Source organism: Periplaneta americana, chromosome 6 (genome assembly GCF_040183065.1).
Source record: "Periplaneta americana isolate PAMFEO1 chromosome 6, P.americana_PAMFEO1_priV1, whole genome shotgun sequence".
NCBI classification, from domain to species: Eukaryota; Metazoa; Arthropoda; class Insecta; order Blattodea; family Blattidae; genus Periplaneta; species Periplaneta americana.
In genome coordinates, this window is record NC_091122.1 from 58666731 (window position 1) to 58738819 (window position 72089).

Here is a 72089-nt window from a genome sequence, read left to right on the forward strand (position 1 = left end):
GCTACGACATGATAATGTTTAACGGTGTGGCAAATAGATTCCTCGTATGGTAGCTCGGCAACGAAAGAACAAAAATGGCGAACGATACTATCTACCTAGACTTTATAGAGCCTTCAGAGAAGTTATCTTAAGGAACTTAAGAAAATTAAGAATGACGAAAATAAGGGTTGAAAAAGACGTAAACTATGAAACAAGAAGCAGACGCAAATCACTGATACCGTTCATGAAAGCAGCTAGAAATAAGGGACATTTTGCTAAGATATATGAAGACATTTTGCTAAGATATATGAAGACAAACTGAAAGTCAACGGGAGATACTATGACCTGGAGTTCTGTGAGAAGAACGTAAATCATCCGGAATTTGGATTAAATAACGTGGCAGAGAAACATCAGAGGCAGACTGACAAACACGCGCAGCGGGAATCGAAAGCAGGAGAGGAGAATTAAATCAAGCGAACAGAGCAACCGACTTCAAAGGATAACATTAGAATTAATGTAGAATATGTAGTGGATCAGGAGATGTGCAAGGTACAAACTAAAGAGAATAAAAATTTCGCAAAGCACAATGTGGAAAGCCAAGAAATGTTGGTAAAGCAATGGTTTGGTTTAATACCGAGTAATGGGACGAAACAGCTGTTACAATCCGAACGTGACGTGAAGCATGGAGCGAAAAATGATGAATCAGGAGTCGGAGCAAGAAGGCGACACACGCACAAAAAAGACATTGAACCAGGGAGCAAAAAACGGAACACCAAGCATAATTCTACCAAGCTAGCAAACAGGGAGAAGCACACTTCAAAGAAGAGTGGCATAAAGGCTACAGCGGCAAAGAAATATGCAAATAATAAGAGAAAGAAAGGTTTAAGTTGTGTAATGATGAATGAGTCTAGTGAAGAAGGGGGAGCTACTGATGGCTATGAATCAAGTGAGCGGATAATAGAGGTAAGAAGAAGGAAAGAAAAGGAGAGGAGTCCAGGGTTGGGAATAATAGGAGAATCATCTAAGGGGAATATGGAGAGTATAAGGAAAGGAGTCTTTGCGAGTGAAAGTCCGAGTGTAAGTACGAAAGGGACTGCGACAAAGAGAAAAAAGAAGTCGAGAATACAACAGACAACGAGAGCGCAAATGGTCAAAGTCCAGCAACCGTGGGTGATATTGAGAGGGAACTAAAAAAGATGTGCAGTAAAACTAGATGAAACTTTTATGAAAATTCAGCGAGTTATGTGATAGTTAAAGAAAGGAAGTGCAAACTAAGACATGTGAAGTGTAACAAGTGAACTAGAGGAGAGATCTGACTTAGTCTGAGGCATTAGATGCGGTCAAAAATGTATTAGATCAATTAGTGTAACTGAAGTGGAACTGTGAATAATATAGAGGAACAAGAAATGAAGTGTTAATAGAAGATGAATAGAGTAAATTAGAGAGAAGAGAAGCAATATGGTAGTGAGAGTAATAAGAGTAGGAGATAGTATGTAACCATAAAGTTATCCATTAAAGCGAAAAAGTGATAAGTGAATCGAACAAGAAATAGCAAGGAGGTATCACTAACATTTGAACATTGCAATAATAATTGAGACAAATAATATAATAAGATAAAGTACAAGAGATAGTAGAAATATTAGTGAATACTAGTCAGAGATAAAAAGGTTTTTAACGATAAACATAAAAGTAGGGATAACAGTAATGAAAGATGACAATGATAGTAGTAGAGATGGAGGAGTAGATACAGACCTGAATGTTTCTATATAAGAGTAAGGTGGACAGTATTGCATAGCATTCGGGAATTATATTGAGGGAAGATAAAGAAGGTTAAGAGTTGTAAATACTGTACATCAGAAAGGATGGAGGAAGAAATAGACAGAAGCAGGGTTAAACTTTAGATAATTGGAAGATATGGGGAGACATAAATGATAAGAGAAATATAAAGGATATATGATGGAATGTAAGCAAGGTAGTGGTGGACCGAATGCAGAAATGTGAGGGAAACCACTACCTGAAAGACGTATAATGACAATAAATATGAATATGAATATGAATATAGAGCCTTCACTTCCTAAGACATAAGCAAAGAGGAGGTGTCACGCTGGGAATAACAGCGTTGCGACTATTGTAGTGGCTAGATTCATCATCTGAACAGCATACAAATATCAATTACTGTCAGAGTTAGAAATACAGTAACCGAGTGGAAAAATATTCCTCCAAGTGCATGGTGAAGAAATCAAGGAGCATAGCGAAGTGTGAAAATGGCACACACGTTTTTTACAAACAGGAATAGTCTGGAGGATGGAAAAGAAGAATATCGAAGTTCAAAGGGTGAAAAGTGAAAACTGTTTCCAATATTGATTGATATGCAATGCAACTGGGGACACAAATTCCATAATTTGGTACATCTGGCCAAAATCTATGGCTGACCACTAGGATCCAGAATACAAAGCAGAGGTTAAATTGAAAATACAATATGATTGCGGAGAGAATACGGAACAATGATAAATTTAAAAATAAAGTACAATTTGATTTTGGAGAAACATGTGATGAAATTACATTGAAGAGTAATGAAATGAAGTAAAAAAAAAAATTACATAGTATTACACTGATAAACAAGTGATAGATATCTGACATGATGTTTACTATTCCTAATGTAGTTTTTCATGCTGATTTAAAATCTGAAAACCGTTTTGCGCTATCACGTCAGGTTTTGAAAATATCGACGAAATTTTATTTTTACATGGAACACGGTTCGTCGATTCCCCCCCCCCCCAGATGATGTAGAATTTCACCAGATGTGTTTTGATACGTGTGTGGCTATGTAACAGACAAATTCCATCGGAAAACTTTTACACTGTTTCTTAAGAAAACATAATATGAACTATACTTTGATTCGAAAGTGGATAGTGGTAAGTCGTGGGCACCACAGTTCATCTGTTTGATCTAAATTATGCATGCAACTTGTGCGGTTGGATAAGGAAGGTGAAGAACAACAACCATATGACATTTGGAGTTCCTGTGATATGGCGTGAGTCAAGCAACCACACCACAGACTGTTATTTCTTTTTGTGAAATGTCACTGGATTCTCCTACAAAACTAGTGCATCTGTAAAGTATCCAGACGTTCCTTCAGTTTCTAAACCAATTTCACATGACCCCGTCACTTGTCCAATACCAACAGCACCTGCAGAATACACAGTTAATGAAGAAACGCAAGAAGAAAGTCCTCTTTCATCTCTTACCAATGACCCAGACTCTGACTACTACCAGCCTGGAGAAGATATTCATTTAATGAATAATGCTCAACTTTGTGATTCGTATGGGTCCTGGCACTAACAAAAGGCCAAGCTGAACTGCTCGGTTCACGTCTTAAACAATTTAATTTCCTTGCACCAGTTACTTCACAGTTTCGGCACAGACATAAAGAACTTGTGAAGGTCTTTGCAATGAGTGATACTATTTGATAATGCATGGGCATTCAAGATCTTATGTCAAGCTTCGGAGTAGAATACAACATTGAAGCATGGCGATTGTTCATAGACTCACCTAAGACAAGTTTGAAGGTAGTAAATAATATTATTACTCAATGGAAACAGATATGCGTAAGTACCGGTTGCGTAATCTACGCACCTGAAAGATACGTACGAAACCATGTTGCTATTTCTTGAAAAAATACGCTATCGCGAGTGCAATTGGCGTATCTGTGGTGATTTAAACGTTATCACTATTCTCATCGGAATGCAGACAGAGTACACCAAGTACTGCTGCTTCATCTGCAAGTGGGACATCAGAGATAGGAAGAACCATCATATAAAGAACAATTGGCTGTTCAGAAATAGAATGCAGCCTTCGTGTGCCGTGGGTTGAGCATGACAAAGTTATCATGTCACCGCTTCATATAAAGCTGGGGCACTAGACACCGACTCAGATGCTTTTTGGTATCTATGTAACAAGTTTCCAGAGTTGAATTACGCGAAAGTGAAAGGTGTGTTCATATGTCCACAAATGAGGAAGACCATTGCAGACAGCCACTTTCAAGATTTACAGGATAGTACTGAAATATTACTACTATAATTATGTGTCATGTGGCGCAATTGTACTATTCTCTTAGCTAAAGCCATGTTCATTAGTACTCCATGTAGCAATAAATGCTCTACTGAAACTCCTGTCTCTGAGTTGTTATACATAATGGTTGATGTCGTATAGCTCAAGAACGGTGGGTAATAGAGACAAATGGTTTGCATATTTGGAATCGGAATGTTTCAGTTGTCTTAAAACACCTGTTGGGTACCAAGATATCCACCGAAAATGTTTTTTTGTTATTCAGTGTTATACAAGTGATTGTGTAAAATGGATAATGAATCTCTCAATACCATTAGGCAAATTTTGTTAATGTCCTCATTAGAAAATTTAAGAGAAAGGAGAATGGTTTTGGTTAACTTAAATGAAGTTCCCCTAGCGCCAAAAAGAAGTCCTTTCACTTCCCATGTATTAATATTCATTTTGTATCTCTCACTGAATTGAGGAATACATGGGTTGTAAATAGACTTCTTTTCATCGGTAACGTTATTGGCTTGTTGATCATCCTTCTCAAAACAGACAGTGGGGTCAAGAATGAGGCTTCTTTGATTCCGGCGATCGATGGCTATAATGTCTGCTCTTCTCATTGACCCATTCTCAGCCAAGCAGTGCACTTCTTCGTAAACCTCCCACTTTGCCTTCCGAAGAGTGGATCTTTTAACATACCACATCTACAGGTTCTACCATAAGTTGGACACCCCTTCGAAAGAGATGTTGCACTCCTGTCTTTATACTTATGTGAAATCCCCTGATGTTTATAAAGAGGCCAAATCCCTGTGAAAAATTACAATTTTTTATTGCAAACCCAATCTCTCTATCTTTCAAACTGCAGATTATATGACAATTTTTCTGTCACGAAAACTTACTGAAAAATTACATTTTTTGTAGGAAAAAAATTATTTACTCCAGAATGGATGTATTTAGATCAATGAATTTTGGGATAGAGTTAGAAATATTTGAAAGGCTTCTTGTGCAAATATTACTCTTTGTTTAAACAAATTGTGACACCTCGTTCACACGTTAAAATCCAGATTTTTTTATTTTCTTTAGGAAAAACTGCCACTTTCTAAAGTTCTCTTGAGTTTGAAATTCACAGCAAATTGACCTGGGACTGCTACTGCTACCAGGGCTGGGCAAAATACTGACATGCAAGTATTTCAAATACAAATACAAAATACTTCAAAGAATAGTATTTGAATTACAAATACAAAATACTTTTAAAAAATTAACCAAAATACATTTGTATTTCAAATACTTGATACAATATATAAAGAAATAAGAATATTACTGAAAATCTAAAATATTATATTAACATTAAAAATATTTTTATCTCGAAGTTTTATATAAACACCGTAACTGAACATTCTTCCTTTTCCCAGTCAGCAATGAAATTATGCTACATATGAACAATTATTGCTCCCGTTAAAAAAAAAATAGTTTCTCAGAAGTTTATCAGATAAGAATCCCCTTGCTTGTGAATGAATAAATCCTGCAAAACAGAACAGTCTTTCTACAGGCGCAGAGGAACACAAACTTGTATTATACTTTATAAAAGCTTGCTTCACTGTTGGGTAATTCTCTAGAGTGCACAGGGTTGTCCATTTGCCATGGAAGAATTGTATGAGCTCATACTCCACAGCAGACAAGTTCTTTTCTTTTTGCTTTTCAAAGTCTGTTGTACTTGAGTAGAAAACATAAACATTTTGTTCATCGTCTTCATCATCTAAACTGACCAAAAGTGTAGTAGAAAACTGCTCAGCTGATTTCAGACACATATTCTGTATCCTCTTCTCATCATTTGGTGAGGCAGTGTCAGATAGCCTTCTCATCTTAAATGATGGGTAGAAGCATACTGCCAAAATAGCTCAATTTGCTTTAAATTTTGATGAAAGCGAACTTATTAGGATTAGAGTTACTTGGAATAGATGGCGTAGATTACTAGATAACAGAATATGTAATCTGTTTTTGAGGGAAATTAATGTGGACAAAAGTTGGCCGTAATAACACGTCTTCTCATTTTGCATTAAATCAAGGGCTACGGCAATGAGTTTCAGAACTGCACAATATTCTTCACGGACTGAAACTCAACATTTTTGAAGGTTGGCAATCCCAGTTTTTCATATATACTGTTTATATCATGTTTGAATTGCAATATTTGAGAGACTGAGTCATAAAGGGAATTCCATCGACTTGGGCAAGGAAACTTTAATGAATACTTCAAGACGTCTGATATAATTTCTGAGGATTTGAGTCTCCTAAACGCATTCCATAATGCTGAAAATTTATCAAGTGTTGGGTGATTGATCCTTGATGCTGTTGGAGGTTTCTTTACGGCATTAAGGAAATCAGTTGTGGCAAGAAAAGTAAGTGTATGGCTAGCACATCTAAAATGAGTAGGCAAATAAGACAATGTTCATTTTTCAAATCCAAATTCAAAACTTGAAGGACAAGAAGAAGAAGAAAGTATTTTGAGTATTTGAAATACAAAATACATCAATTTTATGTTTTTAAATACAAAATACTTTCGAAAATCCTTACAAATTACAAAATACAAATGTATTTCAAATACTGCCCAGCCCTGAACATCATAACAGTGGAGTTATTAATACTGATCAATCAGCTTATTCCTTCCATTTTAGTAAACAGTTGTGCAGCCTGCTACAAGTGTGGAAAACTTAGATTACTTCCTTGAAAAAAACGTGAAAATGAGTCGAAATTCAGGAGTGTGAACGTGAATTGGGAGACTGAGATGTGGAAGAATGACTTGAGATAATGTCTCAATGAATTTTATTCCTTATAAGACTACGACAGTTAGTATTAATTCTCAGTTGAGTTGGAACTTAGAATCATGAAACAAGTTTCATAATCCATGTTTTCTCGTAATACTGTTTAAATCACACACAATTTTTGTAACGTTTGCAGTTAATTAACTTTGAAATTTACTACACTAGTTAAAAGAGCTTACGAGTGTTCTTTTGATTGCAAAATAGACGAGGACAGGAACTGGGCCCCTGAAATCTGTTGTGCTCCATGTAATTCTATTAGCCTAACTGGTTGGCTAAAAGGATCCCGTCATATACCTTTTCCAGTTCCAATGATATGCTGGTAATCTAAGGATCATTCAACAGACTGTTACTCTCTATGAATCACAGATCAGAAGATTACAGAGAACTTGTCAGCGAGCTGATTCAGAATTATAAAGTGATGGGGTGTCACATATCTCTCAAAATAACTTCTTGGATTCTCATCTATTTTTTCTTTCCTCAAAACCTTCAGGCAATGAACAATGAACATGGGTAGCGTTTTCATCAGAATTTTTCCGAGATGGAAAGGTGCTACCAGGAAAAATGGAGCCCAAATATTGTCAGATTGCTGCTGGACACTCAAAAGAGATGTTTCTCAAGCGAACTGAAGCCTAAAATCTATTTCACATACATTTTGCGTAAATGAATATGATTTTAGGTAAAATGTTACATGATATCAATACTAGAAAAGTCTGAAATAAGTTTCATATAATTACTTAGAAACCTTGGGTGATAGAAAAATTTTGAAAACACATCTGAAATCAGCACGAAAAATGTTACAAGAATCACACATTCATTTTCTTTTAATAAAAATATGTTTAATTTTGTTGATCAGTGATTAGTCATGGTAACTGTGGTAATTTAAAGTAATACCTTCCCAAAAGGGTAAACCCCTTCCTGCTTTCAAAGGATTTCTATACCAGCATCATGACCAAGGGTGCACCTACGGGGGGGGGGGAACCATCGGGTCCGGACCCCCCTCCCCCTCAAAGTTGAATTTTTAAGTGTTGAGAGCATATAATTCCGTTTACTCTAATTTCACTGACATGATTCACGTCCATGTACAGATGAAAGTGTAGATGTCAGTGGGACTGAACAGTTTTCTCTGTCAGTACGTTTCCTTGAAAATGATAGAATCAGAGAAGAATTCCTACAATTTATTCCAGTTTCTGAGACAACTGGAATAAATTTGGCTAGAACAATTCTTGATAGCCTCACTCGATTTAATGTTGATTTGAAATATATGAGAGGGCAAGGATATGATGGTGCAAGTGCCCTGCCACTTTATATGTCCATTGTGCTTCTCACAGTTTGAACCTCGCCATATCAGATGCATGTTGTGTTCCAGAAATCAGGAATTGCATTGGCGTTGTAGGTAAAGTGTGTGAATTTTTCAACACTCCCAAAAGGCAAGATGTACTAATCAACAGTATAAAAGAGCTTTGTCCTGAAAATAAAAGAAGCAAACTCGTCCAAATGTGTGCTACTAGATGGACAGAAAGACATGACTCTGTGATGGTATTAATGGAACTGATGGATGCTGTCCTCCCTGCATTGAAAACCATTTCTTTGTGGACTGACAAGGATATATCTTCCAAAGCCGATATGCTGCATTCTTCAGTGACCAAGCCTGCATTCCTAATTTCCCTTCATGTAATCAACAAGCTCTTCTGTGTAACAAAAACCTTAAGTGAATACCTTCAGAAGACACATGAATTTGGAAAAAGCACTTAAACATGTAGAAAATGTTGTAGAAGTGTTAACAACAGGTTAGTGATGCAGCAGAAGACCAGTTTAAATCTGTATTCTCGACGGTTTCTGCTCAGCTGACGTCACTTGGAGAGGAAATTAGAATCCCTCGATGTGCATCTGGACAAAGTTCACAATTCCGCAGCAATGTTCCTGCTGATAATGCTGAGGAATATTACAGGAGGACTGTATTTTTGTCATTTCTATCTAATAGGCAGTCTCAGATAAAAACAAGATTTGCTAAACATAACATTTTGACAAAATTTTTGTCTGATCAAGGAAGATGGGGTTGCTAGTGATTTTATAGTTCAGGCCAAGTTTTATTCTCAAGTAGATACTAATTTTTTGTCCCAGATGAGGAATTGGTATGTGAATTTGAACTCTGGAACACATTTTGTAAAGGAAAACAGTACAAGTCAGTGTGGGAAATGTATATTGCATGTGAATATGATTTCTATCCTCATGTGAAAGAGCTGTTGAAGATTTTATTAACATTGCCAGTGTCCACAAGTACAAGTGAAAGGTCGTTTTCGACTCTTAAGAGATTAAAGTCATACCTGAGAAACACCATGGGAAATGATCGTCTAAATGGTCTTGCTTTGCTAAACATCCATCGTGATATCACAGTTTCTCCACAAGATGTTGTTACTGCACTAAAGATAAAGCCAAGAAGACTGGATTTTGTTTTGTAAAAAGAAATTGAAAGAGGTATGTTTGTGTGCGCGCATTTATGTAACTTGACATTCTTTTATTGGAACCCCCCCCCCCCAAGAGAAATTCCTGGGTGCACCCCTGATCATGACTACAATAAGAACAGAACTAAAATGTATTAGCAGTGTAAAGAATGGCAAATTTGTAAGGGATGTTTATTTCATTACAATGACCTTGCTCTAAGAAGACAGTACGAGATTGGCAGCTGTCAGGCAAGATGTAACTGCTTTTATGGCTCTCCCTTTCATCCCTCTTGACTTCAAAATTTCGTATTAACTGTCCATGGTAACTGTGATACTTTTTAACTTCCCTCTAGAATATGCCATTAGGAAAGTTCAGGATAATAGACAGAGTTTGGAGTTGAATGGGTTACATCAGCTGCTTGTCTATGCGGATGACGTGAATATGCTAGGAGAAAATCCACAAACGATTAGGGAAAACGCGGAAATTCTAATTGAAGCAAGTAAAGCGATAGGGTTGGAAGTAAATCCCAAAAAGACTAAGTATATGATTATGTCTCATGACCAGAATATTGTACGAAATGGAACTATAAATATTGGAGATTTATCTTTTGAAGAGGTGGAAAAATTCAAATATCTTGGAGCAAAAGTAACAAATATAAATGACACTCGGGAGGAAATTAAACGCAGAATAAATATGGGAAATGCGTGTTATTATTCAGTTGAGAAGCTTTTGTCATCTAGTTTTCTGTCAAAAAATCTGAAAGTTAGAATTTATAAAACAGTTATATTACCGGTTGTTCTGTATGGTTGTGAAACTTGGACTCTCACTTTGAGAGAGGAACAGAGATTAAGGGTGTTTGAGAATAAGGTTCTTAGGAAAATATTTGGGGCTAAGAGGGATGAAGTTACAGGAGAATGAAGAAAGTTACACAACGCAGAGCTGCACGCATTGTATTCTTCACCTGACATAATTAGGAACATAAAATCCAGACGTTTGAGATGGGCAGGGCATGTAACACGTATGGGCGAATCCAGAAATGCATATAGAGTGTTAGTTGGGAGGCCAGAGGGAAAAAGACCTTTGGGGAGGCCGAGACGTAGGTGGGAAGATAATATTAAAATGGATTTGAGGGAGGTGGGATATGATGATAGAGAATGGATTAATCTTGCTCAGGATAGGGACCAATGGCGGGCTTATGTGAGGGCGGCAATGAACCTCCGGGTTCCTTAAAAGCCAGTAAGTAAGTATAAGTGAAATGGAAAGGGGTCCTAAAGTGATAACTTCCCAGGCAAGACCCAGTACTCGATGACAATGAAAATGAGTATATCCTGGGGCCAGTTTGGAAATTTCAAATGTTACGTTTTATTTAAAGACGCTCGCAACTGCCGAGGTTATATCACTGTCATCGGTGTGTCAGAATTTTGTCCCACAGGAGTTCTTTTATATGCCAGTAAATCTACTGATGTCAGCCTGTCGCATTTAAGCACACTTAAATGCCATCGACTTGGCCTGGGATCGAACCTGCAACTTCGGGCATAGAAGGCCAGCGCTATACCAACTGCGCCAACCAGGCTGACAAAAGTTTCAATGATGAGTAAAATCCTGTCACCACCCAGGACCTTCTAGTCTGTAGTAAGTTCCTCTAATGCTGTAAGTGTCCCTGAAATTTATATAGAGTACACAGAATATGAGCCGTTCAGAGCAGAAGTGGTGTAAGTCAAAATTGGGTAATGAGCTTTAAAGTAAAAATTCTGTAAAATACAGCGCAAACTAGCAATTAATATTCAATTTATTTAAACTAGGGTAAAGTATATAGTGATGGGCACTTTAAGCACATTGCAACACATATTTGGTTGGGAACATCTAATTTACAGAGGTAGAGTTCTCATTTTTTTCCAATAAAGAACTGAATATATTTGTGACCCTTTTACACAAGAAAGAACTTACAATAATGTGTCTGATTATTTTGAAATTACATCAATATCGAAATAGGAGAAAAACATAGTGATGGGCACTCGAGCTTCTGACTTGGGCCCCTAAGTATACAGTGATGGGCACTTTAATATTTGATACAAAAGTGAGACATTTACCTTCAAATTAAAACTAATTGATTCGTTTTCAACTTCTAAGATGCCCTTGCCTCTATTAATTATGAGTCTAAATGTTTTTCTTCCTTACATCAATCTATTAGGCTTAATCACTTTCACTGTCGTCTAATTCTCTCACACATTTGTTGCAAAAGTATACATTCTCGTCTTCTGAATTTTTATCACTGAATTCGTTTTGAAGACACTTCTTGTGAAATACTTTAAGACATTTTTTGCAGGAAATACCAAGACACTTATTATTTAAACACCCGCCGCTCTTGTAACAGAGTCCTGATGAAAGCAGCTTATTCGGCTCTTCTGAAGTGTCCTTTCTCTTCTCTAATATGTTTGTACCATTATCGGGACTCGGGGCTCGTGAGAGCTCAACGTTGACAGTTCAGTAACTTTTCTTCCGTGTTTTACGTGTTTTGTTGATTCAACACTTCTTTTACGCTTAGCTATTTTCCCTCCATTATTCATCTCCCTTTTCCTTTTTCTTTCTTCCTTTTTCCTTTCTTCTTCTGCTTTCTTTTCTTCTTTATTCCTAAAAAGAGCTCTCCATTTCTTCGATGTTAAAACGTATGGCATTCTTTCAGTTTTACAAACGTTTTTTCTTTTTGGAGTTTCAGGCCATATCAAGCAATCCTCCAATGTACGGACTTCTGATCGTCTCAATGTTTTCTTTTCTTCATTGCTGAGATTTTTTTCTGGTGTCTTCAGTAGATTATCTTCTTGAATATCCATATTAGCACCCACTTCTTCTGTCTGGAAATGTTCGTTACTTGCTATTTCTACTGCATCCACTTGACTTTGACTGCTTAACTGTCTTTCTATTATTTCTTCGTTATCTTCTGGCTGATCTCTTTCTTTATCTGTCACTACTTTCATGCTATCAACCGTTATTTCTTCTGGTTCTACAGGTGTCCCCTTTCTTTCAAAATATTTTTCTTTCTTTTTAGCAAATACTTCGTACAGTCTAAAGAGAACATAGAACTCTTCACTGTTTTCTTCCTCCTCGTCACCTGAGAGAACAGACTTGGGACCAAATGTAGATTTATCCTGCCCCTTAATGTACCGTTGGAGTGTTGATCTTGGTACACCAAACTTCTTAGCAGATGTTTTAATTCTCTCACCATTTCGAACTGCTGCAACTGCTGACATCAACTGATCTTTAGTGTACTTAATTTTTCCAAAATTAGGCATTCTGAGACTGAAAGAAAAATAGGCATAAAATAGAGTTTGACTAAAGCTGTAGATCTACACGTCGGACTTTTATTACTTATATACATATATGGAAATCATTAAATTTATGGTATTGCATTTTTAAAGTTTACTGCAACAGGAACAATTTGGAGGATATATTTTTTAATTTAAATCTATCGTTTGGTGATGTTAGTATTTCTGAACTCAATAACATAAAATAAAAGTTCTCTATATGTTGATTATTTGTTGTCATAGAATGATTGCTGTACTATGCTTTGGTGGAGAACAAGATAATGTCTCTGAAGCATTGTTATCATATTACATTTTCTTCCCATGTGACATGTCCTGACTAAGCAAACTATAATTAGAACGACTTCGTAGAAGTTATACCATGCAATTTATGAGTGTTTTGTTTTGTCGTGAACCCTTGGCCTGCAGCGAATGTTTCACTCCGATAACACAGTGAACTTAATCATTCCATGCCTGGTAACCATAAGCAACTCTGAAGATGAAACAAGGCTCCTTAGTAAACATATCGCTACGTAATGCAGTCAGTATGAAGTATAGTCAACGTAGGAATTTTCAACTACTGACATCGAAAATAGAGAAAATAAATGTGATTTACATTAAGATAATAGCCTATATTTAAATTTTTTGTATATAGTTACGTGAAACGAAATTGATTAGATCAGCACAATCTACTGTGTATTTAGCCTATGCATTGTATTCCAAAAGTGGAATGAAATTGTATGAAGAAAGAGCATATTTATAAGAATGTGCGCTTCTATTGAAACACAATGCATATGACATTAATGCGTTAATTTTTACCATTGGATATTTAAATTTTTAGCTACTCAAAGCGGTTCGTCCTGACTACGGAAATTACTCCAGAATCTTCCGGCATAAAAGGATTCTAAACATGAAGTAGTCTATGTCTGTGAGTTTTATGTCATTGCTCTAGTAATGGGCACTTAGAAATATTTAGTGATGGGCACTGTGCCCATTACTGTTTAGGATAGTTCTAAAACATCCGTTTTATAATATTATATTCGTAGTACCAAGATCTACAAATACGCATGATGAACAACTTAAATTATGTAAAATTACAAAAAACAGTGATGGGCATACTGTGACCATCACTGTGTATCAATTGATTTTGGTACATAGTGATGGGCATGGGCCATTAAAGCACTACAAGTATAATTTTTGTCGTTATAATCACTTACCTTTACTGAGATACACTGAACGGAGCTAATAATCGAGCTTCGAATACAGCACAAGTAACAACAGAACCTCCAAACACTATTTATGACAACAATGAACCTTAACGAATTATTAATTTTAAGCGACAATAATCATGGGTATGCACATGACCACAATCAATTCGAAAATGAAGCTTCCCACATCCTCTCAGGACACAGGTCATGCGCTAGAATGGTTGCTAACAGTACTGCCAATCATATAGAACAAAAAGTAACTACATACTAACCCGCAAATCCTTATTATTACAATAAATAATTCACTGTGCCCATCACTGTAGGGGTGCCCATCATAGGCGCCAGTACCCTATTAGTAGTCAGTGGATAACACGAAGGACATATTAATTGCCATTTTTCACTGTATTTTACAGAATTTTTACTTTAAAGCTAATTACCTAATTTTGACTTACACCACTTCTGCTCTGAATGGCTCATATAATACTGAAACATTCTCAGAGGCGCAAATGGCTACATGTTTACAGTGAAACCTCTCTTTACGGACACCCCCAAGATACAGACATTCCTCATATACAGACAGATTTTAATGTCCCAACTAAAATAATATAGAAATAATGTTAAATGTAACTCTCATTTACGGACACGGACAACTGTTTCACAGTCTTAAAGCTTGCTTTACCTGCTGACTGCGGACATAACTTGGATTTCAAGACCTAATATGTTACAAAAATGGAAAATTTAGTACAGAAATTCCTTAACATGAAAGAAGACAATAAGGGTCTTGTAGGCTACTACTAGCCCAGGCGGCTACCCCTTGTTAGCTAGAAGCGGATGGATAAACAAAGCCATAAAATTTAACCCATCTGATGGGTCCAAGATTGCGATCGTGAAATTTTATTCAACATATGATAGGGTTAGTAGGATTATTCTCTTCACTTCAATCAGTTGTTCTGTTTCGAGAGACATGGCACCTGAACGTAAAGGTTAAGTTGAAAACTGTAAATTACAGTACTGCATAACTGTTGACCTAGAATAAAATTGCATGGCACAGTACTGTATTTTCATTTTTCGGTCTTACCTACTGTAGTTCAGTTGCAAAGATTTACTGTAGTATACTGTATTTATAATTAAATTACAGTAATACATTTCATTTAAAGCGTGAAGGATACATACTGCATATTATAAATTTACTGTTAGATTGGGGAGCCTCCCTCTTAATAAAGGATATCTCCCAGATGCAGACAGATTGTTACGTCCCATCGATGTCTGTAAATAAGAGGTTTCACTGTATATGCATGTCGTTTAATTTAAGGGAAGAGGATGGTATTTTTTGGTGAAAAATGAGTAAATTTAAAAAAAAAAAAAAAAAAACTTTAAGATACTCTGTGATGTGTGGAATGCATAGCATAACATTTTGTGGGTATTTGTGCCCTTATCGGATGTTGAGTCTACTTTTTTAAACTTCCTGCGTTATTGATTTTTAAATCACTCGCCCACTTTTATTGTTGTTTCCGGTATATTAAATTTAAAAAAAAAAAATTTCTTTAAAATACTCTTTGATAATTGTGTGGAATGCATTACATAACATTTGGTGGCTATTTGTGCCCTTATCGAATGTTGAGGCGTCATTTTTAAACTCCCTGCGCTATGGATTTTAAAATCACACACTCGCTTTTATCGGTTTCCAGTAATTTCATTTTTTTTTTTTTGCTACATTGCCAGACAGAAATGGATATAATTTCTGAACTATTAACGATACATGCATGAAATTTAGAACACACATTCTTTAGGCTATTAGGAAACTTTTCTCTGTAACAGAATTTTGTTAATTGATTTCATTTTAAAAATACGTCCGTTTCTTTGCAAGAAAGGAAATCAGAAAATTGTTATAAAATTTTAATTGTTTATTTTATAAACGTAGGGACTAATATCAAAATTCTGTTACAGACAGTTTGTAGAACGTGCTTTTGCACATAAATTGCAAAAAACTGTTTGAATCTATCTTTAAAAACGGTTTAGATATATCAGTTTTAGTACAATCCTGCATTCGGTTTTTTTTTTTTCAAAATATTTTTATTTGGTTGAGTTGCCACAGCTATGAGCTCTCTACATACAAAAAATTAATATTTTACACCAAATAGGAAAAAAGTTTAAAAAAATACCATCCTCTCCCCTTAAAAAAAAAAAAACTTCCAAAATAATAACACTTCTTTCAAAACTTCATAATTCTCAAGGGATAAATGAAGCAGTTGGAATATGCAATCAATAAACATTTAAGAGCTTAATGTTTTAATGTTTGATTTGGAAAATATTGGATTACACACTGTACATAAACAACTGAAATACGTATGTCAGCACAGAACCTTGGCTGCAAATAACTTCTCTAGGTACAGGTCGTAAATCTAACAAGTAACTGAATTAAACTAAAAGAAATTATTATAATAAACTTACAAAACATTACAAATAGAAAAGTTTTTCATATGAATACAGGGAAGGATAAAATATACTCACAATTTCGAAAGAGATTAAATAAGTAAAAAAGTGTGTATCCATTCCGTACACTTTTGCTCCAGTAACAATTAGCAATATTCTGCTATTTCTCATCATACACCTATCATACATCTTATCTGTGCCCCTTCTATAATATTTACAATATTGTCCAATTACTGAACAAAGTTATTTATAAATTAAATATGTGTTTTTTTCACGAAAATTTTTAAGTTACATGTAGAAAGATTACATGACAAGAAAGAGTTATGACAAAAATGAACACACTCCTTATTAATGGTTAGTACGCTTGGAAGATATCAATATTTAAAGAAACTTCTGATGAATAAAATTAATAATATATACTTAAATATTACGATTTAACAGTATGTGAAGACAGCAACCAGAGACGAAACCACATGAAAGATAAATCTCTTCTTAACCAAAAATATGTCTTCTCTACTTCAGTATTTTCATATCTTGATAAATAGTTTATTTTGCCAAGTTCACATTTTTAGAAACATCAAAAATAAAAAAATAATTGAGCGTTCGAAGTTGTGTATCAATTTTAAAACATTTTCATATAACTTTTTTGATGTTTTATCCACAGTCTTCAAGTAATCCATGTTTAACTCTGTCCTAACTTAAGAGGCCGTTATACTGTGTAAGTGTTTTTAGTAACAGATCCAGCTTTTACCATTGTGTCTTTATGAATCTGATAGCCAATAGTTACACTGCGGGCAATATTCAGACGTTGTTTCAGTTTTCGCCTGAAAAGAAAACAAAAAATGCTGTTAAATATAATATACATATACAAATTCTTGACACTAAACAATTGATTATCACTTAAAATTCCTTTTCAATAAAACTTCATTTCTTTTTAAAAAATGTCTGTCCTTTACCTTTAGGCATATGATGAACAGCATAATCTGCACAAACAATCTACAATCCAACTGAATAAAATAATTTGTGCGAGATCGTGCGTATTTGCTTGATTTCTGCACAAAACCAATCCGCGGAAAGTCTGAAATTCCACATTCAGTATTCCCAACCTAACACACACAACAATTTCCCTCTTCTTACCGCCTAAGTGACATATTGATTTTACTGCTTTAGGCTTTTAACATATTATTTATAGAGACGTTCAATATAGTAATAATTATAAATTGGAAACTTACCACTGCAATTTCACCTAAATTGCACTGTTAACTATTGTTTTTAAATATTTGCAAAAATTAAGTAAACTCTACAACTCCACTAAAGTTACTGCATTCGTGATGCAAGTAACATTAAGGAAGCCGTGAAAAAATCAACAAGATTCCAGACTCATCATAGACTGGGGGAAAAAAAAGACAGAAGTATATCACAGCCTGCTGGAATATAGTAAACACAGAAAACATTTTAAAGCAACAATGTTGAAGATAGATATTTTTGTTTTGCAAATTTGCCGTCATTGAACAGAAACCAAGATGGAGATTTCATTGCAACTAATTAGAAATTCCTCTTTCAGGTATGTATGTAATAAACGATCTTCGCACAAAATAATGTACAATACACGAGCGGTATGTTTTCTTTCAATTCTCAGAAATTAAAAAAGCTCAACTACGTTTCGCTTTTTCAAACTTTTCCTCGAACATGAAAACTTCAACATACCGCTCTTGTAACGCATATTACTATTAATTTGACGATCTCTTGTGCGTGTTACTAATAATAATATAACAAACCTTAAATTAACATGTTTTGCATAAAAAATAATTACGTCAAATTTTTTAATCCAATGCATAAAAATGTTTCAAAAGCAGTGTTTCCTTTAACTACTCTTTATTTCGCGATCTCATTTTTTCGTTTCCTAAAGTATAAAGAAAGAGGTCCTCAAATCAGATTTGCTATTACCACTTTGTTTTTCAAATAAAATTGTACAAAATACAGTAAAATTAAAGACTGTTAAATCATTTTCTCGGTATTAAAATAATTACAGTATTTCATCGCATAATCTTCCTCGTCACATAATAGTCACACCCTTATTTATGTGACATTGGTCACAAAATGATAACACGCTAGAAATACCACTCCACACATCATCTCTTTATTCTTCATCTTTCACTGCTGCTACTTCTCGTCACTGGAATTCTCTGCTGCCTGAATTCAAGGGCTGCCGACTTTAATTTCTTTTAAATATAAATTAGAAAAATATCTTACGATGAATTGCCAGACCTAACACATTGCAAATATTTAATGCAATGTGTTCCACTGTATTTATTTATTTTTTTGTTTCTTATTTTTATTGTGTAATCATGTAAATCGTGTTTATTTATCACTTAACACCCGTATGTATCCCACTGTGTTTTTTTTTTATTATTAGTCTATTTTTTATTGTGTACATTTTATTCAATTGTCGGTTTCTGGTTTAATTATGTGAATCCTACTTACTTGTAATCTAATAATAATATGTATACTAATGTGTTTATTTTTATTTTTACTGTTGCATGGCTGCAAAAGGGTATCTGTCGGATACAGGAGGGAGAGCCATTAATCCTTCCCATTGAAGGCTTTAAGGAACCAACCTGGACAAATACCCAATGTCCCATCCCTACCTTCCCGTGGTGCAGCTGTTAGTAAACATAATTTTACGAGCTGAACTAAAGGGAGGGGCTACTCATCCATTAGCACTGGTCAGCTTGATGAGTTATTGACTGAATTTGGTATAATTTTCCTCTATTCAATACCCAATTCCCTCTTTACCCTTTCCTATGCAGTCCCTGACCGAACTCTTACTTTCTTTGACCCCGACGGCATTAGAGTATTCGAGGCCTAGGGGTTCATTTCCCTTTCCTTCCTCCTCTTTCTACTTTTCTGTTCCTAGTGCTGACCTGCTATGGCACTAAAATCGTCCTCCAGTGACTTAAGGAGGGAAAGCTGGTGATCAACAAGACCTCCCAGCTAGGTCCAATGGACCCGTCGACCAACAGCAGGTGTGGTCCTCCAGACATTCTGGGGGTTGTGTGTGAATGAAGTAGCCACCAAAACGTTAAAATATGGTGTTCACTTAAATCGGCTACAACTTGCCATTTAACACTCAAACCAAGAAATGGATTCGGAACACCTCAAAATCTGTGCTTCAGTGGCTGGTCATGATAATATCTTTGAAAAATATTGGAGTGCAAGAGGTCAAATGACTTTACTGTCAAACGCCTGGCATTAGAAAACAACATCATCATTTTTTATTGAATTTTCAGCTTCTGTTTTTATGTGATTCGTATTTGATTCTAACAACATTAATATGTATTCCACTATGTTTATTTTTATTTTATGCGGTAAATTTTATGATCTCATTATGTACCTAAATTGTATCAGTATGTAACTACTTAATTCCTATCCAGTTGTATGTTCAACTATGTAAGCAAGTTTTAATCTGGCTGAGTGTAAGAGAAGGTCTTACGGCCTTCACTCTGCCAGATTAAATAAAGCCATTATTATTATTATTATTATTATTATTATTATTATTATTATTATTTATAGACAAACTGATCAGGACTTTAAAATTCCACCGCATAATCAAGGCATGGATATTTCTGTTTATCACGATCAAGAATGTTATTTAAAATAATGTGCCACCACTGCAACACAAAGTACTGTTATGCTCTAGGTCGAATGTAGAGAAACAGTAGTGATGAAAGTGAATGGAATGAAGGGTGCAAGATGTTAGCATTAAGCCCAATGGCCATAAATTAGTTCAGTTCAATAAGTTTGTTGTGAGTGACTGCTCATAAGTATTCAAATACTTTTTTTAGGCCTCGACCATCACCTTTATGTGGCAAGCCTCAACTGGAGTGTGAGATATACCATTCGGAGGTTGCATTTGTTGTTTTATATTTGCTTTTACTTATATTTTACATTTCGGATTATTTACATCCGAATATTTTATATAATTTCATTGTTAAGACTAGAGAGCGGAATTTTAGGCCCTAAAACGTGGCATTTTAGGCACCTAAAATAGGCTCTTAAACTTCTTTATTTAGGCCCTATAAAATAAAAAAACAGGTTTTTTTCTGTTAAAGAATGTCACTAATATAAGGTTCATTTATTTAATGCAAAATTCTAGGATTAAGAGAAACTTCCACACATTTCAATGTTTACAAGAGTACACATGCATACACAAAAGAAGATATTCTGTCTTTAAGTTAGTGTTTTACATTCACCAATCACATTTCCATAGTTTGTTTCATAGTAGATGACTAGCACCTATTGTGTCACTAATTGCTGTACTTACAAATGGTGAGAAAAAAGGAAGGGGTTGTTATCTGTCTTGGAATGTAAGAGAATGCTTATTCGGGTACAACCCAGCGAGTTTGTGTTAAATTGCTGACAGACAGAGGAAGATATAACAATAATAATAATTTGTCCCGCAGGAGGTCTTTTACATGCCAGTAAATCTACTCACATGAGCCTGTCGCATTTAAGCACACAAATGCCATTGATCTGGGGCAGGATCGAACCCACAACCTCGAGCACAGGAGGCTAGTGCTATTCAGACTACGCTACCCAGGCCGACTGAAAGTTGGAATTTTAGGATTGAAAGATTGTAAGGATCAGAAGGGGTGGCCTGGAGGTACTTCTCTATTGTGTTATTCACTGCTAGGAAGAGTTGTCTTCAAATGTAAAACAGTAAACAGTTACGAAAAATGATGGAAAAAATTAAAAAAAAAAAAAAAAAAACTTAAAAATAAGCACTAACATCGAAATAGGCATTTTAGGCACTATAAAAACCTTTTTATTTATACCTATATTTTCATGAAAAATGTAAATATTAAATCTCAAGCCTCTATGTATCAAGGAAAAAATAGGTTTCTGCCTAAATTCTGCTCTCTAGTTATGAAATCCGCCAGACAATTTACTTCTCATGGTATTTGTTTTATTATTTTACAGCTACTTTTTTAAACACTGCCTGGGGTCTAAGAACTGATCATTTTTATGTTTTTACTAATCACATTGTTAGTAATACATTTGTGTATCTCCTTTTTCATTTGGCAATATTTTTAGTTCGTGCTTGCATTCAGCTTATGGTATTGTTTGTGTTTTTTTTATTTTGAAAGAATTTTAGATAAAGGCGCAACTAGTCATAGTAGCTGACACGCCATTTTTAAACCCCATGTACTAACTAATTAACCAGTAATTTTTCCACGGACTGGTCCAGTAATCAGATAATATTGACTTGAGTGTATCAGATGTACGGTACATGTGATTCATTAAACAATACTGTAAATGTTTTAGTCAATAAAAAAAATGTAATTTTTAAAGCTGTTATTCACGGTACAGTTCCAGTGTCCCACACTAATACCGGTTTCCCTCCTTTCCCCCTACTTCCTCTTCCACTACGAATTGCGCAACTTGGACCTGCTTGCTCATACATTCCCCTATTACACGGAAGTTATCACTGAAAGCTGATGCAACCAATCGTTACCATTTTAATATATTCTTCGCATAATGGTCGCAGCGTATATTTTCACTCAAAAAAAAAAAAAAAGCATAAAAAATGTGGCAATTATGCAATGAAATACGGTAATAATATCATTTATAATGAATTCTTGAACAATTTTATATTAAAGTTTTTATTACTTTAACAACTTAAGATAGAGCAATTGATCCAGAACCTTTGAGGAATCAGTTTCTTTGACTTGGTACATCCACAGCATTTGGCAGGTCTGTTTAGATAGATCCAATGTAAAGAGACAAGAATGCAGAATACGTATGGCTATTCCATCTCAAATCGACCGAAATACAGAGAAAATTGACCTTGCAATTTTTGAATACAATGAAATTTTTTCTGTCCGTTGACAACTGTGATACAATGCTTTGTGCAAAGTTTGAGGCATCAGAACTTCATAGTGTTTAAATTAAAAATATTTAAATTTATCGTATTTTCATAAAATTAGCAACTTTAAACTGTTGTGGCTCTGAAACCCTTTCACCCAATGATCAAAATCATGGTTTACTTTGATGCTGAGAAATTAAAGTTTATATTGACATGTAAACAGTTTTTCTTACTTTTTACGGAAATGGAGAAATTTAGATTTTTCTTCATTAAGATGCCTTTTCCCACGAAAAAATATTTTTAAAATATATGGTTAGATTCCGCATTGAAAGTACAAATAAACACATATTTTTTACTGGTGCACCGTTGATAAGAAAATATTGAAAATATCAAATAAAGAAAATAAATAGTACACGCGTGAAGTAACCAGCTGACTGTGAGGCAGGATTTAGCCCAGACAAGCAAGGCCAGGAGACATAAACACGTGATGTTTCGTCTAGTAGCGCACAGCTGGGCTAGCTTTATCACAGGTTTTCATAAACACAGGAATAAAATGACGCCCAACGCTCACTTATCTTCAGCTCTCGGCCAGTGCTTTCTGTACTGGGCCGTTCAAGTCCAGGCGTGTGAAAATAATTTATTTAATACCCTCGAAACTTATTGCCGAGCCACTAAGCAAACAATGCCGAATCCCTCTTAATAATGCAAGTTTTTTTTCTCAATTTTTTTCACATTTTTACAAATGGACAAAAAGCCTAAAAGTAAGTAAAATCAGATTATCTGTCTCTCTGTATACAATAAAAATAAGGATTACTTCTTATCATAACCTACCAAATGTCAGCTTCAAAATGAGTTCCCGTTCAATGTTCTGCAGTAAATGGTTCCAGAGTTCTGAATGCTGAAAGAGGCTTGTTTTTATAAAATACGCTAAATTTGTCGCTCAATAGTACGAAAACCGTTTGACTTTCGATAGTATATTTTTGAAAATGCACTGTCCTCAGCACCTTGTACACATAGGAAAAAAATTAGAGTATTAAAAAAATGCGAGGTTTTTTTACTGATCGATTTCATATGGAATAGCCTACCTACTTTACTTTACGTGATTCGAGATCCGCGTATTGCGGATAGATGGCAGGACTGTGACCCATCTTCTAGTTGCACACCACTTCAGCAAGCCATGCTGTAAATGACGTGTACCTGTGTATGTCGTGTACAAGGGCGAGTGTAAGTGTGTCCTATGGAATGAGTGATGATAATGATGAGGAAAGGAGAAGGGGAAACCCGGTGCTGGCACGGAGCACCAATTTGTTCAATGTTGGCCATGTTATGACTAAGAATGTGACGTCGTGCCGTAGCCTGTCTTTCTCGTTAGCCACGGTGCTATGAGGAAATAACTAAATGTCTTATTATACCTGTACTCTTTCTAAATTAATTTATCCATGACCATAACGAAAAACATGCCTTTACTAAATACTTTTGCGTTTGTAAAGTAGGCTTTTATTCAACATTACTTTATTCCACTGGTGAGATAAAGACTTTACCTCACAGTCTGAACTTTATCTCACAGTTCATTAATATTTTCCTAGTACCTGGGCACACACGTATACTTTTCCATTCAACTATTACTCAAGAACTTAATATATTAGTTACTAGATATCACTACCTCTACTTCTTTATTACCATTTCTTAAATATACATACACTCAATCTCCTTCTCTTTTCTCTATCTACTACGTCGTAATTTGTGCATTGCATCCATATCTAATATGTATTTTTTTTTTTAATTTGTAATAATTTAGCTTTTGGGAGGCAAGGAAACTTGAACCTACGAAGTTGCATTCATAGGATTTTATAACACACGCATTAGTCAACTGAGCTAAACAGACACGATGATAATTACGTTTTAATATTCCTCTTAAGTTTACAGAAGTAAAATATGAAATTATTTTAATCACATTAGTCCCGTGAACACTTCTAAATAATCCCTGAAACTTCAAAAAGACGAAAATACACGTTTAAAATGAAAAAATATATATTAAAATTATATAATTAATTATAATCCGTTATTCATCCAATGCCTTAGATACCATTCTTCACTAATCATGGCCTCCTACATCATAACCTATCTAGTACACGTATAGATTCTAAAATCCATGCCATGATATGTGATTATATGAGGACTTATTTTCAACATATTTTCTTTTATAAAACATAATTTTTCGTTATGGTCATGGATAAAATTACGTATGTTACTTGTAAGCATGATCTTTATTGCGCTCGTGTAATTTAAGCACTCGGCTGATGCCTTGTGCTTAAATCTTTCCACTCGCGCAATAAAGATGCACTTACCTCACAAGTACCATAAATAACTATTATTATAACATTTTCACAGTCGCCATCGAATAATAACAAATGAATAACACCTATCGACAAATACGAATACTGAACAACAAATGAATGGCACCTATCGACAAATAAATGGCAATCACACATGAAAATGTTAGTGTCCAAAAACAAACTATTTATTTAAATTAAAAATGATTAATAATAATAAATTTTTTTTATTAAGATCGGCCAAAAAATAGTACGCAATACATGTGTTAAGTGGCATAAAAAATCTCAGAAATAGAGGAAACGAGACGAACATCTTCTCTAACCTTTCCTCAATTCTGTTATAATGCACTTACCATGCTTGTATCGCAATGTACTATTACAGTACTTTCAAACAGAACCTGCCAAAACGCAATGTATGAACCTAGCCTTAATCCACAAACTGCAATGAATCTTACTAATATTTATATTGATGTATATGTCATTTACCTACTTCTTTGAAGACAAAACTAAACTTTTTATAATTTATTTTATTATAACATTTTCACAGTTGCCGTCGAATAATAACAAATGAATAACACCTATCGACAAATACGAATACTTAACAACAAATGAATGACACCTATCGACAAATAAATGTCAATCACACATGAAAATGTTAGTGTCCAAAAACAAACTATTTCTTTAAATTAAAAATGATTAATAATAATATATTTTTTATTAAGATCGGCCAAAAAATAGTATGCAATACATGTGTTAAGTGCATAAAAGAATCTCGGAAATAGAGGAAATGAGACGAACATCTTCTCTAACTTTTTCTCAATTCTGTTATAATGCACTTACCATGATTGTATCGCAATGTACTGTTACAGTACTTTCAAACAGAACCTGCCAAAACGCAATGTATGAAACTAGCCTTAATCCACAAACTGCAATGAATCTTACTAAATCTTATATATGTGTACTGTCAAATGCAACATAAAGATTTGTTCACAAATTAGATAGTCTTAGAAAGGTAGGGTAGGGACTGCCTTCATTTGGAAGAGAAAATCTTACCCAATTTCCATGACACTATTTGTTTTAACGGCGTCTGCAGTCCATATCCCTATTTTGTCCCCTTTAGCTCGAATGTTGACCACAGCACCACATACATCTTCACTGTGCTCGTCAAATGCTTCACCAATCATGCACAGCAGCTACAAAACATGGAACAGCCAATTCAGTGTATGAGTATAGTACCTATGTGACGAAATATGATAACTGCAACCAGACTTCATATGTTTGTCATAAGAGCTATATTGGATGGAGTAGTTTCTCCTGGTACATTAATGACGTCAGTCAAAGGCACAAGCAGGTTACAAGACCTCTATGGGTCGATTTCTAAAACACGGATGAAATCGTGGTTCCAAACCTTGGCTTTTAAACCGTGATCGAGGTCTGAATGCTTATGGGATTTCTAAAACGAAGTCGAGACGCAGCTTGAGAAGAAACCGAGGTTCGTGGGTTTTATATATGGCAACGCAGCTAAGAATAGATTTTTATTCCTCTACACAGTCGATATTAGAAATAAATTAACATCAGGATTAATATTTTTATTGAATTGCAGTAAGTCACGTTCTTTTGTTCTCAGCTAAGGTATTGTTATATTTACTAATTTACAGAATATACCTGCGTTTAAAATACTAGCATTACTTAATATTTAATAGGGAACGGATTTTTAGGTACCAAATATTATTATTACCCAAATAATTAGCACAAGTCGAGCGTGTATGTTGTAGTTTACCATTTGTTCATAACTGCTACCAACATTAACAACCTGAAAACCGAGTTCTAAGGAATTAATAACCTAAATATTAACTGGATTAAAATTTCAATTGAAACTAAAATGTAGTATGGTTCTGTTTTCACATATAATAGGCTAGTACTACGTGGAAAGCCCCAGTAGCATAAAACTTAAAATAAGCAGACAAAATCACATTCACTTCACATTATTATAACCCACAACATTTTCCAGTGTTAAATGAAATGTCCAAAACTACTGTAAAGACTAAGAATTAAGATATATCGTCCTATAGGAATAAAGGTATAATTAATATAAAATATTATATCTTACTTCCCTGAAAGCAACAAGAAGATGTAAAAAAAAAAAATTGTCAACCTGTCGCCTCTTGCATTTTGTTGCAGATTATTATTTAGAATTTTTGCCAAATTTTGCGTTGATTTCTTCGAAAATCGAAATATTCGCCAGAAATTATCGTCGTTATATAGTTACAAATGATTATTCCTATCTCTCATCACTCTAATCCGGAGATTTAATACCCGTAGACACAAATTTTCCTTTGATAATCATCCAGCTGACCTACTACCTCCATCTTGTATATATGAAGTCGTGGTTTTAAACCTACCCCAGTCGTGGTCTCTTATTCAGACCATGGTTTCGAGCCATGGCTCAGAAAAATGAAAAATACCTCGTTTTATAAATCCAAACACGGTTTAAAGCCATGGTCGTGGTCTAGACCTCGTTTTAGAAATCGACCCTTATGAGTTCTGATCTGTGTTATGTAAGAGTGCACGTTGTTATGTATGTCGAGTTCATTGTGTTCCTGTTCAGTCATAGACAAATGCAGCCACAATACAGGGCTATTCAAAAAGAACGAGCAGATTTCAAATATTTATTTCTTCCAAAATATAAAAGATAGAAACACAATTCCAACGTTCCTGGACAGCCGAAAGTTTAAATTTTGAACAGTCCGGGTAGAAGTTCCAATCACGCCGCATTGGCGCTGTTGATTCTCTGTAGTAAAATGGCGACAACAGGAAAAAGCATTTTGTGTGCTGCAATTAGCAAGACTAGAGTCCATTATTGAAGTTCAACGTGCTTTTCGCCGTCAGTTTAATAATGACTTCATCTTCATGCAAGATGGTGCCCTGCCTCATTTCTCTAACCACGTCCAACGTTACCTGAATGACACCATTCCAGGACGTTGGATTGGAAGAGGAGGAGGAGAATAAGTAATTGATTAACTAGCAAACTTACTCGTGTTAATTATGTAAGTTTGTGCGGCTTACAGCTGTTTCGGTGCTTATCACACCATTCTCCTTACATAACTTACATGATTAACATGAGTAAGTCCGCTAGTTAATCAATTACTTATATTCAAGTGTTAAAAGTAGTGTACGCAGAATCAAAATGGAGAAGGAGAAAATCAACTTCATCACTGGTGGCCTCCCAGGACTCCATACCTCACTCCATATGATTTTTATCTGTGGGGTTACGTGAAAGACCGTGTTTTTATCCCCCCCTATGCTTGACACTCTCGAAAGTCTGAGACATCGAATTGTTGAAGCTGTGAATTCGGTAAATAGAGACCAGCTGATTCGTGTGTGGCAAAAAATGAGCCACCGTTTTGATATTTGTCATGTAACACATGGTGCTCATATTGAATGCATACAACATTGAATCTTTCTCTGTCTAGGAACATTGGAATTGTGTTTCTATCTTTTATAGTTTGGAAGAAATAAATGTTTGAAATCTGCTCCTTCATTTTGAATAGCCCTGTACGTATTTTACATTATAAATTTGCACCAATAATGTCATGTGACATTGCGAAATAATTTTCTCAATTTAAAAACTGTCTAACTGATAATCGAAAAAGGTATCAGTTACATAATCTCAGAATGTATATTTTTTGTCATTGTTAGTAATTATGTTAATAAATACGTATAAATTATTGTATGTATGGTATATTTTATTTTAGTAGGTTATTTTACGACGCTTTATCAACAGCTTAGGTTATTTCGCGTCTGAATGAGATGAAGGATGCATGTATAAAACTTATAGAATAGAAGTTATTTATTATCAAATTGTTACCTTTGAAATGCCATTGTAATCAATGGTGTGGCAAACATATTTGTTCAAAACGTTTCGATTATGCAAACCATTAAAATTAAATTGAATTTTGTCATGATACGCTTCATTATGTACATTCACCATAGGCCTACTGTGCCGCTACTTATGCAGTGAGCGTCAGACATTTCAACTCCCTCCATACAAGGCTATATTTCTCGATAAATTCAGCGACAAAAATGCGAAGTCTGCTGATAATCTATCAATCAGTTGGATATAACAATATGCAGAGTGATTAAATTACTCTTGTGAATATTAGGAAAAATAATTTGCTATTGCTCAATAATTACATCATGCATGATTATTCACATGTACTTGAAAACTGACATCACATTAAAATGATATGGTAATAAAAAAATAATTCAAACTTCTCTCAGCTTTTTATAAAGCAGTGTTACATAATCAGCTGTCTTTGTAAAAGTCATAATGTGCGTGCTCTAGTCTGCAAATACTAAGTTGTTCTAAGATTGTAGCAAAGGACTAATTTTGTTTGTGTGTGAAAACAGTACTTTACTTACTTACAAAAGGCTTTTAAGGAACCCGAAGGTTCATTGCTGCCCTCACATAAGCCTGCCATCGGTCCCTATCCTGTGCAAGATTAATCCAGTCTCTATCTTCATATCCCATCTCCCTCAAATCCATTTTAATATTATCCTCCCATCTACGTCTCGGCCTCCCTAAAGGTCTTTTTCCCTCTGGCCTCCCAACTAACACTCTATATGCATTTCTGGATTCGTCCATATGTGCTATATGCCCTGCCCATCTCAAACGTCTGGATTTAATGTTCCTAATTATGTCAGATGAAGGATACAATGCATGTAGCTCTGCGTTGTGTAACTTTCTCCATTCTCCTGTAACTACATCCCTCTTAGACCCAAATATTTTCCTAAGCACCTTATTCTCAAACACCCTATGACACGCACAAATAATATATAATAATCCATGGCGCTACAGCCCGTGACAGGCCTAGATCGACCAGCCAGCTGCTGGCCTCACGCCCACATGCCGAAGCAGAGGTGGACGATCATCCAACCAGAATGGAGGTATCGTGTGGTTAGCACGATGATCCCCCCAGCCATTATAGCTGGTATTCGCAACCGGATTTCGCTACCTATCGTAGCTCCCCAAGTGCATCACGATGCTGGGTGGGCACCAGTCCCATACACTGACCGAAATTTCATGAGAAAATTTCTTCCTCCATGAGGACTAGAACCAGTGTGCATTCTGTAACCCGAGTCCTAGGTGGGATGCCTTAGACTGTGATGCCACGGCGCGGGACGACACACACAAATACTCACAAAAAATTTCATCACAGAATGTTGGATAGTTTTGAGTTATGTAGGAAATGATCACTGCATAGTAAACTGAGTTAAAAAAAAATAATAATAAAAAAAAAATAATTGAAGGGTACACAGGAATAACGATCAAGGTCCATTTTAGAAAGTTTCGAGAAAAACTAATTTTAAAGTTTAAGCACTTAATACTTTGTTATGTGTGCATTTAATAGAAATTGACGTAGTGGAATGTCAAGAACGATGGTTTCTTATTACTAGCTAGACCACATGATAGTACTTCTTTTCTATTATAAGATAGCATTATTAACTCAATTTCGATTTTTGATGGACCTTGATCGTTTTTCCCGTGTACCCTTCAATTTTTTTTAAATCGTAAAAATATTTTTTTCATATAACAGAAGGAGAGTGTTTTACATATACTAATTTTCATTACTGTACAAGAAAAATTGTTCAATATTTCCAAAATTTTACTGCTGTAAGCTGTACCTAACCCCCTTAAGGAGCTTGCTACGCCAATCGAATTGAAGTTAAATATTCAGGAACACATCCTTATTTAAATTAATTTTGAAATAAATGTAATAAAGGGAACTGTTCAGACACAGCACCACATTTGTATAATAAAAAGTTTTACAAAACTTTTTATGCATCCTTCTCCCGACAACAACGTTATCTGTAATTAATATGCGTAACAAATTTGTAAACCTCTACAAAACTGGACAAAATATTCTTTTACAGACAATTTCGTAAAATGAGGAACTAAGATACATTTTTCAGAAAACTATTTTATACTTACAATCTCAAGCCAATATTTATCTAGTTCATTTGATCTCTGATTCTTTGCAAGATTTATTAACCAACGGCCTCCTCGCTTATTAGCATCATCTTCCCACATTGGACGTATTCCTTTTTTAAACAAGGAATAGTCACAACCTTGACGCAGCTCGCTAGCCATCTTAATGTGGTTGTATAGGCTGAAACACACAAAACATTGAAATTATGTCCAAGCCGCTGTTCAGAGCAGTCATTCATACACAGGAGAATGTCTCTAGATTCATACAAACACAATTAGATAACAGTGGATAGCAGTGGTTCCCAAAGAGTGTGCTGTGGCACTTTTTTTTATTATCCAATGTAATAAACTCTATTTCACCCTGAGGTATATTAGGGTTATAGTTGGCATGAAATGATGAAATGAAATGATTAGCCTAAAAGTGTCCTGTTAAGGGTAAAGGCCTCCTCCTATAGAGGGAGAGCTCTATTTGTCTCATGCGGTGAGCTACTCCGAGTAAGAGATGTTTACAACCTTGGAATTGTTCACTTGGTTCACATTTTGCACTGCTGGATATTGTTCGCTTGTTTCTGTCGTACTGGTTTTAGTCGTTGTTCATTTGTCTTCTTAGGTTTTTCCAGTCTTCCCTATGTCTTGCTCTGCTTGACCAATGGCTTCCTACATGTTCACTGAAGAGGTCGGCCCATCTTCTTCTTGGTCTTCCGCGTGATCTCTTGCCAATGCGGGGATCCCATAGTGTGACTGCGTCCATCTTCCGTCTCTAAGTCATGCAATATGGCCTCCCCACTTCCATTTGGTGTTGGTGGCTTGCAGTGCTGGATCTTTAATTGCTGACATCTTTTGTAGCACTTCTTTTGGAACTCTGTCCCTCAGTTATAAGCCTAATATCCTCGTCAGCATCTTTCTTTGGCATATTTGGAGACTGTTACGAAGTTTGGCAGTGAGAGACCATGTCTGACACCCATATAACAGTACAGGAGTTATGCAGGTCTCCAATATTTCTATTCTGAGTTTCTTGCTGAGTGTTCTCTCCAGTATGATGAACTTGAGAGTCCAGAATGCCTTCCATGCGAGAGAAATCCTTCGTTTTATTTCCTTCTCTGTCTTCTGATGGAAGGAGACTAGCTGTCCTCGGTATATGTATTCAGACACGTATTGTAGGCTGCACCATCAATTGTTATGGGTGACTCCGGCCCATTTGACATTACTTGTGTCTTGGTCATATTCATCAGGAGGCCTGCTGATCTGCTGGCGTCGCATAAATCTTGGAGCATTGACTGCAGTTCTCTGGGTGATTTGGTGAACAATACGTCATCAGCAAACCTTAGATTATTTTTTTATTTTGGCATCAAAATACATATTTTATAACCAATAAACAATAGTAAAGTGATAATACAAAATAGTGGTCACAGATACAATTCACATGAATTATGTAAAAGCATGCACATTAGTGAAAGAATGGCTCCTATTAAAGATTAAGGAGATGTTTGAGGAATAATCAATGCAAAAGTTATACAAGAATATCTAACCACAGTATAAAGAAGATACAGTAAAGACAACTAGATCATTTCGTGGGAATAAATTCTGAGTGTGCATGTCATGGAACCGGGTGTATTATCTGGAACCTCCACCAGATGGTTCTCCATCTACGACAGGACTGGCATAATTTAACATTAACTGAAAAGATTTATTATTCATATTTTAACAATCTGAAAGACATGAGGCAAAGGAATGGCAACATAATCATAATAATAATGACTTCCGTATGTAAACATCATGAAAATATTCACTAATTGACGCTAATTTTAAAGTCACTGGTAAATGCTTATGTTGGTAACGTAATATTGAACCATTAGCTACATAGATCACGACATTCATTTCGATATCCCAAATTTAAAGAAAACTTACAAATTAAACCAAACCCTTTAACTCTATTAAATATAGAATATAATCTAAATTTAACAGAAGAAATACTGAAATCAGAAGTAAACACTGAAATAATGAAACAATTGTCTTTAGAGACAATTAATATTAGGTACCCTCCACAAAACTGGCTTCATTTATGCACCGACGGATCTTTGATCTCCAGAGAACAAGGTGCCGGTGCAGGTGTTACGTGCTGTCTCTTCTCACTTTATAGATCTCTTGGATATGGAACAACAAGTTTTGATGGAGAAATCATTGCAATAAATGAAAGTCTCAGGAATCTTCTATGCCACATCAATAAATTTAAGAATGCAGTTATATTGTCAGACTCCAAAGCAGCTATTCTATCAAAAGTCTCTAAACACACACCTTCCTCTCAAACAGCAGAAATAACTAAAATGCTCTCTCAATTAATATCACTCAATAAAAGAATTGTATTCCAATGGATACCATCCCATTGCGGGAATCCTGGGAAATGAGAATGCGGATGCTTTAGCAAAGAAGGGCAGCACTGCTATTTACAGACCTGTTACTAAATCTATGTATTACTCTGTGAAAAGATCTATTAAATCTACATACTTAGACCACAGTCTAGTATATACAGTCGCGAAGCTCAATACATAGTAAATATGCAAACATTAGATAGTTGCTCACCACTAGGATCGCTAATATCGCCTCATTACAGGCAATGCAAAATAGTACCGTCACAGTTTATTGTTTCTAGCACCCTCAAAACTCAAGCTTCGTGACTATATAATAGACTATGCTTAGACTTCAACAAACAAAATTTGATAACACAATCTCAAGGGAAAAAATGGAACTCTCTGCATCATAATCCACAGTTAATTCCCGATTTACCACGAAAATCGTATGTAGCTGCATTTAGATTGGCAACAGGCCATGATTGTTTGGCCAAACACCTGCATAGAATTGGAATATATCAGTCCCCTAACTGCCCATTGTGCAACTCAAACCAAGAAATAGATTCCGAACACCTCAAAATCTGTGCTTCAGTGGCTGACCATGATATCTTTGAAAAATATTGGAGTGCAAGAGGTCAAATGACTTTATTGTCAAACGCCTGACATTAGAAAACAACAACATTAGTTTCGATGAAGTTACGTCAACAATGGATATAATAAAATTTTGTTGACTAGCTAATAACATTATATTAGTGACGGATATTATTTCATACCAGCAACATTATACTTAGGCTTACATGATTATTCCTATTATTGACAGTAATATTTTGTATATTGATATTGATTTTGGTTTCCAAACTGGAATTAACATACACATTAAAATTTCTAACTGTATCGGTTGAATAGAATGTCTCTAAAGAGGCTACTGTAAGTGAAAGAAAACATAACCTCGGCTACATAATAATTATCCGATTACGTTGGTGTATAGCTAGCTCTTGGATCTAGCTATGAAATAATGATTGAAAAGATACAAAAATTGATATGAGCAATGACTCTTGCCCATGTAGTAACATGCCGTAGTTTGAACTCCGTGAGTGCATTATTTCCTGGGTTCGAGGCTTGTATAGAGATAAGTAATTAGTATGCGTATGAAGGAGTTAAAAAATGTCAAAATTTACATACATAGCCTAATGATTTTTGCCCATTGTAATAAGCCAACTTTGTAAGGGAATTCTTTTCTGAGTTCGACTCTTACAAAATTATAAGACGTAATTAAGGTTTGGTGTAGGCTCTTGTGTCTAGCTATGGAGTTAAGAATTTGTATTACTGACTACAAAAAATCCTTTACGAGAATAGAAGGATTTGTTAATTCAAATGTGTTACTGCACTATATCTTTTACGAAAATGGAAGAAGGTAAGAATATTGTAATTCAAACGTAGCCTATTACAGAAAAGGAAAAGTAAAAGAAGTTACTGGGATTTAACTGTTGCCAGTTAAGCATTGTCCTCCGAGTGCAGCACTCCATAATGATTTAAGGATTACGTATTTATGTGATAAAAGTTGCAGTAGATAATTATTAGGCCCTCTTTGTACACCTAGGTAGTTAGGCCTACAATTAGTAGCTTACATCGGATATATAGTGAACACATGTTTAATTATAACAGGTTACCTCGAATTTTTGTTTATTTATTAAATGTTTTCCTGATGTATGTATTTTACAACATATTGTGATCCAAGATGAAATGCAATGGATATTTTTTTTTTTTATCCAATGCCACCAGGTTGTCTTTTCGACATTACTGGTCTTCTCTCCTGGCCATGGCTTAGTTGTAACCCACTTCTGAGGTTAGGGCACCTGGAAGGCGGAGTTACATTACCCCGATGATATGATAGGATGATTATGATAATGTGGTGCCAGGAGAGGTCTTAAATCTAAACTTAACCTAAATTCCAGACCATGGACGAACACAGGAATAATCCCCTACTGTAAGAAAGTAGTAAGTGAATTCTGGATTAAATTGAGGGGAAATTTTAAATTTTTACTCCAAGAGTCAATGCATATATCTTAAATGCCTTGATCATATGCTTCCCTTTTCGTGAAGAAATGTTACAACAGTGGACAAGTCAAAATGAAGACTGCAAGTTCATTATATTACAGATCAGAAAACAATACTGCAGTGTGGCAGAAGCACAAGCTTAAAGACAACTGAAGACCACATATTCTATATTCATTATTTTAAATGTAAGCTACTTATTACATTAGAAGTTAGAAGATATGAAACAAAACGAGACACTATGAGTATGACATATGAAACAACCTGTGTATAATATGTACATGTTTTATATTACACAATTCTTTTTGTCCTATCGCAGGGCCCTTAATTTGTTATTAGCTCCAACTCTACAAGCAGGCTCATAGATGTCGCTAGTGTCGAGAAGGTTAGACCATTTAGTTCGTTAGAGACTATCCAGAGTGCACCACAGGCAATGAGTCCATGTTATACTCGAAATGGATGATAGAGAATTGTTGGAAAGTCACATGGGAACCAGAATGCTCACATAAAACCCCTGTGTTGCCTGGACCATGGGCTTGCACAACACAAGCAAATTCAGGAAGGAGTAATATTTGAACCCAGACCCCCTGGCTTATAAGCACCAAAGTGGTCAAGAAAAAAATATTAAAAAACAATTAAAAACTGTACCATTCCTGTAATCACAAAGGTTTTAAGACACTGAAACTAATGCAATGGATATGAAGAAACAGAATAAAACGGTAAGCACTTCGCTAATAGTATGTTTTACTTCAATCACGAACACTGCAATTTTATATGTATTTCGAAAAGAAAAAGTGAATTTTCATTAGACCTACATAATAAGACACAAATATCACTACAGAACAAAGGAGTAATTACAACAGTTAATACAAAAGTTTCATCTGAAAGTTTAGCATGTCTGAACAGCTGATCGCTAAAATCAGCTTTTAGCTCTGCCGATACTAGTGACATGGTTGGATTCATTGAGAACTAGACCTCCCTCAGCTTGATTTTAGTACCAACAACATCAAAGGTGCCGACAAGAGTTGTCCCTACTGTATCTTCTTTATACTGTGGTCTAACCGTTTCAATGTAAATACACGACTTTAAAAAGATAATCAATAGTTGATTGATAAAACAAAGTTTGACTTTCACTTTCAAATTAATACTTAATTCATGAACAATGAAGCAGTTAAGAGTAATAAACGGATATTACAAGCAATGATTTACGGTTACAAGTTACATACATGATTCAGGAACAATTACAATAATTAAAATAATAACACAAGTAATGACTTACAACTAACGAATAACGAAATTTTTTAAGGGCAATAATATCGACCCTCACAAGTACTAACATTGTAACTCACATTCTTACATTTTTCAGGAGATGAAAATCAAATTATGCAGATCATATTATCGACAATAATCATGACTACAATAATATAGAAACAGATATGGAAATTTTACACATCACACCAAAAAGTTCACAGTTAAACATCCTAGAACAGTACGAAATATATAAGAATACAATAGCACACCCACAATATATACTTAACACACAACTACAGTTTGATACGCACACATTATTTGACGTCATAATACATCATAACATACAAACAGCCAACCCCCACCATAGGAGCAACACACCCCCACCCCTACCATCGACAACTGCACATCGCAGAGTCAAGATCACCAGTGGTTCAAGAGACACTGAAGACGACGACAAATAACGTCGAAACGGGCCTTTTTTAACAATTTTAACACTTTTAACGTATGACAAAGTAAATTTTATGAAAATGAAGTTTTAAAATGATCGTGTAAATTAGTGTATACAGATATGTAGAGTACCAATAAGGTTTTACATACAATTGGGGAGGTTTAGAGTTACAATGATAGTACTGGAAAAAAAGAAACAATTTAAGACCATATTAACTAGAATAACTCAAAACCATAAAAAATTGAGTTACAATGTTAGTACTTGGGAGGGTCGATATAATAGTAGGGGCAATACAAAAGATTTAGAAACAAATGTAAACAGTAAAGAAATAATAGAAAAAAATTACTTAAAATTACAAATCAAACACATTCTTTTTGAAGCAATAGTTAACAACAAAGAGATATTAATAATACTTTGACTGCAGTTACAGATTAAACACATTATTTTAAAAACAAACACGCAAAGCATCAATAGCTATTTTCAGGCATCATACATATGGTTCATGACTTTAATTCACATCTTCTTGATGTTACTTCGTATATTATTTTGTGTTTCAATCTATTTCAATGTGTTATTTTTCACTGTAACAATAAAAATATGTTTCATTAAGCCTCAAGGCATTTCTCTATATTTATTGCATCATGGTACTCTTTGTCAATGGCAACCTGTAGTGGTTATAGGAAGATATATATACTTACTTACTTACAGGCTTTTAAGGAACCCGGAGGTTCATTGCCGCCCTCACATAAGCCCGCCATTGGTCCCTATCCTGAGCAAGATTAATCCACTCTCTACCATCATATCCCACCTCCCTCAAATCCATTTTAATATTATTTTCCCACCTACATCTCGGCCTCCCTAAAGGTTTTTTTCCCTCCGGCCTCCCAACTAACACTCTATATGCATTTCTGGAATCACCCATACATGCTACATGTCCTGCCCATCTCAAATGTCTGGATTTTATGTTCCTAATTATGTCAGGTGAAGTATACAATGCGTGCAGTTCTGCGTTGCGTAACTTTCTCCATTCTCCTGTAACTTCATCCCTCTTAGTCCCAAATGTTTTCCTAAGCACCTTATTCTCAAATACCCTTAATCTTTGTTCCTCTCTCAAAGTGAGAGTCCAATTTTCACAACCATACAGAACAACCGGTAATATAACTGTTTTATAAATTCTAACTTTCAGATTTTTTGACAGAAGACTAGATGACAAAAGCTTCTCAACAGAATAATAACACGCATTTCCCATATTTATTCTGCATTTAATTTCCTCCCGAGTGTCATTTATATTTGTTACTGTTGCTCCAAGATATTTGAATTTTTCCACCTCTTCGAAGGATAAATCTCCAATTTTTGTAGTTCCATTTCGTAAAATATTCTGGTCACGTGACATAATCATATACTTAGTCTTTTCGGGATTTACTTCCAACCCTATCGCTTTACTTGCTTCAACTAGAATTTGTGCGTTTTCCCTAATCGTTTGTGGATTTTCTCCTAACATATTCACGTCATCCGCATAAACAAGAAGTTGATGTAACCCGTTCAATTTCAAACCCTCTGTGTTATCCTGAACTTTCCCAATGGCATATTCTAGAGCGAAGTTAAAAAGTAAAGGTGACAGTGCATCTCCCTGCTTTAGCCCACAGTGAATTGGAAAAGGATCAGATAGAAACTGGCCTATACGGACTTTGCTGTAAGTTTCACTAAGACAGGAAGAAATATATATAAATAAAAATAAAATAGCTATATTAAGAGATGACTTAAAATTTACGAATTAAATACATTATTTACTAACAACAATTGGCAATAAAGAGGTATTACAAGAAATTACTCAAAATTAGAAATCAAATACCTAATTTAAAAATGAAAACCAATAGTAAAATTATAGTATGCGAAATTGAAGACTTACAGTTTCATAACAGTTGATTAGAACTAATAAGATTTTTTTCTCCGGAATAATTTAACATTTCACAGTTTCAGGAATATTCAATTTAAGGACATAATTATATGATTTAGAGTTCGTAAGTATATTGCTTAATGGTCTGGTAAATGTATAATTTAAAGTGTTCAGTAACAACTCAAACTCGTATCTTTAACAGCAAAAGACTGGACAATCATATAATACATGTTTGACATCTTGAGATTCCTTCCCACAAATGCAAGTTGCATCGTCTTTAATATGGAATCTATTTAAGTATTCCTCGAATTTCCCATGCCCATGCACTTTAACATGCCACAACTGAGAAGCACTGTGGGAAATTCCAAATTTTGCGAGGGAACAGAACTGTCTCCCTTTTATGAAATGTCTAATGCCAACTTTCCGTGAAATAAAGAAGTAATAACATCTTACGGACACTGCATAAACCATGTTACTGGTGTGGTACTGCATTTCACTTTCAAACAACTCACTGAGAATGTTCACGACTTCAACATTTTCAGTGTTTGTGTCGACACAAAAAGATTAGAAATGGTGGTGTGAAATGTTGAAAACGGACATGTGCCGATCATTTGAGAGATATCTGTGTAAATTGCTTGTAAATAACTAGATATTGTAACGACATGTCTGCAGAAAGCATTCAAGAAGGATAAGGGCTTTTGAAGGACAATCCAAGGACAATAGGTCACAAGCTATTCAGGTATTATTGCATAGAAAGATTTTCACAACAAAGCAAGGATTATAAACGTGTTTCCAGTGTTAATTTTGTGGATAAATATACAAAGTATTTTAAATTTACACATAAATAATTATCTATTAATTATAAATAAATACATTGTTTCAAGGCTATTCTTGTGTTTATTTTAAATTACTCGTAGTAACACATATATGTAACCATTCATATTGAAAAGAATGTTCACATTCATTCTCTAAAGCAAGAATGTAATTTGGGTGACAGCCGTCCCATACGCAGGAAGATTTCAGTGTATGGATTCCTCACTGACAATAATTATACCTATCTTAGAATACATAAAAGTGCAGCTCTTTCTGCGTTTGTCGAATGTGCATCATCATGCTTACGAAAAGGCACTTCACAGTGTCAATAATTTATTTTGTGTGCACAAAGTTAGAATTTTGAAGTAAGAGGGAAAGGAAGGAATCCGTGTTCTGAAATTTATCCAAGAAAAGGTCGCTATCCCTTCATCTAACTATACTCGACATCTCCCTGCAATAGAACAGTGGTAAGTGTAAGATAACCATCTTTCCTTAGAAATAATCTAAAAAAAAAAAAAGGGGGGCAAAACTTCGGTGGCCTTCACAATAAGGAAGGGAATTAACATATTATGTTATTTTTGCTCTAAAATAATCAGCTACAAAAACAAATAATTCTGGTCCACATATAGTAAAATTATTATTTTATTGCAATATAGGAAAATATTCGTGTTTTACTCGTTGATTTACGTGATTAGGTCCAGGAAAAATACTTACCTTTATGTTCCAAGGAAACCTTAACGCAAAAAATGCCTAAGGATCGCCTTGAATTATACAATTTAACTTATCGCAAGGTAAAGATAAAGAAAGATTTTAGGGGAGAAAAAAATACACTACATTCAATTTATAATCCAACTTCCATTATTCCTTCCAATATTCTTCCCCAACCCCCATATTACATTACTTCTATCCTTTAGTTGATAAGGATATTATCAGTGTGTACAATAACTTCAAGTGCACTGTTGCATATTCTAGCTTTTGCAGCATTCCGGAGATTTCCATTGTTTTCTCGTTCCGAGAAATCCATGCTTTACGCTATCTGGAAAATACATTACCCGAATTTCTTACATAGTAAAGGCGTGAAGATGAAAATAAGTTTCCCAAAACTGAAGGGCCAACCAGAATAAAACTGAATTGATGACGTCCACAGAAGCAAGTTCTTTTCTTAAAAATGACATCATTGCTATAGGCCTAAAACAATATTCTGAAAATGCTAATCAGAAAATAATTAAAACTTGTTACCATTTCCTTAAATACAAGAAACCATAAATGTCACTCTCACAGCAGATGGTTACTGATATTATGAAACACACATATAAGGAAAACAATATATGTACAAAAAATAACTGGAAATGTATTAAAATTACCTCCAAAAATCTTCGACGGTTTCAAAACTTGTGATTTCACGTTGATTTTCTTCCCAGTTTTTATTCCTATCATTTTCGTAATACCAGAGAGTCCATGTATTTTGCAGTGGATGTTTGAACAGATATTCTGGAGGAATTTCTTCAACGACACCATCCTCCTTTTTCTCTACATCCTGCCAATTAAAGTATAAATATAAACATGTATTTATTAAACCTGGTTAATGTTACGTTATAAACGCTTCAGTTCTGGTCCACGTTAACCTGGTCTTACCGGCCCATGACCCCATGCTTACTACTTCATACATAGATTTTGCAGAACATATTGTAATATGCATACACAAATATTATACCTTTTACCGAATTAACTATACTGCTTTATTTTACTCTAAAATATACAACCTACCTCCATTTCTTCTAATTTATTTCCAGCCATGTCACACGCTCACAAACCACAATAATTGACCGAATTAAGTCGAACACTAACAATGACATCTATAGGGAAGTGTCTAAATTTTGAGGTTGTTTTCTTCCCTTTTCTAAACAACGGAACAACTGAAGAATATTCCAGAGAATACTAGACTTTTATATACTCTCTGGTCATAGAGAATAGACGAGAAAGTACATTGTGGAAAAGGTTTCTCTTTTTTTTAATCCTATAAATGGTATCGCAAAAATCGCTATAATTTTTAAATTAATAGACTGACGATGATTAGTATACTCGAAATGTCCCACCACGGCCGACTTGATGTGCTCGCTTCGCTTCTAGCGAAGGGGACATCAAATCGGCCGTGGTCCAACGAAGTCGCCAACGAGCTCGTTGCAAGCCGCGCTCACCTCCCCTTCACTCAAAGGCTACACCACAGTCTAATACATACACTCACTGCCATCGTGATCTAATACAGGCCGTAAGGCAGACCACGTGACTCGCTTAACAGCTGATCGCGAAAGGCGGTCTTTCAACCATATGAATTAGTTGCAGTGCATAAAGAATAACATATATTTCTCTGAAATGCAGTGTAATTGCGTCAGTAAAATTTTAAACAGTGATTGTGAGACACTTGAGACACAATTTACTTGCAATTTAAGGTATAATATTATTTTTGGTGTGAAAATTACGTTGTTGCAGGCAAAGTTCGTATGTGTAATACCTGCCTTTATTTCGATTAAATATTGCGTCCTTATGTAGTTAAGTGAATTTTTGGTCTTATAAACAGTAGGCTAAATATGTGTAATAATATATACGTGAAAGTGAAACATTGACTGGCATGTGAAGTAAGTTGTGATTAGGCCTAAGTGCAGCGTTACCGATGTTACTCTTGTCTAATCCATTATTGCTAGTTTACCGTATTTGTCTTATTAAATTTAAATTATTGCGCCCTTTTTATTTGTGAACAACCTACATTATACGAGTAAATAATACGACGTTTGATAATATACACAATTTGAACTAAAAACGAGATACATATAGTATATTACGAAAAATTATACCCTATAGTTTTCATTACTGTTACAGTATCTAGAATTGTAATTAGTTGAAATAAAGCACTCATGCTTCATTACGAAATTCTTGCACATTCATTTATGCACGTTTCAACAATTTTCAGTTGCATCGCACGCATATTTTAATGTGTTGAAGTTATAGGTTATGTTTATTCTATCAGTAATATTCGAAATTATGCATTATAATTAAGCATAACGCTACGTATAACTTATAAATGCAATTTGTCTACACTTCAATTGTATTTATTCGTTTCAGACGGTACTCCAGTCTGAAGTCTGATTAGTTTAATATGTTACTAGGGCTAAACTAGCGCTGAGGTAGTTCCCTTCGTATTCATACATCTTGCATATACAAATTAGTTCGGTTCGTTCAGGATTTTAATATGCCTTGCTTATAGGATCAAATACATCTCCACAAAAAATAAATTCAACTGTTTTCAGTTCAGAAATTACCGGAACTATACCTCAGCGCTACTAAGTAATATAACGTATGTACATATCATAGGAGGGACTGTGGTGAATTTTCCACCTATAAGTAAGGACGGTAACCGTGTTCTGAAGTTTATCCTAAAATATATTCTTCTTTATTAAATCTCAAAACAGTTTTCGTTCTCAACTTTAACCTAAAATGTTGACGCAGATAGGTTATGTTAACATGGTAAATTCTCTTCACATAAAAATAACACAGTTTTATTTATTATTCCTGCCACATTATGCAACACATAAATGGAACTTGTGCACATATTACATTGAATAAAAATTTAATTGTATTATTTATTTGTTCCCTACTATACTGGGTTGTAATGAATTGTATTTATCTAATCTACCAGGTTAACACACAACTGTACATACACTAATTTCATAGGAGGGACTGTGGTAAATTTTGTACCTACAAGTAAGGAAGGTAGATGTGCTAAATTAAAATCACAATATAAATAATTCTTCTTTATTAAATCTCAAAATAGCTTCCATTCCAAACTTAAAATGTTGATGCAACCAGGTTATGTTAACATGTAAAACTCCGTTCACATTAAAATAACACAGTTTTGTAATTATTTCTGCAACATATTATGCAATAAGAAGTGTGAAGGGGTCTTATACACACATTACACTAAATAAAATTGAGCGCCGACACGCTATAAAGTAATATATTTCACTCAGCTCCTTATACTCAAATAGAAAAGCCCGACTCATCGAGTGACGTCACACAACCTGCATTACGGCCTGGTCTAGATCACGATGGCAGTGATACACTCCACAGTATAAAGAAGATACTGTGTACAATCTCGCAACTTCAACACTTTTTTTTGGCAACATTCGCGACACTAGCGCCCAACCGGCAGGCAAGGCACTGGTCATAGAGTTGATACAGCCAGCACGTGCTTTAAGGGGATGCGAGATGTTATAATAACGTTTTAATCATGCGTCGGAATAAAGGCAATGTGTGCAATGACGAAAATTGCAGTAACAACAAGTTTAAATCTCCGAATTTGTCGTTCTTCAGATTCCCTAAAGACCAAGAGAAAATCGTAAGTCTTAACTCAGGAATAACCAATAATCCACGTTGTAGGTAGCCTACGTATTGTGTTCTGTAAAACATCTATTAGTTATCAGTTACCTATTTGTATGTCAGGAAGGAGAGTTTAAATAAAAACAAAGTAAATACCTGTTACAGTATATTATTTTTTTGCAGAAATCATATGTGTAAATGTGTAACCATTCCGATTTTGGATAATGTATCTACAGTTTTTAATGCAAGTAATTCCATACTTGTTGTATTCGTGTTTTTTTTTCTATATATTTTTCAAAAGTTGAACGTTATATTGCATTCAAGTAGGGATCATGGTGTTAATTTTTCAAGAATTCATGGAGTATTGTAATCCTTTTGCAAAATATTCTTTTCTTGAATAAATCCAGACTGTGTCGATATATTTCTGATGTGTTGGTGTAAATTCATGTGGCAGACGTATTAAGTTCTCAAGAAATAAAAGAGTCTTTTTAAATTTAATATGAAAAGCAATCTTTTCTATAATAATTTGCATGACTGTTATTGGTGTTGATTTTACATTCTCAGTGATCATTTGAACCGTTCAGTGCAGAAGTGGTGTAACTCAAAATTAGGTACAGGTAATGAGGTTTAAAGTAAAAATTCTGTGAAATGAAGCGCAAAGTAGCAATTAATATATCCTTCGTGCTATTCACTGACTCTTAATAGTTTAAATACATTCAATATTAACTGCCACTTTGCGGTGTATTTTACAGAATATTTACTTTAACCCCTCATTACCCATTTTTGACTTACACCACTTCTGCTCTGAAAATAAAATTAGGCCTACATTTTCTGAGTTAATTGAAGTTACAATTTTTTCAACAAAATTGTGTGTTCATTTATTTCTCACCTACGTCATATTAACAGTAAGTGCATGTAAATTACGTATTATATAGGTAGAATAAGTTAAAATTAGGCATTATGTGTGAAAACTGGAAATATAATGTAAAATGCGGTAAACTTGCCATAAAAATTTAAACCTTAACATCAGCACTATTTGTGACTCAAAATAATAAAGTAAATACTGCTTCTTAAGAAATGGAAAAATAATGAACTTCATATTAATGTTTAAATCATCCCCTTTTATTTTCAAGTTTACCTCAGCGGCCGAGTTTACCCCAGTTTCCGGTATGCAAAATCGTTAATTTCTCAGGAAATAGGGAGAGGAGTTCACCACGCGCTGTACCCTACGAGATATGCCCTACAATTTTGAAGCTACTAATTTTTACTCTTCTCACAGGAAATACAAAGTTCCAGTGATTCATAAATATATTTAGGAATGAATTGAATTAACCGACAACGCACGAACAATTATATTATTTCAAATCATGATACGTGATCAGAGCCATGATTCAGTTGTAAGGAGCAGAAAGAATTACGTTTATTCCCAGCTTCTGAAACTTGTAGATTAACTGCGTGTGAAATTCTTCCAGGATTCTAAAGTAGAATTAATAAGAACCGTATACACTTATTGTAATAGCATAAAAATATAAAATAAATTACGCAAAACCAGTTTTCTGATGTATCATATGTCGCGTGCACACTTTTAACTTGCCTGCCGCTAGAGGGCTACTGTCGCGCCAGCTGTCAAATGTTGGCATATTTTATACCAACGAGCACAGAATACATAGAGTAGACACAAGTATCTTAATACCATTGGACGGAGTGAAGCCGGTTTGATGGACCTGACGCCATCTTGTTGCTACCAAAACATTGCAAAATAGCTATTACGTTGTAGAAGATCTTATGATAATAAGAATTCCATATGTTCCTAATTTCCTGGAGGACCCACACTTTCTTGTTTGTTTCATAATACAGAATCGCTAGGCACGTATTTTTAGCAAACATTACAAAACTGTCATCGATAAATCGCATATATACAGGTTATTTAAATTGACAGCTCTTCAAATTGCAGTATGGTATTTAATAGGTAATCTGGAAGGTTAAACAAACAATAATGATGAAAAAGGAAGATAACAGTTTGGCCTTATTTTGCTACTAGTCCAATAAAAATGCTACTCTATAATAATTACTTTTATAGGTTGATCCAGTTGCTTCGATTTAATAATGCAACTTGCTTCTTAACGCAAATTATCATTCTCTTCGTTTTGCTAGTATTTCGTATAGATATCCCGATTTTCTTTAGAGAAAAAGTGGAATGCTCTTAATCATATAATATTTGATAGGCTCTTCGTTTGTAGTATATAATTAGATTATAACGGCGAACAGAAGTGAAGTTTTATTATCAAGTGGGTCAAGTTAGTTCACGACCGAGTTAATGAAGCTACTAAGTCTGCAAAGCATAACTCTGATTTTGTCATTATAAAAATTAATTACAATAATATTAATACACTATTTCTTTTTCTTCATCAAACGAATACGTGCATTCTGTTTAAGAGAAACCTCGGTACACCCATTTTCTATAGCACTCGACACAAACTTCCAACATGGGTTGTTAGGTTAGCTTCGCTCGTAAATGCTAAGTCTGCAAAGCATAAGTCTGATTTCGTGATTATAAAAATTAATTACAATAATATTAATACACTATTTTTTTTCATCAAACGAATACGTGCATTCGGTTGAAGAGAAACCTCGGTACACCCATTTTCTATAGCACGCGACATAACTTCCAACTTGGGTTGTTAGGTTAACTTCGCTCGTAAATGCTAAGTTTACAAAGCGTGTCTAATTTAGTGATTATAAAAATTAATTACAATAATATCACTACACTAATCCTTTCTCTTAATCAAACAAATACGTGAACAATACGAATCTAACCGACTAACCTAGGCTAAATCATTCATTATCTACCGGTAATAAGTACATTTCACACATGCATATTTACCTGTGAAAAGTTATTCCAGGAATTTTTTGAAAACCTGTTTGTGCAGCCATACGCAGTATATGTAGGCATATTGAAATTACTTCATTTATTAATTAAAACAACGATGCAACATCACAATCAACTGCCCATGTGCTAACCGGGAGCCCAATGTTTTGGTAGCATCATAATGGCGACGGTCTACAAAAGCGGCTTCACCTCCAAGCTGTTCATGTCTTCTCTATGCATTCTGTGCTCGTTGTTTTATACGTATGAGTTGCGTGACTGTATCTATTAGACTGTGGCTACACCCAAAGACGTTTTATAGTTTAACCTAGACTCACTACGATCGCTGTTCCTCCAACCAACCAACCAACCAACATCTTGTTGCACTGAAAGTTTATATGACCGGAGATCAAGCTGACTTGCTTTTGACTCCTCCTTTAATTTATAACACTTTGAAATTGTTCAGTCTAGTTCTTCAGTCCTTGATGTTAATCCATGATGAATTTTTAAAAGATATGGATGGTATAACTTGGGTTTTATCATTTATGTTTGATGATTAAACTTCTGTAGCAGAGGATTTGGATGATTTTTCAATGTTTGTATAAATTTGAATTTTAAATTTTCCGAAAACTCTTCAATTGATGCTATGTCCAAAACTTCATGTAAAAATTTATTGGATGTTGTGTAATCAGCTCCAGCAATTGTGCGCAGAACTGTTCTTTGTACACCACGCAGTCTTCTTAGTAGAGACCCATTGACAGATGACCAAGCTGGATATGCATAAAGGAGGCTAGCTCTGATTATTGTTATATAGAAAGTTTTCTTAGTCCACAAACTCGGCGATGGCGACTTGAATAAAGGATACAAACCTTGAAACATAGCATATCCTTTGGCAGCAATTTTATTCATGTGAGGCTTAAAAGAAAGTCTATGGTCCAAAAGTATTCCCAAATAAGTTGTTTCTTTTTGATTTGGAATTACTACATCAAAAAGTATCAGTTCAAATGATTCTTGCGGTCTTCTTTTAGTGAAAATTACTACAGGACTCTTAGAGGCACTGATTTTTATTTTCCAATTTATGAGCCAATTTTCTATCTTGTTTAAGTATCCTGTAAATTATTATATGCAATATGAATATCCATGTCTGAAATGAATATAACAGAGTCATCAGCATATTGGGCGAAGCGACAGTTTTTGTGGAGAGGGAAATCTGCTGTATAGATATTAAAAAGTGTAGGTGATAAAACTACACCTTGAGGAACACCTGCATTTATTGTTTTCTCGGAAGTTTCATTTAATACATTACAAATATCATAATTAAATCCATCAGTTTCAAAATTAGATTAACTACCTACAACTTTGATTATTTTTCAGTGTAACATGAACAACAACAGAACATACGCCCATCATCTGATTAACTATAAACAGTTTAAACCCAATATATTGGCATAAACAATAACACCAAGATCTACTAAATATAGGCAGTTATAACAGGCCAGAATTTTATACTATGATATGGAAAAGTGAACACCTTGTAACAAAATATTGTAATTTGCAAATCCTCACATGCATAGTTAAATAGAGTTAGCTTATTTTCATATTTTATCTTACTTTTAGTCTCATATCATTAAATCGTTCATATTATCGTTCACATGTGATGATTTACAAAGAATATACCCATGATAATATAAGTATATTTTAATTGTTGACAGTTGGGGTATCCACAATTCAACAATGTAAAACTAATTCATATAATTTTTAATAGGTTTTATCTTCATATAACAGTGAACATGTATTGTATGTGAATTGTGTAGATAACATTGAGAGTATTGATATTGTAAAATGACAAAGTGTATCTGATGATGTTGACATGGTCAATGAAAACGTTCATACATCACACAATTTATTATGTAAAGGTTAACACCTAACAAAATATATAAAGTAGTAAAGTCAATGACTGGAAAATTAAATTTTATCAAAGTTTATTTTTATTTATTTATTTATTTATTTATTTAATAATAACATATACATAAAAACGTTACATTAAAATACCCCGAAAGAGCAAAGCTCGTGTTCGGGGACAGTTCCGTTACATAGATACACATACTTTGTAGACAAAATACTTAAGAAAAAAGCTCACATAAAGATTGTAATAAAATTAGTAAATAATAATACTAATAATAACTGAGTGAAAAAAGAGACGATGTTTAGATTGATGGATTAATATTAAATTATTATTAGTAGTATAATTAGTGCAGGTCATGTTGACATAGTAACCAAGATAAAATAGAAAAATACACTTAGGATAGAAATAAACTTGTTTTACAATACATGGTACATAATATAAATACAGGGAAGTCTGTCATATAAATTTTTTAATTCTGGATCTGAAAATTTCATTGCTTAAAGTAGTCAATTCTGGATGAAATTTTATTATCGAATTATATAGCCGTGGACCATAATTTGTACTGTGTAGTAAAGCAGCAGATGTGAAATATTTAGGTTCAACTAATTTAAGAATTTCATTTCGTCTCGTATTATGAGCATGTGGCTGAGCTACAAATTTCGTTCTATTTTTATGATAGAATTTCATTAAAGAGTATTCATAAATTTGGTCAATTCTAAAAACATTCAATTCAGAATGGATCAAATTTGTTGGATAATCCAGTCGCCTTTTCAAACAAATTTTGATTATACGTTTTTGCAACATAATTAGAGGAAAAAGAGCAGTTTTTGTAATGCCTCCCCATCCAATTATACCATATTGGATAACAGATTCAACTAGAGCCAAATAAACCAAACGTAATACGTGAGTAGGCAAGTAATGGCGAAGGTTTACAAATTTGTAAATTGTTTTACGTATTCTGTTACATAAAAAGGTGATTTGTCTATCCCATTTCAAGTGCTGATCAACAATAATTCCCAGGTATTTCACATCTACAGATTCTTTCAGGCAAGGGCATTTACAGGTTGTAGAGAGTTTACAAAATGAGTTGTGGATTATTAATTTTAAATGAGAAAGTGATTTCAATTTGTTCAATCCAGAGACTGTTAAAGAAAATGGCACCAAAGTAGTTTTAGTTATATTTAGAGATAGCAAATTTGCATCAAGCCAGTTTTTGATAAAATTTATACCTACATTGGCATGTTTATAAGTGTCCTCCCAAGTTAAACCACTGAAAATCACCACCGTATCATCAGCGTAAGAATAACAGGAGCCATTATGTACTTTCAAATCAATGTTTAATAAATCATTAATATATATTAAAAATAGAATAGGACCTAAAATTGTTCCCTGAGGGACACCTATATCAATATTTACATTTTCACTGATATTATCATCAATTTTGGTTACCTGAGTTCTTTTGTTTAAGTATGATTGAAATAACTTATGCGCAATACCCCTGACTCCTATATCAAATAATTTGTCCAGAAGTAAACGATGGTTCACCGTGTCAAAAGCTTTCCTTAAATCTAAGAAAATCCCTAAACATTTAGAACCGTTATCCAACTCCTGCATAATTTTACCAGTGACTTCAATAATTGCGTCATCCGTAGATAATTTATTTCTGAAGCCATACTGATGTTTGGAGAGAATTTCATTTTTCTCTAAGTAATTTACTAATCTGTTTTTTAAACATTTTTCTAATATCTTTGAGAAGCTAGAGAGCAAGGATATAGGTCTATAGTTATTCAGACTTTTTCTTTCCCCTGACTTATGGACCGGTACAACTACAGCATTTTTCAGAGATTCTGGGAAAACTCCTTGGGTGAGACATAGATTGAATACATAAACAAGCGGTTTTAATATATGTTTAATGATAATCTTTAATGTGTTATTTGTAATTTTGTCGATTCCCGGTGAGACATTATTTTTTAAGGATTTAACAATATTATAAATTTCTTCTTCGGTTACTGGTGATAAAAACATGGAGGAAGATGCGTGCTTATTACGGCCACTGCAATAATTTTTCGTGTTAAATGCCGATTTGTTGATGTTCGATGCAATGCTATGTCCTACTTTTGAGAAATATTTATTAAATTCATTAGCTATGTCTTTTTTGTTTTTAAATATTTCTCCCTCTTCATTTAAAATCTCTGATATGATACTATTTTGGTTCACATTTACGTCTGTGGCTTCATTAATAGTTTGCCAAAATTTCCTAGGATTATTTCGATACTTCTGAAATTGAGATTGATAATACTGAGTTTTCATGTTTCTTATAATAAGAGTTAAAGTATTTCTGTATTTTTTGTAATAATTTATTAGATTTATATTATCAGGTTCTTTTCTAATATTTCTGGCTAATTTGTCTCTTATACGGATTGACTTAATGATACCTGTGGTGATCCAGGGTTTTATTTTTCTTAATTTAGAAGATACTTTAAAGTAAGATACATCTGTGCTTATGTCTATATAATTAGATATTAAATTTTGGAATACTTGAAAGCACAATTCAGCATTTTCACAGTTAAGCACGGAATCCCAATTTTCTTTTTCTATAAGCGAAATTAGCTTATTGTAATTTATGTTTCTTTTTATATGGAGAGGATACTGAGATGTATTAGAGTTTTTAATTCCAATTTCGAATAATGCAATAACTGCATAGTGGTCGGTAATAGCACTACACAAAACAGCAGGTACAAATTTCCAGTTACTCTTTGTTTTAAAAAATATGTGATCAAGGCAAGACTTAGAATCAGGCCGAGTGATAGAGTGTAAAAATTTGACAAAACCATATTCGTGTAAGATATTCATGTACCTATTGCCAGTACTGTCTAATTTGTCTTCTAGAATTTGTATGTTAATGTCTCCAACAATGATTTGATTGCTTGTGTCTTTAGAATTAAACAAAAATAGTTCAAAATTGTCTAAAAATTCATTTATACAATTGTTTGGGGATCTATATATCGCCACAATGGAGAATGGAGTATTATTACATATAAAATTAAGATGAATAGAATTACATTGTGGGATATCTACATGTACTATTGTGACATCAATATTATTTTTGCAGTAGACAACTAAACTATCGCATTTATTATATTTATTCGTTTTGACAAACTTTTTATAACCTGGTAAATCATAGCCAGAGTCATGATTTAACCAAGCCTCCGTCAATATAATGAAGTCGAAAGGATTATTAAAATTTTGCATAGTGGCACAGAATTCCAGGAAATGTTTATTTAAGCTGCGTATATTTAAGTGAAATAATTTAAAATCGTGTAAATTGTTACCAATGTAACTGTTGCAAGAGTTAAAGTCTTCCAAAACTGCTGTGCGAGTGTTATTATTAGCGGAATAATAATTTAGCTCATTTATTAGACAATCCATTGTTTAGAAATATTAACATTAAAAAGGATAACAAAAATCAGACAGTAAGACAATTACAATGTAATTAAGTCTTGGAAAGAATTTATCTTATAAGCAGGGCTCGTTTCATCCTTACGAATAAATACCTTGCAATCTCTCGTCCATACAAAACGGTACCCTTTCTGATTAGCTGCCTCTCTTGTTTTGTTTAGTAGGTCACGGGTGGCAATTGTCAAATGTTCACCAGCAGTCAGCCTCCCATCAGGTAGCAAAGGGTTGATCCTTTGTAGCGGAATTCCTGGGCCTTCTGGGTGTTTCCTCGCTTCTAACTTGAATTTCTGGAGCCATGTGTCTCGACTAATTCTTTTGTTGAATCTGACGACAATAGGCTTCGTCTTGCCGGGTTTTGCAGGTAGCCTATGTACAACACTTAAGTCAGCGACAAGCTCCGGTCCTCCGATGACTTCCGAAATATTTTGGACAATCATAGGAACGGATTCTTCCGGAGTTTCCGGAATCCCAAACACCAGTAGATTGTCTCTACGCGTGTACTGCTGGAGTTCATTTATTTGTTTCCACAAGAGTTCATTTTCCTTTTTTAGATCATGCACTTGCCCCTGTGTTGTTTTCAGATCTTCTTTCGTCTTACACAGCTCTTCGCTAAATGCATCAAACTTGTTTGACATGAACTGAACTGATTGCTGTAATGCACTTATCTCCAATTGTATACTTGATTTAAACTCATCAAACATTTGTTTTAGAGTAGATATTACTTTGCTGTCTCCACTCACTTCATTTCCGCTTTCACTTTCCACTTTACGGTTATTTTTTGGTCCCCCCATTGTAAAAGATTTCGCTGGAGTACTGGGAGCAGCACAAGAAAACACGTCCACTCTCAACTACGGTCTGACCGGAACTTAGTCGCTTAGTTTTGTTTTCATTCCAGAATATTGAACTTTCCCGTGCAATTCGGGTATAAGATGCATTATGAAAATGCTTATAAAGAGCAGAGTAATTTTATTATTCCATAAGGCTCTCACAGACTATGCACTAGACGATAATCAATGTGTCGTTGTTAACACTCATCCTATGGTATTTAATCTCATACTTAGTTGTGCAGTTACTAATTCAGCTTTGTTCTTTGGAGACACGCTGTAACGCAACAGTGTTTATCAAAAATGATTGCTTGTGGCACATTGTTGACATTTTCCATACTGTATCAATCACTGCTATTTCTAATCGATGATTACTATTATGCCAAACAATCAATTGAAGATGCAAGTTGCACAACAACTGCATGCCTTCCAAGTAAATTATAAATCCAATTTCGTGATGAAAAGTTATTGTCCTCTGGAGACTGTTGAGCTGGATTTTGGGCATGCTATCTTAAATTAGTTATACTGGTCACTTATAAGTGACATTCCTTAGATTAGAAGTTTAGATTTGGCCTTGGCGGGGCTATTTTCTTTAAAATAGCCTATTCCCAAGTCTATAATCTTTTTCTTGATTTAATATGTGAAGTAATAGTTCATTACAGTTTATGGATGGAAAGAACCATATACAGCTCAGAAAATATTCATGCAGTTCTTTTCATAAAGCAAATGTGTTCATCGTAAAATTATTGGCAGTGTCGCTTGTTATGATGCCTTCAAAGTTATCTACAGTAAATATATCTCCAAAGAGATAAAGAAATAACATTTTCTCCCTTGAAATCTTCAGTAAAATGTTAATAAAGAAGTAAGTTGGGTTTGCTTTGGTGAAGTATACTCGACAACAGCACTGAATCTTGTAACAAATATACAATTCCTTATCAACTGTGAAAGTCTCTTAGAGGAAAAACGACGCAAGTGACTTCCCAGTGCTCTACCTCTAAGCAAAATACACTCTTATGTATGTACATTGAAGGGTTACTTACACCACCACAACGGATCTTTCGGCGTCTTCTCGGTCTTCCTTCCACCTCTCCATATATGGGGCCGAGTGTGCTTCGAAGTATGTAGGGCCGTCAGACTCCTATGAAAAGAAAAAAAAAACTAGTAATAGTTTACGCTTGAAAGATATAACTCTACTACACATTTCATTTCTTTTATTATTAAGCTGTAGTGGCCTATTTAGTATAACTGAGTGCTATTACAACAATATAGGCCTATGTCCAACTTTACTGCTCACAATGGGAGCTCCTCACTGAAATGGTTTCTTCTGGTAAATAGCTGACTGGAAGGATATTGATAATTTCACATCTCCAACATTTTCAAGACAGAAAAATTCTGATAACGACAATCTAGATATTATAATAACTAGTTTGTACACATGTATATGGGACAGAAGGGGAGCGGAAAACTGGGACCCATGATGCCCTCGCAGCTGCTAGTGGAGTTACGTACATCCAGGTAGTCAGCAGTCCGCTGGTGGAGTGAAGGCTGCTTTCCAGCAGATTACCTTATCATTGTTGTCGTACATTACTGAAATGAAATTATATAAATATGTGGAAAAGATACTTTTTAATTGGAGAAAAAAATTACTAGCATTAATCTATATTTTCCAATTCAGCATTCCAATATAAATAAATTATGCAAACCTATTATTCTTGCTTCCAACCATTACAACCCAAAATTTGTTGCATTGTATAATTTGTCTATGTAATACATTTACATTAATAAATTGATTGAATGCATATAGAGTGTTAGTTGGAAGACCGGAGGGAAAAAGACCTTTGGGGAGGCTGAGATGTAGATGGGAGAATAATATTAAAATGAATTTGAGAGAGGTGGGATATGATGATAGACTGGATTAACCTTGCACAGAATAGGGACTGATGGCAGGCTCATGTGAGGGGCGGCAGTGAACCTCTGGGTTCCTTAAAAGCCATTTGTAAAATATTTGTAAAATTGAGTGAATATCTGTTTTTTAAATACATTAAAATATATTCTTGCATATCGTTGGTGTTCGTGTAAAATGTCATAATATATTATATTGTATTATATAATATATTGTCATAAACATATTATGTTAAAAAAATCCAAACTATTTTTTCCCTCTAGACATGCATTATTTTGGTGCTCACATATAATTGCAAAACATCACAAGAATGGATATTTGGCTAAAGACATCACGGCCTCTTTGAATAGAGCAAGACACAAGAAGCAGCAGCCCATCATAGACTCACTAGAAGCGGAAAAACCAACCACAGCCTGTCTACCATTCACAGGGAAGTTGTCGGGAAAGATAAGCAGACTGCTCCACAAACATGGAATAAAAACAATCCACAAACCTCCGCCGAAAATCAGGAATAAGGTCAGATCAGTAAAAGACGATCTAGGCCTCAGAGTACCAGGGATCTACCACATCCCGTGTGAATGTGATGCGGCTTACATTGGACAGACTGGACGCACAATAACGACGCGTCTTTCGGAACTCAAAGAAGCATCAGATTAATGCAGCCCAAAAAATCCGGATTGGCTGAACATTGCATTGAAAAAAGCCATAGGGCTAATTTCAATAACACCGAGGTCCTGGCGAAGTGTTCGGGCTACTGGGATAGAAGAGTAAAGGAAACCCTTGCCATAGCGGCGGAACGCGGTAACCTGAACCGGGACTCGGGTCTCCAACTAAGCGCGGCATGGGCACCGGCTATTAAATTTCTCAAAGCCCGGATGACGGGCCGTCATCAGCGGAGGACACATGAGAACTCGTCCGCCGAGCCCACCGTGAGACCCAAGGTCATTCAGCCGAAAAGCACAAAGCAACATGACACGTCGGCCTCATTCTCGCCGCGGTCCGCACTAATAACAGCCAATCGGCGCACAGCTCCTCGGCTGACCCCTCCCTCTGGCACTATAAATTAAGGAGCTGGGTACCCTCAGATATCATTTAACCCTGAAGATGAGGAAGATGAACATCCTCGAAACGTCGGTGGATCACCAACTTATGACCTGGCTGGAAGCCCGAGAAAATTTCGAACTATCAAGTCGCCAGGAAAGCTTCAGTAGTTATTTCAAAATCACAACATTTTGAAATCTGTAAAGTTTCATGACTTTCCAAATGGGTCAGTTTGTGACTTGCATTGATTTGACACGGAAATACTTGCATATGCGGTGAGTCCCTCTGACAGGCTGCCAAGTTACATCACTGGTGTGTGACTGGCTGATACTCTTCAGACAAACTTTGTATATCACCAGTGCTTTTACATCACTCCCTTTCATTTTTATATAAATCGAGATAATATGAAATGTGAGTAGAGGTAAAGTGGAATGAAATTTGTAGAGCTGAGGGAAACAGGAGAGTTTCAGAAAAAACCTTTTTTGCAGCAATTGTCATTTCATTCGATACTAGGGTGCTGAATTTTGTTACTGTATACAGACATATATATGTACTTACTTACAAATGGCTTTTAAAGAACCTGCAGGTTCATTGCCGCCCTCACATAAGCCCGCCATCGGTTCCTATCCTGTGCAAGATGAATCATATTAATCATATCCTACCTCCCTCAAATCCATTTTAATATTATCCTCCCATCTACGTCGCGGCCTTCCCAAAGGTCCTATTCCCTCCGGTCTCCCAACCAACACTCTATATGCATTTCTGGATTCGCCCATACGTGTTACATGCCCTGCCCATCTCAAACATCTGGATTTAATGTTCCTTATGTCAGGAGAAGAAAACAATGTGTGCAGTATGTATATGTATTATTTTTATTATTTTTCAGAGGAATTGTGAAAAAAAGAAAGGACTTCGAATACAAAATTCAGCGACATGCCAAGTGCAAAGAAGATTATCTGAGATATATTCAGTTTGAAATGGATCTTCTTAAAAGAGTGAAGACCCGCCGTGAAGTGAGTTTAAGATGATTAATAGAGGATATTAATTATAGCTGTTTGTGTAGTGTGTGATATTGACATCATTTGGAGCTTGTGTTTCTGTATATGTCAGTGAGTTCTAACCTTCTCAAAAACTTGTACTTGTAATGGATTAATACTTGTAGAGTTGCCAGGTTTTCATAATGTAAATAAGGGAGAGTTGTAACATTTAAGTTGGAAAATATGAGGAACTCCTAAGAAAGAGATGGAAAGAAATCTGTGACTGCCGTCTCCAAGCATATACTAATACTACCACGTTAAAGCACAGTATTAGAAAAAAAATGCCTTAGTTTTACACCATTGAAACTGTTATATTACAAACTATTAGTTTATAAAATTTAGAAGGAACATTAATGATACAGATGGGGAAGAGATATGTTTCAGTTTCATTTTTTATAAATGCAACATGTCATCATTGTTTAATGCAGATAGAAACACTCAGTTTGGTTTCAAACATTTTTTTTTTGCATCTTCACTTATATGAGCACTATTCATAAAGTAACTTAAGTTTTCATATAGGCCTAGAGCATGTAGTAATCCGTATAGCAACGCCATCTTTGCAGTGAATGTTGCATGATTCAATTCTCTTTGAGCAGTGGTACAGAGAGGATCATGCGGCTGTTACTCACAGTTCTACATACGTTCAAAATGTGTGCTCTTAATTAAGAATCCTATGAGCTGTAAGATATGCTCAGTGATACGATTTCTTGTGGCGAAAACTGTTAAGGGGCTGAAATCCATCATGTTGTGCTATGGGGTGGTTTTTTTTTTTTGCATGACAATGCTCTCCCGCATAATTACTATATCTGAATTGCAAAATTTCAACTGAGAAGTGTATGGTCACTACATGGGTTGGATAAAAAGTTATGGCAACACTGCTGTCACGTGACTATGGTGCGTTAGAGAGCTGCCAACTGTGTGGACATGAACAAGGACTGTTAGATGAGTTAGTGCAGCCAGTGGCGACAGCACTCTGTCAATCTACTGCAGTGTGTAGAACGTTGACTTTCATAGGGATAGTGCGAGCGCCCTAAGACCACGTTTACAAAACTAGAGCAGTGTTCCTGGATCAAAATTGAAGTGACACGAGGTCGTAGTGCACAAGAATGTTTTCAGGGACTGCGTGAAGCATGTGGCGATGCAGCATTGCCATATCATACAGTGGTACGATGGGTTAAAGTGTTCCGGGAATGCAGGGATGCCATTCAGGACAACCTCCGTACAGGACGACCCCATGTGGTGGACAACATAGTTCAACTCCTTGCTTCCCCGTTGGATGCTGATCGCTGATGGACTGCACGTGAGTTAGCAGCGGAAGTTGGAGTATGTCACAAAACTGTCCTCCACATTCTGCAAGACATTCTGGGTTACTACAAAATTGCAGGGCGTTGGATACCCCATGAAATTTCCGATGTTTAACAAAGGCACTGCTATGCAGTCACACAGGCCTTGTTGGACCGGTACCAAAGGAAAGATGACGACTTTCTTGGACGAATCGTTGCTATGGAGCAAACCTGGGCTCGCTCATACGAACCAACCAAACTTGAAACGTCAATCAAATGAATGGAAGCATCCAGGTTCTTCTCGTCCGAAGAAAGTGCGCTCTACACAAAGTGCTGTGAAGGTGATGTTCATTGCGGCGTATGACATTGATGGGGTAATACTGCACCACGCTGTACCTCCAAGACAGACGGCAAAGGCGGATTACTACTGCAGGTTCCTGCAGCACCACCTTCGTCCAGCCCTCAGGAGAAAACGACGACATTTGGTGGTACAGAATCCCATCATTCTTCATGATAATGCAATGAGTCACACTGCTGGTGCTGTCAAGGACCTCTTGTGCCACTGGCAATGGGAGATTCTGGAACAGCCACAGTACTCACCCGATATGAGTCCATGCGATTACGATCTTTTCACCAAAGTGAAAGAACCACTGAGAGGGACCCGATACAACACCAGGGATGAACTTATCAGTGCTATAGGGCAGTCAATACGGAACATCAAAAAAGATGGACGCCTTGATGGTGTACGATGCCTTCCAAACATTTGGCAAAAGGTAATAAATAAGGGGGCGACTATATAGAAGGTACGTAAATGTTGTACCCGTGTGAATAAAGCCATGTCAGAAATATCGAACTGTTGCCATTACTTTTTATCCAGCCCTAGTATATAGCTCTGATTTGGCATCTAGTGATTACATATTTTCATACATAAGAAGAAGTGGCTTGTAATGCATTGCTTTGATGATAAGTTGCAGTCAACATTGTAGGTTTGCTTCAGTCACAGGCAGAAGACTTTCATGACTGCAGTATTCAAAATCTCATTAAGCACTGTAATAAGTGTCTGAATTTAGCCAGATACTATTGTTGCTGCACCTCCAAAATCCACTATGTGCATTTAAATAGATTTTTCAAAAGGAAAAGCATTATCTACTTTCGGTATAATTTCATCGTTTTTCATGTATGATTGAAATTATACCGAAAGTAGCTTTGAAAATCAAGGGAATTAAAAGTGATAATGCTTTTTGTCTCCTGAAAAATCTGTTCAAATGCACATAGTGAATTTTGGAGGTGCAACAACGCTACGTAGGAAGTTCGTGGTACCATCTCCAAATACACCTATAACTTTTTAAAATCAAAGGGATTCACATTTTACAATGTTGAGAAAATCCTTAGAGAAATTCTAAAGGACTAAATTCAAATTTTGCAATTTCATCTCTATTTTAAGTAGTATGATTCACTTTAATTTTCTTTTGAAATTAATTGTATGTATTTTCATTGTTTCATTATAAACTCTTATATATCGTCGGTTTCTTGGTAAAAGTGACCAAGTCACATTCTAAGGCTTCCAAGCATTATGAAAATTTAAGACATAATTTTATATTAAAAACTAATAATATAACACATTTACCTTCAAAATAACGTGTTACTAACATCTAGAGAAATAAAGTTATCTTTGGATGGATCATTAAATCTTTAAATGCCTTTTAACAACAATTTTGAACTTTGGACTTGGTCACTTTTACCAAGAAACCGTCGATATGTATTTGTTTTCTGGATCCTTGTGGTCACCCTTATTGAAGGGCAGATGATTTTATTTTATAAATCTGATGTGTGCAAAGTTTGTAATTTCAAATGTTGTAAATAAATCTTGTAATCATAGTGTAATTTTTGTTACAATAAAATTGAAGTTACTTTATGAATAGCCCTCATACGATACATGGTCCATCAACGATAAATTACTGTACCAATAACCATGTACAGTTATTGCTTGGGAAACACAGCAGCTAGAGGTTTGAATTTATCTGCTTCATTGTCACGTTTCTAAAGATGTAACTGTAACTGTTTCTTATAATTTTGCAACACAATAACCATAAAAACAGTAAGAGAAAAAAATATAAATAAATAAACCGTTGATCATGTATGATGTAATGTCTGTAAATACGGGATTTTTGGTATCCCGTTGCATATGGGTTGAGTTATTGAGGTCTCAAATGTGGGACACCTGGCAACCCTAAGTACTCTACTTACACAACTATAGTGATTTCTCGTCCAGTGAAAGTATAAAATAGTGTTCTATGAACATTGTTGTTTTTGTATATCTGAGTTGGAAGAGGTGGCTTTTTTTTTTCTGATTCTCTGATTAATGATATCATGAAATGGACATAATATGGTGAGTCTCCTTGTCAGATGTTTATATATGACCAATTAAGTGATACACATATCTTGTTTTGTATTTATTGATGCATATTATGTTCTTTTTTTCAGAACATGGGTTTGGGTAACAAGAAGGACGTTGAATTTGCAATTGCAAATCGAGTTAACAGACTCTTCAGCAAGGCCATCAAAAGATTTCCAAGTGATGTGCGAATTTGGATCTCGTACATTAAGTTCTGTAAGCAGATGGTAAGTTGTATGACATGTGTTGTGTTGATGGTGAGAGATTATATAAGAGCAATATTTAGGCAAATTTTGGTGAAACTCTGTAACCAGTTGTGCTTCTAATTTATTTCTGTATGGAAAGTCACAGAAGAACTGCCAGGAAGAAGACCACTGGGAAGACAGTGTATTCCACTGTTGTGGAGTAATGGTTAGCATGTCTGACCATGAAACGAGTGGGCCCAGGTTCAAATCCTGGTTTGGACAAGTTAAGTTACCTGGTTGAGATTTTTTCCAGGGTTTTTCCTCAACCCATTAAGAGCAAATGCTGGGTAACTTTAGGCTCTGGACCCTGGACTTATTTTGCTGTCATCACCTTCATTTCACTGAGATGCTAGATAACCATAGCAATTGATAAAGTGTTGTAAAATAAATCAACTAAAAGAAAAGACCATGTATCAGATATTTAAACTATAGATCAAGCATAATTGATGGGGAGAAAATGTTTGTTTGTATAATTTAGTCTACTATTGTTTCTTCTGCAGTAAAAAGCTTTCATGGCTTGTAAAGAAGAAGAAGAAGATGATGATGATGATGATGATGATGATGATAATAATAATTATAATAATAATAATAAATATGATGATGGTGATAGCTCCCCATTAGACAGTGGTTTGGAATTTTGACTGCCAATACCAGGTATCTGACTTCACATCTCATTGAGATCAAATGGAATGTTTCAGAGAAAGATGGTGTTAGGATAGGTTATCCTAGAGTGCTCTCACTTCTTCTAACACTATTCCATGAGTTATGTACCATCACCTTAATTTTACCAATTCACGAGAAAGTGCGTGACCTCTACAGCCAGCCAACATATTCTCCAACACACAGCAGGGGTTTTATAACTGATCAGTCGCTTGAGGTGAACACAAATGGAAGAAGTACTTTTCATCATCATCAACTCTTTAAGGACTAGGAGATCTCTCCTGTTCCGGCCTCATGTTTTCTGCCATGTTCTTGCAGACCTTCCTAAATCTCTATAGCTAGAAGGTTGGTATCTTTATGTCTGTAGTGAATTGATGAAAAATGAATGAGGAAAACTGAACATTATACTTTTATTGAAGAAATACTTCTGTTTGTAATACTTAATTTTGAGTAGTCCTTATGTCTTTCCCACAACACTTTGACATTGCGGGCTTGTTACAGATTTAAATATGCCTTATGAATGAATTTAAAGGGACTATTAGTACAGCCAAACACATCTGTTGTTGGAAGTAAACAAGATCTTGGACAAAGAATTTTCTTATAGAGAGAAGTTTTAGAGAAAGTTTTCAGAGTCCCTTCCCTGATAAAACAGTTAGGCCTACCAATTAGTGACAAAACTTTGAGTGACTGGTAAAAACTGAGAAGAGAAAAACGTATATTGGTACTGTGCTTGATTTGGAGCTTGACCTTCAAAGTTATTGTGCCATTCAATACAACCTGTGCGAGTTTTGAAAAACTTGGTGCATCAAACAACAAAATTTATTTGAAAAGTAATGCATTCTTATCAGGTGACGTAAACAATTTCAACTTGCTTTGGGAAACAGTAAGATATAAGCTGCGAGTACAGCAGATGGTAGTCATTTGAAATATCTACTCCAAATAACAGGTACATTCACTTGTACATTTTTCATCATAAAAACATGTAAAATATGAGACAAAACTAAATGTCCCAGTTTCTTGATGATATTGGTGTTTCAATAGAACATTGTGTAGTTTCTGATTTGGAAGGAGAATGCTTTATGTACTTGTGGAATCAAAGACATGGAAAAAACTACCTAGGCCACCAGCATAGCTCAGGCAGTAAGTACTCGTACATTTAGCTGCTATCTTAAAGCTATGCTTGAGTGCGTGTGTTCAATACCTGGTTGGGGTTTTCCGATTTTTTCTGTAAGGCGAATATCAGATAATCACATGGCGAATCATGGGCCTCATCTCGCGAAATACATTCCTTCATTGACGCTAAAGAGTCTAGTAGTTGAAACAGCATAATTAAATAACCATCGAAGAAAAGAAAGAAAGATATACCATCTGTCCACATCCCTGCAATGAAAGATGCAATATTTGCACAGGAAATAGTACTGAGCCTCAGAAAAGAAGATTAACCTGACAATGTAAAACAATCGCTTTGAAACTTTTCAAAGTAAATTAAATAAGTAAATTCTTAACTGTAAATATTTAATCTTTAAAGATTATTCAGACAAGTCAGACCAGTGTACTGGAAATGGAGACAGGCAAGTTTGTGATGTTCAGATTGTAATGACATGTCATTCTTCTTACAAGAATGCTACAAAATTTTGCATGCAAAGGAATATTTTAGTAAAATATTTGAGATGATATTTTTCGCACATTTTTTCTTTGTAAATTTCCATGTTTGTAAGCAAACATGTGATTAAACTTGTAATGTGTAGTGGGCGGATGTTGACGACCTAAAAATGTACTTAAAATTATCAATAAAATGCCCTTAAAATAATGAAAAAATGACATCAAATTAAAAGAAAATTACATATAAAAATTATTCACCATACTCACACCACAACTTCTTAAAAATTAGTCACCTTGTTTCAATAATTGCCCTGCAAATGTTGGAGAGAGGAGGCAACTTCCTGGAATTCGACTACGATGAGGGAAAAGAGCATGCAACAGAATGAAAGTTTTAAGGGAAAACTATAGATTTTAATGAGGGTTTACAATGAGTTTGTCGGGGATGGTCCATGTCAGTGCCTTCATTCTCCGTCTCCTTCTGCTCTTCACTTTTGTTAACAGACTTTCCAGATGTGGAGTGTAAATGACAACAAACATTTTGGGTGCAACGTGCATTTTTGCAATCTTTGTGTTAAAAATACTGTCTACTGTAGCACATCCCTTCCAAACCATATTGGGGACACAACATCCTATTGTCCAGGAAACGGTGAAAGTTTCCTCCTTTCCAAACATAAATTCTAAAGACACCCTCGTACCAACAAAAGAACAGTAGCGTCAAAACCCTCACTTAAATTAAGCTGTTGTCAAGCATTTTATATTACTTCTGTTTGTGGGGTGAAGCCTTCAGTGAAATGAGGAATGCACTTTAGAGTTTGTTCCAAACTATAAAACTCAAACTTCACTGTTATTCACTTATTCAGTAGGTAATTACTAGTAGGGCCTACTACTCATCTGTTTGCTTAGAAAAAGATTTAACAGGCCTATATGTAAAGAAGGACGTAAAAGGCATTCAAAATGATCTAGAAGTTCTTCAAACTATTAAAAATGACCAAAAATTAGTTCAAAAACGTAAAAAAATGCAGTGTAATAAATTAATTTTTTACGTTGATATTAATGTAGAAAGGATTTCTATATTAATAGGCATCATCCTAATGTGAAAAATAATAAGATGACTTCATCAACATCCGCCCCCTAGTAATGAGTCATTTTATTTACTTTATGTATCATAATAACCTTGAAACTTAATATTTCAAAATTTGCATTGATATTTTGAATTTATAAAGTACAATCCTGATGAGAACATTTTGAAAATGTTTAAAAAGAACAGGGATTCTACAATTGTTAAATGATTAGGGTTCAACGTGTTAAAGTGTGTTTCTGTTTACTGAAATAATATTGCAGTGTGGTTTTTTTTTATATTAACGCTTTTTTAGAGTTGTGGGTCGCACTCTGGCACAAATGATGCAAGTCCACAGTGACAAACCCAATTTGTGGTCCTTTGCTGCCAAGTGGGAGTTTGAAGAGAATCATTCAGTTGAAAATGCTCGCCAGTTCCTTCTGCGAGGTCTGCGCTTTCATCCTGAGTCCAAAGTACTCTACAATGAGGTAAGGCAGAGTAAAACTAATTGAATCGGTTGGAGCTAAAAGGAACTAAGTCAAAATATGCAGTTTTGGATTATGCAACAATTTGAACAATGAATGTCATGGGTATCGAACGCGGTGGAAGAAGGAACTAAGGCTTTTAAATATTCTTTTGTCTTCTATGATATAAAGATATATACATTTGTGTTATTAGTGGAATGTTTTTTGCTTCTCCTGAAAAGTTGTGAAAAGTGACTTAGTTCCTTTTAGCTCCGACTGATGCAATTGTAATGTGATTAAGTAGGCTAATAATGAAATTCATTGTCAGTGATTGAGTGGCCTTTAAATCTGAGGTTCACACATTGAGATCAGACTGAGCAAGATGGATTTTAGTAAATGTGATACAAATCATTAGCATGATTTTTTTGCAATTGAAGTAAAGCTGAGACTTCCATGCCATATTACTATCTGGCATGGAAAAGTTAGGACTTGGTCTTGTAGGTCATGACACTGCAATCGACCAAGTGGCTGTTTAAGTTACATTATGATGAGCAGCAGGAGTGAAGGAGTTCAGCATATAATCAGTGTGGGAAAAGCTAGTAAATCACAAGGGAGGTTTGTTAGTTGGGATATACAATGAATAAATGAATGAATGGCATATTTAAAGCTCAAATTAATGTATTTTTATAAAATTTTAACTTACATGAAATTAATGTGGTCATGTCTACGTCCAGCAATAATAAAACAGAATATATCAGGCATTAAGGTTTTGAAAAACAAAACAATAGAAAAATACAACATGAATTTTAGCTTGAAAACAAAGATTAATACCCAATTAAAAGGTTGAGTTCTTCCTGAGGGATGTATATTACTGATGTAGCAAAAGCTCAGTCCAAGGCAATTCATCAGCAGTGTCCGTTGAATTGTCACTGAGGGTGGGCTCATCATCTGTGTCAGAACATTCATCGCTGCTGTGGATTCCTACAGAAATTATCTTTTCAATCCTATACTAAACTATTTTTCTGCCAGTAGTCATCAGAAATTGTTGCAGTCTGGTTAAGTTCTTCCAGTATTCTGTTGTGATGGAACTGAATGCCTTTAATATCATGGTTTCCAGAGCATTTAATGAAACTGTACCCATATTTTTCTCGGCAGTTTTTTGCTTAACTAAATTCCATATCAATAGGGACATTGTAAAACGATGAATAAAATACATTAAAGTTGGTAAATAAAACTACTGCAATTCATGAAAAAAGTCATTATGTAATAGTTATTTATGATAGGAGTATCGTAAAACTGTTGTTTGATGAAGATTGCTCCACGGTAAGAGAACGAAGGAAACAGGCAAAATTGAAATTCTTGCAGGATCCAGTCCAGGCGAATAGAGGTAATTATTTTAATGAAAGATGGGAAGCAAGTCGTACACTTAGGAACAAAAAGCGGGATTACTTGAAGGAAAAGCTGAATGGGGTAGAAACAAAAAGTAAGAATATAAACATTAGAGATTTATATAAGGGTATAAAGGAATTTAAGAAAGAGTATCAGGCAAGGGTAAATGTGATCAAGAATGAGAATGGTGACTTGCTTGCTTTTCCATGGAAAAGCTATTTTGGGCAACTACTAAATGTACAGACCCAGAAACAAAACTTGGGCTACCTGAATTTTCCAAGTTCCAGTTTTAACATACTTCTCATGCTCAGTAAGCACATAGTATGTTATAACTGGAACTTGGAAAATTCAGATGGCCCGATTTTGTTTCTGTGTCTGTAATGGTCCAATAGAAAAGATTGGGACGATATTCACATACATACTGCTGATCCATTTATACCGGAACCCACACTTTCCTAAGTTGAAATTGCAATAGAAAAGCTGAGAAAGTACAAATTTCCATGTATCAATAAAATTCCAGCAGAATTAATATAAGAATGTGGAAATGAATTATCTAGTTAAATTTATAAGCTTTTACTTGCTATTTGGGAAAAGGAAATTATAACAGAACAATGGAAGGAGTCCATAATTATACCTGTCTTTAAGAAGGGAGAAAAGACTAACTGTAGTAACTTTCGAAGAATATATCACTTTCATTGATGTAAAAAATTTTGTCCAATATTCTTTGGAGAAGACAAACTCCATATGTAGATGAAATTATTAGGATTCATCAATGTGGTATTAGGCATAATAAATCGACTATTGATCAGATTGTTTGTATTCAACAAATATTGGAGAAAAAATGAAAGTATAAAGGCACAGTACAGCAATTATTTATAGATTTCAAAAAGGCATATGACTCGGTTAAGAGAGAAGTTTTATATAATATTCTCATTGAATTCGGTATTCCCAAGAAGCTAGTTTGATTAGTTAAAATGTGTCTCAGTGAAACACATGCCAGAGTCCATTCACTGTGCGCTAAAGCAAGGATATGCACTATTACCTTTACTTTTTAAGTTTGCTTTAGAATATATTATTAGGATAGTCCAGAAAAATAGAGAGGGTTTGGAATTGAATGGGTTACATCAGCTGCTTGTTTATGCCGATGATGTGAATAGTTTCGGAGAAAATTCACAAACTATTAGGGGAGACACGAAAATTTTACTAGAAGCAAATAAGGAGATAGGTTCGGAAATATATCCCGAAATGACAAAGTATATGACTATGTCTCGTGACTTGAACATAGTAGGAAATGGAAATATAAAAATTGGAAATTTATCCTTTGAAGAGGTAAAAAAATACAAATACTTTGGAGCAACAGTAACAAATATAAATGACACTGAAGAGGAAATTATACGCAGAATAAATGTGGAAAATGGCTGGTATTATTCGGTTGAGAAGCTTTTGTCATCTAGTCTGCTTTCAAAAAAAGTGAAATTACAATTCATAAAACAGTTATATTACTGGTTGTTCTGTATGGTTGTAAAACTTGGACTCTCACTTTGAGAGAGGAACAGAGGTTAAGGGTGCATTATGCATGCATAACACAGATGTTCGTTTTTCAAAGCTGTAGCATGCTTTCCACATGATAAAGCATTAAAGACAGACCCATTAATTTCTTACTTATTTGGAATGTTTCATTGTCGAAAATAAAATAATGAAATTTCTTGACTGATGAATGTGTGATTCAGTGATATTTTTAACTCAGTGATATTTAACTCAAAAAGATTGTCCAATTCACAAAAAGAAGAAAAGGAAAAATATGTGACAAATTACTATTGTAAACATGTCTACAGAATGAGTCTTGTTCACCCACCTATAAAATTTTAACTTTGTGACTCATTTACCAAGAAATCTGTGAAAAAAATCATTTGCTAAAATCAGGATCAGGCGTCTCTACATATCAACTTTGAGATTCAAATCTGAGTGATGGGATGGGAGTTTTACAGGGGTTACTCCATGCTCCAAGCAATAATTTGTCCTTTGCGGATATCTCCCTATGCTGAGTTGAACGAGTTCAAGCAATTTAGCTTTTCTCATATTTTCTTTGAATGCAATATGGTTGGTTGGTAGGCTTTGCTGAATTTTTGGTATAGTGGATTGCATGGTGGGTGGCTTATTGCACATTTTATTATGTTGTGGGACATTGTCCAGGACGACAGTATATTAATATTGAGACTGTCCTGGAATTAATTGATTGATGATATTTTTTTTTTAAGTGGCACTGGCACTGTTGCTACAACAGCAGTGGTAGTGGTAGTGGTAGTTTGAACAATCTGCCTTGTCTGTATGATAGGAAGTATATTCCTGGAAAAGGACCAAAAATTGAAAAGTTGAAAAAATGTTTGGTGATTGTTGCTGTGCTGATATGCATAAAATAACAAAATACGTCATTTTTAGTGTTCAAAAGTAATTAATTAATTTTGAAATATATAGTAATATTTTGTATTGGTTCCTTTGGAGTACTGTGTACAAAGAAATGCTTCATAAAACAGTCAGAATGTTGTAACTTACAATGTGAGGAAATTAATGCAACCTTTTTGCATGTACACTTTGTTTTGTTCATTTTAGAAAATGAAGCACTTTTTCATGTTTTTTTTTTTTTCAGTTCAACATATTATTGTCATGTACAATGGAATGCAAAGGAAAAAAAAAAAAGAAAGAAAGAAAATATTTGAAAACAAATTTAGCAAGAACTCAATTTTTCCCTCTCTTGTAAGATTTATAATTTATATGTTGAAGTGTTTTTGCCATCAGGTATTCAAATGTCGAAAATGTTTCACTTCTCTCTTAGTCTTATTTTAGGTATTGTACTAAATGTTACTGTCAGACATTCTGTTTGCCAGGAAGAGGAAACAGGATAATAAGAAAGCGGAAGGAGGAGATGAGAATGCAACTGGTGAAGATAATAATACTGGTACGGACATAGATGCGCAGGGAACATTGGGACAATCTGACACCCAACAACAAACAGGAAATGATATCCAAGATAAGGTACCTTTTCTGTTGATGTTTGTTATAGCATCTCTAATGTGTAAAATGGCTAATTAGACATAACTGTACCAGATTATAACCCCTTTTACCCATCATTAGCAACCGTATTTTTTAGTGAAATAAAATGAGTGATTTCGGTGTTATACCTACCACTATTTCTGTGGGTACTTCGTGAAATAAATCGTCAATAAATGTATTATGTTGTTTGATATAAAACTTTTTGTTACCTTTCTTCTTTTTTGCTTACTCATATCAGCATCACCAAAATATTGTCTGCATGAAGATTTGTGTGACAGTGAGTATTTTTGTGTATGCAGGAAAGCCCCTCTCACTGTCCACATTAGATGTAGGGAACCACATGTGTGCAAAAAATTTGCACCAAAATCGCTGTGGTCTACTGCTAGTCCTCCCAAATCCTCTTTGCAACAGAATATAACCTCCAGTGCATAACATACCCTTGATTTTTTTCTCTAGCCATAGAGATACAGTACCTCAAAATAATAACAAATTGGCTTTTGCAGGTTATGTCTGTTGCTTTGTCAGCCTGCACAATAACAAAATCTGTATAATTAATGTTCTGTTTCAGATCTTCGATGTATACATCATACATGTCTAATAATTCATTTGTATAATTTGTAAAGTATATTTAAAAACAGAAGTACCGGTACTGTTTAAGTGTTCATCCAATACATTATCAAGACTGGCAAGTAAAGATAACAAGTCTAACAAATTTCCCCGATTTGCAAATCACTGATTTTCGTTCTGAACCCTCAATTATAATTCGTGAGTTTCGCAAAATACTAAAGAATCAATTACTCTTGCTAGTATTTGTCTGTTTTTTGTGACCTGTTCGTTGTGTTTCTGAATTGAAAATTTGACCGCGGAATCAATTTGTGCTGCGATATTTACTGTCCCAAATAGTTTAAACTTACAAGCATTTTCTAAATGTATTGCACTTTCTTCTTGGTTTTGATGCGCTGCCTTAATTGTTTTAGATCTTTGCAACCTGTCAACATCCACAGTCCCTCGCTACCAAACAATAGACATTAGGAACAAAATGAACTTCATAAAACAATTATATACTGTCAACTTATCTTAAATATTACCACAATATAATTTTTAAAAATGAACTTTGTGTTTCGTAACTTACAGTTAGCCAGGACTTCTTTGTAAACCCTGAGTTGCAGAAAGTTCTCCTTTTCGTACCATCCAGCTGTGTAAAACTGAAGTCATTAGGTAGATGTGTGACTAGTCGTTTAACTTCAAGTTTATTTTCTAATTTTAACGAAGAAAACTATGTTTTAATAGGTAATCCACTTTATTCATGTATCCACACTTCGCTCGCAAGCACTATTCAAAGTTCACACGGACACTTCTAGAATTAACCCACTATTCAGTGGCACTGCGACTCACAGTACAATAAATAACTGTGACTGTCACTTCCGTCCAGCAGGTGGGCCAGGCTCGTCGGGGCCCAACGAAATCTCGTGATGGTAACTTTGTAACACTTCATAAATCTCCGTCGATAGCAAACATTGTGTACCTCGCACCATGGCAGTTGAGCGAAGTGATTCAAGTTGTGGGGCTCTTTGACGCGATCCCACGCTCACTATATTTAGTGTCATACAATCTTTGATGTTTTACTGACACACATTGCGCCATGTTATGAAATTTACTGAAATAATTATGAATCCAGTACACTGTCCCGAACAAAATTTACGCATTTTAAATGTGAAAAGGAAGTTGCTGGGGAACGAAATATTGGTGGGGCACGGCCCTGGTGGCCCCTAAGGACGGGCTGCCCCTAGTATTTAATATATGAAAGGATTGAAGTGAAACCAAGTGTTATGATACATCGTTATTACGAACTTATATTGTTACTAGTTATACAATAAAACCCCCATTTTAACATTCCCATTTTTAAGGAATAATCTGTTAAGTCCAGCCAAATTACCATAAGAATAATGTAATTAATTCCTGCTTTTAGGACAACCAGTTTTAGGAAAATCCCGCTTTTAAGGAATATTTTTCAAGTAGATTTTGTAACAATGAAGCTCGAAATATCGAATTAACTTTCAATAATCAATAATACCAGCATATTCGATAGTGCATCTCAATCGATAGTAATGCGGCACCTCATCCATCGTTGTGGAGTAACAATTAGCGTGTTTGACTGTAAAATCCTGGTTGGGACAAGTTACTTGAGTGGGGATTTTTCTGGGATTTTCCCTCTACCAAATGAAGCAAAATTGCTGGATAACTTTCGGTATTGAACCTCGGACTCATTTTACCATCATTAATTCACATATCATCATCATCCATACAATAGCTCTGGTTAACTTCACAGTGCAACGTGCTGTAGGCCTACTTGTACAAGAGTATGGCTGTTCGGCTACATAATCATTCACAGAATAGGAGTGGTAAGCACAATAAGCCTCAGGCTGCAGTGTAAGCTTTTGGGTCCCTCCTACATACAAGAGAAGAAAAGTGGCTCCATACGTTGGTATTATTCTTTACAGTTCTTTATAGTCTTGCCATAGCCTAGTATACAGTCACGAAGCTTGAGTTGTTGAGGGTGCTAGGAACAATAGACTGTGCCGGTACTATTTCGCATTGTCTGTAATGAGGCGATAGTAACGATCCTAGTGGTTAGCAACTATCTATGGTTGCATATTCCTTATGTATTGAGCTTCATGACTGTATGTACTAGACTGTGGTCTTGTTTTGCTTGCTTTGTTCTCACGAGTTGCATGGATCCTGTTTCCAGGTTCTTTTTTGTTAGTTTATGCATCATAATAATGGTGACTAAATGGAAATCAGAAGGAAAATGAATATAATAAGAAATGTCGAGGTTAATCCTCAAATAACACTATCGTGTATGGCAAAAAGGCATGGTTTATCAACTATTCCATTATAAGGAATAACAGTCATGCCTCACCATTTGAAGAATTAGGAAATATTATACTGAAATGTACTGTAAATAATAAATATAATTGTAGGCCTAATTATAATGTTTGGTATATATGAAATAGCCTATGAATTTCCCGTGAAGGGCTATGGCCTCCTAAAAAGGGGAGCTCTTTAGAGATCACGTGGTGAGCTAATCCGCATGACGGTAGGTTCTGTTCTATATAGGTTTTGTTCATCGTTCGTGTGTATACACTTGCACTCTCACTCGATACTTGCAAACTGTAGCGATCTCCATTCTTCTCGGTTCTTGGCTGTTCTGGACCACAGGGGTCCAGCTAGGCTCTTGAAGAAGTCCCAGGTCTTCCTCGGTTTCGTGTGGGTCACACACATGTTATTACTATTATAGTA

At 35.0% G+C, this 72089-nt stretch overlaps 2 protein-coding genes across 2 annotated transcripts; one reads left to right on the forward strand and one right to left on the reverse strand.

Moving 5' to 3' along the window:
• Positions 1–16072: 16072 nt before the first annotated feature.
• Positions 16073–41348, reverse strand: LOC138701340 (eukaryotic translation initiation factor 4E-like). The gene is made up of 5 exons (XM_069828125.1): positions 41001–41348; positions 40598–40770; positions 30425–30602; positions 25486–25625; positions 16073–17057 (listed from the first exon to the last, which is right to left on the reverse strand). Exons 1-5 carry the CDS (start codon positions 41028–41030, stop codon positions 16943–16945), a joined length of 636 nt encoding a protein of 211 aa, XP_069684226.1. The 5' UTR covers positions 41031–41348; the 3' UTR covers positions 16073–16942.
• Positions 41349–52868: 11520 nt separating this feature from the next.
• On the forward strand, positions 52869–64391 carry LOC138701341 (U3 small nucleolar RNA-associated protein 6 homolog). Its single transcript, XM_069828126.1, has 4 exons — positions 52869–54177; positions 56493–56619; positions 60411–60548; positions 64202–64391. The coding sequence occupies exons 1-4, from the start codon at positions 54098–54100 to the stop codon at positions 64244–64246; spliced, it is 390 nt and encodes a 129-aa protein (XP_069684227.1). The 5' UTR covers positions 52869–54097; the 3' UTR covers positions 64247–64391.
• The last annotated feature ends 7698 nt before the right edge of the window (positions 64392–72089 follow it).

What these genes read in the sequence shown, in the direction of transcription:
- LOC138701340 (XM_069828125.1), bottom strand. Translation starts at nt 41,030, where the DNA reads ATGGCTGGAAATAAATTAGAAGAAATGGAG. An exon ending in ATAAATTAGAAGAAATGGAG is followed by an intron (nt 40,771 to 41,000) that starts GTAGGTTGTATA and finishes TTTAATTGGCAG; the next exon opens with GATGTAGAGAAAAAGGAGGA. An exon ending in ACCGTCGAAGATTTTTGGAG is followed by an intron (nt 30,603 to 40,597) that starts GTAATTTTAATA and finishes TGTGTGTTTCAG; the next exon opens with CCTATACAACCACATTAAGA.
- LOC138701341 (XM_069828126.1), top strand. Translation starts at nt 54,098, where the DNA reads ATGTATATGGGACAGAAGGGGAGCGGAAAACTGGGACCCATGATGCCC. An exon ending in GTGGAGTTACGTACATCCAG is followed by an intron (nt 54,178 to 56,492) that starts GTAGTCAGCAGT and finishes ATTATTTTTCAG; the next exon opens with AGGAATTGTGAAAAAAAGAA. An exon ending in TTAAGTTCTGTAAGCAGATG is followed by an intron (nt 60,549 to 64,201) that starts GTAAGTTGTATG and finishes ACGCTTTTTTAG; the next exon opens with AGTTGTGGGTCGCACTCTGG.